Here is a 53,441-nt window from a genome sequence, read left to right as displayed (position 1 = left end):
ACACATCAGCTTTGACATGTAAGTGAATCATCAGAGTGTATCAAAAGGGGGCTAACTTTGTTAATCATGGGAGGTGGGTTTCTGAATTGGAGAGCACTTGATTAATTTATATTCACACCTATATTTTTGTTTTGTTTTGTTTTTTATGGAAGTGTGGCTTCCACACAAAAGTTGTCGATAATGAACAAAGGCTGAAGTTCGTTCCACCTTTACGACCGATTTTAAACTTTCCACTCACATTGTATCCTTTTACTTTGAAGCCTGGGGCTGCTTCACCCTACCATGGTTAATAATAAACCTTTCCTCTTTGTTTTTCTAATAATCAAATTTCAAGTGGGGAAACTTGCTTGATTGTTCATTTTTATATTTTTCTTGGACTACGCTGTTGTTCTCGTGGGAAGATTTTTTTGGAGTTCCTATAAATGCATGGCGATTTTTACTTTTCATACTTTATTTTATTTTTATTTTATTAAATAAAATTATTTAATTATCCTTCTCACAAGCTTTCAAATATCTATATCCATAAATTTTATAATTTTTTGGAAATCTATTTCAAAAAAGGAGAGGTTGAAATTTTAAGAAAATTACAAAAAAAAAAAAAGGGATTTCATTAAAATTTAATTAATTAGTGCAATAAAAAAGTTATTATTAGACAAAAAATTATAAATTTTAAAATTAATAAAAAAATTAATTTTACTATTTTAATTTTTGAGAAAATATAAAATCTTATAAGATTATAATTAAATATTTCATCTCTTGATATTATGAAGGACGATGAAGAAACTATCAAATTTAATTAACAAAAGAGTTGAAATTTTTCAAAACTTTATAAACAATACAACCGAATACTATATAATTTTGTTAAAATCGAATATGTTAACTAAAAAAATTTATCATGATCAGTAGATGAAGAGATTTTTTCAAAGAGTTTAGTTTAATTAGAGCTATTATAAAATTTTAATAATTAATACTAAGTAAAAATATTTCTTAAAAAATAATAAATATTTATATTTATAAAAAAATTACATTTACTATGTCATCCTTAATTTAATTAGAGTCACATAAGATTTTATTTTTCTCTAAAATCATAAAAGTAAAATTAACTTTTTATTAATTTTAAATTTTATAATTTTTTAATAATAACTTTTTTATTACACTAATTAACAAAAATTTTTAATAAATTTTTTTTTTGTAATTTTCTTAAAATTTCCCTTCCTTTCTTTACAAAAATCGAGAGAAATCTATTTCCAATAAATTATACAACTTTTTAAAAATAAATTTTCAAAAAATCATAAAATTGACTAAATATGAATATTTAGAAACTTATAAAAATAATAATTAAATAATTTCATTTATAAAAAAATTTTAAAAAAATAAAGGTGGTAAGGAGTAAAAATTATAGTGCATTTAGAAGCAATCGCCATTTTTTCATCGATTATAATTTTAAGCCTTTTTCACTTAATGTTTTAATTCAATTAAGCTTTTCACCTTGATTCCTATCCGATGCTGTTTCCTTTTGGTTTGTTTTAATTAATAAAAATTATTATTATTATTATTATTATTATTATTAGTAATATTGTTTTAATTGAGTTTACACTTACGGTGTGTTTAGTTCAAGAAAATCTAAGATTTTTTCTTGAAATTTATATTTGTGAGAATGTGATTTTCACATTTGATTCAAGAATATATGATTCGTAAGGTAATTTTAGATTTTCAAATAGTATCCAAAAATTCTAAAATTAAAAATTTATCTATCCCTATGATTTTTTAAAATAATCAAATATTATATTTTTTAAAGTTAAATGTAATATTTTTTATTATAATATTTTTAAAACATGTAAAAAGATCAATTATTATGTTTTTTTTTTAAGATAAACACAATAATTTATCATTGTAATTTATTTAAAATAATCAGCTACTGAATTTTTTTAAATAATTGTTCATTGTAATTTTTTTTAAATATTCAATTATTGCGTTTCTTTAAAACTAAATGCAATAATTGTTCATTACAATTTTTTTGAAACATGTGTATAATCAATTATTGTATGAAATTAACACAATAATTGATGACTAATTATTTTTTCTATAATTAAATACTCGAATACTATATTTTTATAATTTAAAACGCATTATTCGTCGATTATTTTTATTGAGAAATTGTTGTGCTTGTTATGTAATAAAAGATATTATAGTAAACATACATAATTAAGTAATCTGACTTACTTTCTAACTAAACATAAGAATTTAATAATCTAATGCCATTAAAAATCACCCCGAATCCACATTTTCTTTTGAAATTTAAAATTTCATAAACCAAATTCCCTTTTAGAGTTATCAAAATTTGATTGATATATTTGTAAAATATTAAAATTTTAATTTTAATAAAAGATTCAATTCATACAATTTCAATTAAGATTCAATCCATGATTATCTTGATTAAAAAACAACTTAGGAGTTGGGAATGGATTGCAATAATCCACCCACACTTGTTAGAATTGGACATAAGAAAAAAAGAACATGTAATCTATAATGATTGTATAGTAATTAATTAAATATAATTCAACATTATATAAAATCCATAAAATACTATGTAAAATCTATATTTTTAAGTAATAAATTCTTACATAATTTTATAATTATAATAATTGATTAACTATAAAATTATAACGAAAAAAATGAAAATAAAATACTCTCTACAAAAGGCAACTTGGAAGTGGGGAATTGATCGCAATGATTCACCTAAGAGTAGCAAATATGCCCAAATCCATCAAATCTCGACCAACTCTTAAGATTTTATTTTAAATCGAGTTTTAAAGTGGATCAATTTTTTTAAAAAGTTGAGATCGGGTAAAAGTTGAATTTTAAGTAAATTAATCTTGATATGATATATAATATATATATATTTTTTTTATTTAATTTTATATTTATATATTATATTAATTAAATTATTATTTAATATTTTAATTTAAGATATTAATTTAATAAAAATATTATATTTACATATATTTATATATAATTAAAATATAATTTATATTAAAATAATATTTTATGAATATTTATTAAGTTAAAATTATTAAATTAATTTTGAATCAAATCACTTGTAATTATATATATATATACATGCAAATCAAATCCGATATAAAAGATCATATTTTAATATCAAATAAATCGAGTATATATTTTATCAAATAAGGACAAACGAAAATCCATCCGAACCCTACTATTCACCTACGACAAGTTCAAGCTTCACCTTATGAAGCGCCTAAGGTCTTCTGATCTCTCGAAAAGTAATGCCGATCACTCTTATTCGACCTCGGTCTTTGTTCGGACCGTTCTAGTACTTTCAACCAGGGTTTGGACATGGCATCTCAATAAATAAATAAATAAATAAAAGAAGCCAAACTTTTGACTTCCAGGGATGTCGATGGAAAGCACCCTTCTCTTCAAAAATGGTTAAAGCAACTACAGCATATTCGGAGGAAAATGACTTTCTCAGGACATGTTTTAACCTTTAAGCATATTGGATAACTTCCAGAAAGTCAATCCTAGGTCATGGTCTCATCTTAGAAAGAGCGTTCATACAATTTTCCTATAATCATGAGCAACTACTTTAACATTTTGGCACACTAAAATGATATATAGAAAATCATGAAACTCTTCTAATTATGAAAATATTATACAAACTACAAGCAGTTAAGGCTAATTCTTAATATATTTCAATTTAGAAACTAAAACACCAAGAAATAATACTCCATCTACATGAAATCGATTGTTGTGACACATTCATTGTTACAGGTTAACCCCGAGCTGAATATCCAAAATTTGAGAACAAGAATTACTGGAGGCCAAACAGTGTAAATAAACTCAAAAACTGACAGATCAATTCACTAAGTATTTTGGGCACTACAAGGCTACTTGCAACCTTAGACAGCCAGTACAGTTATGTCCAACAGAGTCAATTAATGAAGAAAGCTCTAGCGTTGGCTTCTGAATAGACTTATGTTACCAGCAACTGGTTGATAAACAGGAGCCTAAGGCTTAGCAGAAAAGCTAAAAAAGGATTGCCAACATCACCAAGGAGCCTTAAAATAATCACACTGAGCAACTCTGAACCGATTATTGTGAGTCAAACTAGAAAAACAACAATTTGCTTACTTTCACTCTCTTCAGCCATTACTAATTTTTAAGTCTTTGCTACCATATTGTATTTAGAGGATAGTGAATCAAAGAGGCATTGGTGATATGCTATAAGTGAAGCCAAACAAAGCTTCAGATTGGCAATTCAATTAGTTCTCCTATTTTTCCTTTTTAAGAAGGTTAACACCTTTAGCAATGTTGTTTATATGTCCTAAGACTCATTATCATCTTTCAATGCAAACTTGTGTCATTATTCCTCTCAAAAATTCCAACAAATTCAAACTAATTGAGAATAGATTGTAAAATATCTGAATAAATCAATAAAAATATGTCCGAGACAAACAAACAAATGCAAAAGGATATGAAGCAATAACAATCTAATTACCCATTCAAAAAGATCAATTAGAAGCCTTTCTGACATGTACTGGTAGGCAAAGACAAGGCAAGCTACTCAAATGAACACATTTTATTGCATATCTATAGGTCATGTTCGGTGCATAGGACGATAGATAGAATAGGATAATAATCATCCTATATCGTGTTTGAGTTATCTAAAGAAAAGCTAAGATTATAAGAAAGATTAATCATCCTCTTGCAATAGGATTTTTCAATCCTCCCCAAGTGGAGAGGATCATTTTTAATCCATGGGATTAAACTTACATGTACAATTATATCATTAAAAGTTATATCAATAATTTAAGTTGTATAAACTTTAAGGAAGGATAATTTTGACAAATAAATAAATTATCTTATCATAATCCTTGCATACATCAAACACAAAATAAGATAACATTATTTAATCTAATCACATTCGTAATATCATCTTATCTTATCTTATCTTATTATAATCCTGTACACCAAACATAGCCATAGAGAATTTCAGTTATATAGATATTTAGGCAACTAGGCCTTCAATTTTGTGCCCAACAACTCATATGCATCTTGGAATGCAAGATGTGTATCACAGTCCATGTTAAGTGTAAAAAAAACTATAAAAAAAAAAAAAGTCAACAAATCATACTCTTAAAAGGAAATATTAACAAAATCAGGGACATTCCATTAATTCTAAGACAAAGTATACTATGTGGTTAAGTAAAAAAGGAAAATTTATTGGTTTTGACATACTAAAAGCAAATTCATCATATTCAAACCACATATAACGAATGCCAGCTTGTTTAGCTCAGGCAAGCATTTTACAGGAGTTGTGAAACAGATAAGATTTGGAAAAAGGAAAATATTGAAAATTAGTTTCTCATCAGAACAAATGCTGATTATCTCTATATCCAACGAAACAATATCTTAAGACAAATATAATGCCTTTGATGTTAAAACATTCTCTAATAGATTTCCAAGAAGCTTCATCTAATATAAAGTGAAAAGTTGTCTAACATTAAAATTTGACTAAAAAATGTTGAGTCGAGATGAACCAAAAAGGGCCATTACCTAGTCACGATCTTGCCTAACTAAGGTTCTTCAAGAGATGATACAGATAAAATCCTTCCATTTAGCAATTTTGCATGATGTAACCACTTTAAACATTGAACCTTGCTTTTGTGCTTGTTAGCCAAGATCAAATCCCTTGCAACAAAATGGCCTCTTACTGAGCACTGTTGAACAACAAAAATCGCAAATTTTTAAAAGCCATTAGAGAAAAGAGGCAAAGCTCACATTTAAGCTCTTTCCTGAAGTGTTTAGATAGTAAACCTACCTTACCTATTTTGCAGCTATTCCATTAGTCTTCACTCTTCAGGGGACAATAGTTGGTGACAGATTACCATCAAGTGCTTTTTTTGCAATGAGTTAATCATCTTGCAGTGGCTATAACCATGTAAGGTATTAGATTCAATTTACATTGTCAATTATCCAAGGATAATCATTAGCAGAACTACTATGAAAACAATGCAATGAACTCATTTCATAGATAATAACACAAAATATAAGGGAATATTTTTGCCATAAAAAGGAACACTTTGCTCAATGTGTTAAAAATTTCAAAATATGTCATGACAAACATCTACAACTGTATTCAAAAAAACATTTTCATCCAATCATCAAATATGTACTTGCAAAATATTTAGAAGTTGGCAAAAACTCTTATTTAGGATGTAGAGGACTCAGATGTTATAGCTCATGATACACATTATTTCTTGTTGCAAGATTCACACTTAGAATGAGGATCCCCGCTTTCATTTTCCAATAATTTAGAAGAAATTATGAGATTTTCTTGAAACTGCCACTCAATGGACACAACTAACAAGATTTAGGGGCAATTACAACTCCAAAATCACAGGAAGAAGACACAAAGATTAGGCACTTACCATCCAATATGTGGATAGTCCCATGACCACAAGACAATTTTTAAACTGCAACCAGAACCTCCAAAAGTCAAAAGTCCATCTTCAACAGCACTTTTCCTCCACTGGTGCAATTATGATAACCAACTACCATGAAGGGCACCAAGCAGAGCTGGGAATATTCAAAGCATCCCAGAAAGATAATCCACTATCTAACACAAGCAAAACAATGCTGTGATGAATAATGACAAAGTAAAATCAGAAAATAAGGCAGGCAACTGAGTACAAATTTCCCTAACAATTGAGACTAACTGCCAGTCAAAAAGAAAGAAAACAACAATAAATTAATAAAGTAAAACATGAAGGCAGAGCTTTCTACTACCTTTTTCAGTTTAGGAGTGATCTTCACACAAGTCACTTGCACCAGCTGAGGCTGGATGAGGGAAACCAGAAAACTGGGGTGTAGAAGTTGGAATCATTAAAGATTCTGGTAGCTGTGGAGATGTAGCCTCACTTTCAAGGTTATAGCCTTCGTAAAGGAACTTGGTTTTTCCATTTGGAGTTTCGTTGCAGTTTGATTTCTTCCTACTGTACATTAACACATATTGAACAAGTTTCCCATTGGACCACATATCCTTAAAGGCAGTAGATTCATCTAGGTAATTATAAGGTTTAGACTCAGGGTTCATGCTATTATCAACCACACTTGAGTTTGACAACAAACTACAACAGTTCTCTTCTTTCTCCTTCATTCCTATTCCAACACCCAAATTTTCCTGGGATTCACCATGCTTTTTCAGCCGTTTATAAACTAACTTAGGTGGTTTCTTTACCTGCTGTGCATAAACCATATCATTTGGCTTTGACAACAAACTACAACAGTTCTCTACTCTCTCCATTCTTATTTCAGCACCAGACTTTTCCTGGGATTCGCTGTGCTTTTTCCGCCGTTTATAAATTAACTTAGGTGGTTTCTTTCCACGCTGTATGTAAAGCATATCATTTGGCTTTAACAACAAACTACAACAGTTCTCCTCTCTCTCCTTCATTCCTATTTCAAAACCAGTCTTTTCCTGGGGTTCACTGAGATTTTTCCGCCGTTTATAAACTAACTTAGGTGGTTTCTTTCCAGGCTGTACATAAACCATATCATTTGGCTTTGACAACACACTACAACAGTTTTCTTCTTTCTCCTTCATTCCTATTTCGGCACCAGACTTTTCCTGGGATTCACTGTGCTTTTTCCGCCGTTTATAAACTAACTTAGGTGGTTTCTTCCCATGCTGTACATAAGCCATATCATTTGGCTTATTTCTACAGGCATAAATTGTCTCGCTTGGTACTATCTCAGTCAGTTTCAAATGACTGAAAGCCCTACTACTATCAATCAAAGGCTCTAGGCCATTTTTTTCACACAAAATTATATTCTTTGAAATCCTAGGGGAACTATTCATTGCCCAATGCAACCGAAATGCCAATTCAGCATCATTACACTCTTCCAATGCATTGCTTGCCAATTCCACTGCCCGCTGGGCCACAACGGCTTTCTTAACGGCCATTTCCCTAGCCTTAACCGCCGCCTCAACCTTCTTCTCCATTGCACAATTCGCATCTTTCACTACATTTTCCAACAACTTAGGCCCCCTAACATCCCTAACATCTAAAACGTTGGAATTCTTAGCTTTCCTGTTGCGCCTCAAACTCCCCCTTTTATGGGAAATCTGTTTGGGGACCCAACAATCGATGCAAACAGTAGATTCCGAACCACACACAGAGTATGACCACGGCGGAACAGATTTGTAATTTAAGAAACAAGTTTTATGAAGGGAACGCTTACATTGACCACAAGAAAAGCATTCGTCCGAGGCTTCTTTGAAACAATAAGAGCAGATTTGGGATGAGTCAACGCGATGATAACATCTTGGGCAGAGAAGAACAATGCGCCACTCGCTGTAAAGCACTTGAATTCGGTTCTTACCGCTGGCGTTGCCGGTTCGGGATCCACAAGCCTGGCATTCGGTTAAGTCGGGGAGGTCCCGGGTCTTTTTGAGCGGATAGGGATCCGAAGACGTTGGAGTTTTGAGCCTGGCGCAATCGGAGAGAAGGGGCTTGCGGGAAGAGGGAGTGCGGTCCGGCATCGTTTTCAGACCGCGTGCCATTGTGGTTCCATTCGGATTGCGGCGGGAGGAAGTTTTAGGGTTCGACACGTAGGTAGGGTTCGTATTCTTGTGAATTTGTGGAGATGATATTATGGGAAATTAGGGTTTCTTTTGGCCAATAGAAATTAGGGTTTTGATGTGGGAAATTTTCAATAAGTTGTTTTACGCTTTTTCTACTGTGCAATATTTAGGTATTATCTATAGTATAAAATAATGTACCAAATCAAATGTGTATTTTCTTTATTTCAAATTATACAATTACACATGCATCTCATGTCATATATGTTTTGTGTCAAAACATGTATAAAGTATTAAATTTATCATATTATAATTCACGTAAATACGTATGATATAAAACATATTTTTTATTTTTATCAAATACATATATGATTTAAATCTATTATTTTTATATCTTTTTATTATTTTTATATCGTATCCAAAAATATCATATTATAAAACATAAAAATTAATTTAAAAAATAATAATGCATTATTATATTTATTTTATTTCTACATGATTCTTGTTATAAATAAACTGTTTAAATTTCATTTTCCTTATAATTTACAATTCAAGTATTATCATGAATTCTTTCCTTAAAAAATGCTATAATGAATCACCAAAATTATCATATTATAATTCTAAGTCAAATATGAAAATATTTTTTATTTTTATCAATTAAATTATATCATTTTTTTTGTATCAATTTTCTTTCATATCCAAAATTATCATATTATGAAATAAAAAATAACCCAAAAACTAATACTACGATATTGAACTTATTTCATTTCTACATGATTCAGATCTAGTAATAAATAAAATACTTAAATTTCATTTTCCTTGCAATTTACAATTCAAGTATTATCAAGAATCCTTTTTCTAAAAAAAAGTACTATAATGAATCCTAGCTTCAGCAGGCCTTACCAGATACTTGCTGATTGTATCGAATATCAATCCTCGTCATTCTTGAACTAGATCATTCGTTGTCATTGTTGAACTAGATCATTCCATCGCAACATCATGATTCATGCTGACGAGAAGATCCAAATATACTTCAGCATTCAAGGACACCGAAGTGAATCCCTTCTTCAATATTCATGCAACTATGTAGCTGCTCAACCATGATGTTTATCTCTTGAGACCCAGGGTTGGAGCAATCCCCTGCAACAAATCTACAAGCCCTGTTTCCAACATGAACCAAGCTGTAACCAGCTGAGACCTTCAGCCCTCTCTCTTTCACCAACCGCCTCATTCTCATTGCGTTTTCCCATAATCCTTCAGCAGCATACATGCTTGATCCAAGCAAATATCCTGCTGAGTTCTTGGGCTCCAGCTCAAGAACATGAGAGAGAGCTCCTGCACCAAGCTCACTGTTTCCATAGCTTCTACAGGCACTCAAAAAGGCTCCCCAAGCACTTGCACCGACCTTAAGACCATCAGGGATTTGGTTAATCAATTCCATTGCAATGTCAAGCTTTCCTGCCCGACCCAACATGTCAATCACGCATGAATAATGTTCCAACACGGGGACAATCCCATACTCGTTGACCATTGATTTTAAAAAAGTAAACCCTTCGTCAATTAACCCTCCATGACTACATGCAGATAGTGCTGAGAGAGTAGTCACAGAGTTTGGCTTCAGACCCTGCAATTTCATTTCCGGAAGCAGTGCCAATGCCTCTCTAGGAAGACCATTCATACCATATGCTGCTACCATGGCACTCCATGACACTACATTTTTCTGTGGCATTTTATCAAAGACCTTTCTGGAGGTATCAATGGCGCCACATTTTGAATACATATCAACAATTGCAGTTGCAACAGCTACATCGGCTGCCATGTCTCTTCTGATTGCAACTCCATGGGCCCATTTTGACCTTCTCAGTTCAGCTGAAACAGAACATGCTTCAAGAAGGTTTATGATGGTAATGACAGTGGGCTTCTCCTGTGTTTTGCTCATCTCACTGAAGACCCTGACTGCCTCATCAGGCTTGCCACAGTAAGCTAACCCAGCTATCATCGTGCTCCATGACACCACATCCCTTCCCTTCAAGCCATTAAAAAGCTTCCATGCAAGATCAACAAGATTGCACTTCAAATAAGCGTCCATTAAAGAATTTATGACTAAGTCATTTGATTCATACTCCTGTCGGATTATTACACAATGAACAGACTTGCACTGGGACGGGTGCACAAAATATTTGCATATTTGAAGAAAATTCACGAGAGTCACCTCATCTACCTCAACTCCTTCCTCCGCCATCGAATTAAACAACCATAAAGCTTCTGAATACCTCTCATTGAGGACAAATCCAGATAAGATAGAATTCCATGAAACATTGTTCTTTCGAGACATCTCCCTGTAAACTTGATAGGCAGAACCAACATCTTTACACTTAGAGTACATATCAATTAAGGAGTTCCCTATAAACAAATCATCATTGTCTCCTCTTCTGATCACTACTCCATGTACCAACTTTCCCATATGAATATCTTTTAATCTTCCACAGGCCTTTAGAACACTTGCTGCAGTTACACCATCCGGTTGGATCCCATCCTCAGACACCATTACACGAAACAACTTCAAGCCAATTTCTGCTTCCTCACTTTTCAGATAACCCTCGATCATCACACTCCAAGAGATCACGTCTTTATTGGACATTTCATCAAAAAGCTTTCGTGCGCTCCCCAAGTCTATGTCCACGTACATACTCAACATGGAGTTTTGAATAGAATCAATGGCACATAATCCACTCTTAATCATGTATCCATGAACTTCTAAACCTTCAGAATAAGCTCCAATACTGCGGCATGCCTGAATTACAAGCACTAATGTGGAGGTATTTGGTTCAAACCTAGCTACCCTAGCCTTATTAAACCACCTTAGACCTTCTTCAACAACACGTTGATTAAGGTGCCCATAAATAATAATATTCCACGAAATAGAATCTCTGTTTTGCATGCAATGAAAAGCACCCAATGCAGATTCCAAGTGCCCACATTTCAAGTAAAAGTCCATAATGGAATTCCCAATGGAAGCAAATGAATCATAACCCTGCTTGATCAAATGTGCATGCATGGGTTTCCCATATCTGGAGGAGAGGTTCAAGCATGCTTTGAGAATGAGAGGGTACACTGAAGGATCTGATGGTTCAACTCCATATCTCTGCATCTCCCGATAGTGAGATAGCACGTCTAGCCATTTCCCAACACGTGATGATTCCTTGATTCTCAAGCTCAAGCTTGGGAGCTCTGAACCCCAGAGGTTTGTCGGAAAGCGCATGGCAAATCGGAATATATAATAGGAATTGAGAAGTTTAACATTGCCTATCTCCGTTAAACTGGCTTGTGAAACAGCTGAAGCTTGCAGAAAAGGATTTCCTCAACTCTTCTTTTTCCACCGCGTGCAAGCTTAAGGCATGAATTGCCGAATTGGTACTAAACAGAAAGAGAAAAGATCAGATGGGCACTTTCGACTGATGAATTTTGAAGTAAATCCATTGGGACGGGTAACCCAAATTTAATTTCGCACTATTTTTTTAATAAAATGACCTGATTTGTTGTTAACAAAACTTAAAATATTATTTGCAATTAGGTTAAACTTAATAAATTAATAAAAATTGAATATGTTGGTAAATTATTTAATTATAATTAATTATTAAACTTAATAAATTAATAAAAATTAAACAAATTATTTGACCAACATTTTTTCATTTGCTTTTTCATGTTATAAACATCATTTATATTTTCACTTTAATAACATCATTTATATTTTCGCTTTATAAACGAACCATATTCCTTTTTATTATATTTGTGATAAAAAATTTCTCTTTATTATATTTGTATTTTGTATCATAATTATCTATTAAACTTAATAAATGAATTATATTAATAAAAACCTGATAGTCAAACTTTCTATTAGTTTACGCTTTACTCCTAAATTCTTTGTAAGTGGAAGGAACTTGAGGCATCAGTTAAAAATGAAAAAAAAAAGGCATATCTAGCTAATTAAATAAATATTACAAAGGAAAATGATGATATTCCTATCAAAGCAACAGAAATACATAAAAGAAATTTCCCTTTTCTTTTCTTTACCGTAATAAAAGAATTACGAGTGTGAAAAAGTGAAAAAATTGTTATTCGCTTATGTTGCAGAGTTGAAGGTAATAGTTATCAAACTTCACATATTTAGACCAGTAAGACTTGTACTTGGCGACAGCCAGATCCAACCAGGGCTTATAGTTTCCATTGTAATGGATGACAGCTGCATTTTCTATCTCAGTTTGGTTGAGTGCTGGGTCATACCCAAGTCCTAAAACATGCCATTTTCGATCCAGTGGATAAGTTAAGTTATAGAAAGTGATCAATCCTGGCGGCAATGTGCCAAGCTTCCAAAGAGTTCTGTCCTCATTCTGCAAAATAGTTTCTTCATCAGTGGCAATTTTCAGGACACTACTGAGAACAAAGATGTTTAGAAACTCATAATCTATAATAACCCAAATGCTTTTTAAATTATGCTAATATGATATGACAGACATGAGAAATAAAATTCTGCATTGAGGTAAAAGTATTTTTGCATCAGAAGGAAAACAGATAATTGGAAGAGAATTGAAACGTGAGAAAAGAATGAGTGAAGCATTACCATATCTTGCCAACGATGATATATTGCTGTGATGTTTCGCTTTCTCCACTCCTTCAAATCAAAAATATTCATCCCAAATGCCCAACCACAAGCATTTGGGTCAAAATTCTCTACGATTTTTGGATTGGTGAAGTTGAGATACTTATCAAATCTATGAAAGCTCTCCTTACAGGTCTCCACTGCACCATTCACCATTCCTTGCAGATCAACGTCCCAAAGAGGTGTCAAATCCTTCTGAACTACAATATCATCATCCAAAAATAGGATCTTGTTGAGTTTTGGGTACACTTCAGGAAGATAGAATCTAAGATGATTCAGCATCGATAAGTATTTTGGATTCCTGTATTTGAGATGGTCAGACCCAACAGAGAGAGAGGATGGGTGATTTGCCTTGAAATAATATTCTTTAATCCTGGCAGATTCAAGTTGACGTAAAACAGAACAGTAAGAAGAATTCAACCACTTGAAGTCATCGATGTTCTCAACCTGGACTGTTGCTTTTTCAGGAGCATTCAAGATAAACCACATTTTCATTGCAGCAAAATTCAGCTTATCAGTCACTATATGGAAAACATGTTTCTCAGGCTCATTTGCATGCAGCACTGTAGAATTGACGACCACAGATGTTGCCAGTACATTATCAGAAAAGATAGCATAGTGGTACAGAGAAGGATCTTCAAGCTTTTCTTTATTAAGATACTTCATGTTCTGATATCCATGAATGAAGTAGTCTGCTGCTAGCTGCAGAGGTAGGCAATGCAGTGGTTTTGGGACAGTTTTTGCAGCTAGCTGAATCAAGAAGGCGCTTCTTTTCTTCATAGAACCTACATTATCTTCTGTTGACAGAAGCATGGCTCGAAGCTTTCTTGCAACCGTGCGGCAATCATAGAGTTCATCCTTTACTATAGACAGCGCATGGCCCATTGCTTTTGCATGATCAAGTGAACTGGAAATAGAACAACATACTTTTCCATGAAAACCAAGAATACATGTACCTGATAACAAAACAGTGGACATAAAGTAGTGATACCTAGGATGAAGCTCAGCATCAGAATTAGCCTCTCCAATAACACGTAGATTTTCTCTGATATGTTTCAAAAGAGAATTGTAAAGAATACTTTGGTTCTTAGACTTGGCAATGTTTGCATAAGCTTTCGCCATAATAATCTGGTCGCGCATAAGTTTCAAGGTAGAATCAGAATTAGGATTTTCAAAATCTCTTCTCCATATACTGTATTTTCCCTTTACAACAGTGTCCATTTTTTTCAAGTTCTCAATGGCTGCTGTTGCTTCCATCTGTTTGTCAGCCCCTTTATCTTGGCGAACAAGTTCTGCAGTACGGAGATCCCTCCTTTTTTCCCGCAATACCTGAAGAGTACACATACTATCACAAATCTGAACCATGCAAGATGCATAAAGAAAAGACACAGTAGTGTCAGACAGTTTACCTGGCGCTTGAACTTCACGGGGCTCCATGATGCCCGCCAATGATTTTGAATTTCACCTTCTTGCAACCGATGATCATCTATAAAATGTTCAAAATTTTCTTCAAATCTTGTGCTAGGTTGGTATGAATCTTTCAGTTTAAGTACCTAGGAAATAATTACTCAACTGGTGATGTAAAGGACTTGAATAAGGAAAAAGTAGACAGATAAGGACTGATGACATAATTTTGTTTTTCCTGGCCACATAGCTCGCATAACTGCTGAAAATGTATAAGCTGACAGTAGGAGTTCATACATTTAATTTAGTTATACTGACTGTTATGAATTGGACCACCATGAATAGGCATTGGAATATTAAGTTCGGGTATAAGCCATGAATTACTAGAAAACAGTTTTACATAATCAAATGGAAGTACCTGTGAGCCCTTTAGTTTGTCGAGATCTCCATTAATAGGGTTTTCCAGAACCCATGAAGCAGACAGGTCCTTCATTTTCACCCTACTTGTTCTAATAGTGCCAGAAGCATCACTGTAAGTTGCAATTATGTCAATATCCTGTATGAAACAAATTTATATGAGCATCATTCATATCAGTAGTTTAGACAAAAAAAAAAAAAAAACTGCACTCATTACCTTCTCATTGTCATTGAACATTAGAGCTGCAGAGGATGCATCCTGTGCCAGCTCAGTCGACATTCGGACCAATGGTTAGTTTGTGCAACATATTAAAGAAAAAAGTTTGTGCTATAAGAAACCGTGAATGCAGGCAGAGATATCACACACCGTGATTAGTCATGAAACACTTCAAAATTTCGATAAATCAAACTACAACATGATTCAAATCTATAAATATGAAGGAACCTTTCTGTTATACAGTGGTTGAGATGCCTTCAGTCCCCTTCCACTGAAAGACATAACATTAAACGGATAATTAAGATCAATTAAAATTAGGATAAAAATCTATAATTTTTTTTTTAATTCTTAGAAATGATCTTACATTGTTTTATTATCTGATACTTCAGCATCAACAATAATAATACTGAAAATAACCTGAAAATAAATGAAAGGCATTACCGGCGTCAATTTACATACTTAAAAATAATAATTAACTAATAAATGGCATAGAAAAAGAACAAAATAAACAAATAATTATCTAATAATTTATCATAATGTTGCGGTTAATATGGATATTAACTCAATGAAATAATTACATAAAGATCCAAAATATCTACAGTCGATCCACTAAAAACCCTAAAAAAAAATAATAATTGGCTAATTTAAATCCAAATTAATCAGATTGAAAAAAGAAATGAGATTTGAAAGAGCGAGAGATATCAGAATGCATACAAGCATGAAACAGGTGAGTAACAGGGAATCGAAGCTCCAAAAAGTCCTCGAAGCTGCTTCCATCGAGAGAGAGGTTAGATTTTGGATTTTGCTTAAAATCCAGTGCGAGTGTGACGAACGGGATTTAAATATGTTATGAATCGCGATCGCTTTTCTTCGTCGTTTTTTTTTTTTTTTTTTTTTTTTTATTGCCTTTGTCGACGACTCGTCGTCTTCTTGGACTACACGTTTCTTTAAAACCGGGAATTTTGCTAAAGTGCGCCAGGGGAGTGCAGGGTAGGAGGCTCACAAAACCAGTACTACAGTACACTGCTACTAAAATTATCAATTCTCCGACCGCTTTGACGCTTTTATATTTTATTAAAATTCTATTTTATAATGCAGGTGAAAGGGATTTTTAAAACCCGAATTAATATCATTTAAAAAAGTAGTTAGGTTCACAGCAATCCTATAAATCTCAGTCAAACATTTAAAATATGGTTTTGAAATTGACATTTGGTGCGCTCCGAATTTCTAGGTTTCGAAAAAAAAAAACAAAAATAATAATTCACTCAAAATGGGATAAAATTAATTTGATGCAAGTTGTTTATTCGGTTAATTTAATCAATTTTAAATTAAATTATTTAAAATTAAGTTAATTAAATTATTTTATTTTTATTAGTTGCATTTAATTTATTAATTTTAAAAATTAATTGATTGGATTTAATTATGTTAATTCAAATAATTTTTTAATTAATTGAATAATAAAATATTTTTATGTTAAATTATAATATAATGTCTTAATTTTTTATATTTAAAATAAATTAAACAAAATCATCTAACAAAATATTTAAATATTAAAGTATTAAATTAAAAATTTTAACGACTTATAAAATAAAATAATCTATTTTATATATTTTTAGTTTTATATTTAATTTTTTATATTTCAATTAAAATTTTACTTAACTCTATTTTCTAACTAATTTAATTAAAAATTAAAATAATTTTAAAATTATATTGATAAATTAAAATTAATTCAATAATCGATTGATTAATCAAATCAAATCAATTAAATCAATTAAATCTATTAAAACCCAAATACAAACACCACTAATTTCATACTTATTTGAGGGATATTATTAAAATAAAAAATAATACTTATCTTTATAGAGAAAAAAATAATACTTATTTTGTCTTATTTTATTTTTTATTAAATAAATATAGCTTTGACTTTCATTTTTAAAATAATATATTCAATTAAAATTTTAAAAAATATATTTTGAAAATTTTAAAACTCAAAATTTGTAAATATTATTTTAAAATATTTATAATTTTTTTAATTTTATTAAAAGTAATGATCAAAATTAAATTAATTTGATCCAAAAGCCAATAAAAGATAACTATTATGAAACAGAAGGAGTAAAAGATTCGAGAATAATATAATGCTAGGTGGATACCAGCTGGGCGTCGGAAGTCAAAAACTTTTTGTTGTCATACCTGTTCATCGGTTTTTTTTTTTTTTTTTTTTTTGTGTGTAAAATTTACATAAATTAAAAAGTGAAAAGGTCAAAAAAAAAACCAAATTAATTTGATATGTGAAAACTTAAATTGACCTCCTGTTTTCAGAAAATATATCTAATAAAAAATAAAAATCTAAAACAAAAAGTCGTAAAAAATAAAACAAAAAATAAAAATAAAAAAGCTCATAGAGGATTTTACGTAAACATTTTTATTAAATTTAAAATACTAAATTTTGAAATTTAGATATCAAATATTAATTTTATTAATATAATACATATATAAATATAAAATTAAATTAATAACAAAATATATACTTTATATATATTAAAATGAATCAAGACGATATATACTAGACACGCTTCAATTTCAATCTCGAATCTTATAAAAAAAAAATCTCAATTAGTTATAATTTGATATGATTTAAAAAAATTATCTCCTATAAAATCAAGATGAATTAAAATTCATTGGATACAGATTATTTTTATATCTATATAAGTAGACACCTTTCATTATAAAATTTATCTAATTAAAAATAACAAAAAAATCAAATGAAATATTCTTTTACAAAATTAATTTAATTAAAAAGACATAAAAAGAAAAAAAGAAAAATTAAAAAAACTAAAAAAAAAAAAAAATGGAGCTCATTTGAGAGCTAGTAGATATCAAAATTGAGTTTAAAATATTGATTTTTTTAAAATTAATGTATCAAATAATATTTTTATTAATAAAAATTTTTAAAATATTAAAAAAAATCATTGAGGTGTTATGCTGAAATTCAAATTGAACTTAAATTTTAATATACTAAATAAAGATATAAAATAATAATTTTATTAATATAATACATATATAAAATAAATTAAATAAATAATAAAACATATATTTTTATATATGTCACAGGTGGTTTAGAGCAAAGCACTATAATGAGCTTTTAATTTGTTTTTGCTTTCTATAAAAAAAACTGACTTCGATTGATTCGATACCCATTTTATATATATATATATATATATATATATATATATATATATATATATATATATTAAATTGAGATGATTTAAGGTATTGATTGTTTGTATTAAAAATTTATTGTATATTGATTATTTTGTCATTTTTATCTATTAATTGATTTGTTATATATAAAATTAATCTAATTAAAAAAATGAAAAGAAATAAATAAATAAGGGTTATGTAAATGCATTTATTGATATTATTTTCTTACAATTTTTTTTCTAATAACAAACAATAGAAAAAGGAAAAACTATAAAAAACCAAAAAAAAGAAAAAAAATTATATTAGATCGAGTGGAATTGAAACAATTAAATATGAATTGTTATGCGATCCCTATTTATTAGTTCAATTTGTTGCAAATTTTATATAATTTAAAAAAAAAAAAAGAAAACAACTAATATGTATAATACGTTGACATATCCATTTTTTTTAAAAGTTTTATTTAATTTAAAAATGACAAAAATAAAAACATAAATGAATGTAAAATAAAAATTAAAATAAGAAAATTTTATATAATAGATTGATGAAATAAATATAATATTTTATTAAATTAAATATTAAATAATAACTTTATTAATATAATATATATATATATATATATACTCAAAGTAAAATGAAATATCTTAAACTTACATCAATCTGGTTTCGATTTGATAAAAACTTTAATCTAATCTTATTTTTAAAAAATTTATACATATTAGATAAAATCAAATAAAAATTTTTGCGATATAAGATATTTTATTATCTCTATATCTATAATTTTTTTTTACAAAATTTATTTAATTAAATAAATTTATTTATTTTAATTAGGAAGTAGCAAAAAAAGAAAAGAAAATCATACCAGAATTACATGTAGATTTATAAAATTAAGGCATTAAGTAATAATTTTATTAATATATATCATATATATAATTAAATTAATAATAAAACATATATTTATATATAACCTGGAGGGATGAAACACTTTAAACCCTATATGAACTGATTCCGATCTTTAAGAAAGAAGCTTGATTCGGTTCCATATTTAAAATAAAACGCTATAATTGGATCCATAGAAATCAAAATTTATAGGATATGGTTTTTTCTTTTTCCAATACCTCCACTGATATTGTTTTTCAAAAATATGTTTCAAAAATATGTTTACGAATTTTTTGTTATAAAATTTATCTAATTAAAAAAAAAAAGAAATTTAATGCTACACATTTGTTATTTAAAAAAAAAGATTATTCAATTAAAAAAAAAAAAGAAACAAACACAAAAAGCCAAAAAAATAAAAATGAAAGAAAGTTAAATTGTCATGCTACATCAACTGTGGTGATTTTATTAGAAGTTTTTTATAATAAATTTTTTAAAAATCTAAAAAATTACGAAAAGAAAAAAATTCAATCAGGTCGTCAATATTTCGATGGATATTTATTTCTTAAAAATAATCAATGTAAAAAATAGAACAATAACAAAAAAATATATTTTTAATAATAATATCAAATAAGTCTCACACGTAAAAAAATAAAACATTTAAAATTATTGATTAAACAAAAAATAAAAAATATATATATAAATATATATATATATAAAAGATAAAAAAAATGAATCAAATAATTTCACCCGTAATATATTTTATATCAAGTGAGTCCAATAAAAAATAAAATTAAAAAATAGTTTATTAAATATAAAAAATAGATATAAAAAGAAAAAGTAAAACTAATAAAAAAATACATATATTTGATAACAAGCGAGTCCAAAAAAAATTAAAATATAAAAATACTTATTAAATATTTGTAAATAAAGATAAAAAAAGGAAAAAAATGATATCAAGTGGGCTCAAAAATAAAAAAATATTAAAAATTATTTATTAAATAAATAAAAAAACCAAGTGCTAATGTCAGATGTCATTATCCTTTCTTCTAAAAATCAATTTATCAAAGTATGTAGTGCCAAAGTTGTTTTTATACCCTATTAACTTTTCTTTCATATCCGATGTAAGATTAAAGTACTATGTCTATTTTTTTTTGGAACTCTTAATGTGTTCGGATACTCTCATAACGAAAATTGATTACTCTACCTACTTTCTTCAAAATACTTAACGTGGATTGAACGATCCAAAACTTACTATGATATAACTTGTCACGCGACTATTATCTTTTCTTTTCAAAATCGATTTATTAAGATATACAGCGTTAATATTTTTATAACTTTATAATCTTTTTTTCATATTCGATATGTAATTAAAATATCATGTTTACTCATCCCTTAAAATATTTGACGTGACATTTATTATACCTATTTTTTTTTGAAATGTTTGACGTGACATTAACACATGACATTCTTCAAAATATATAAAAATTAAAAAAATACTCAAAAAATTAAAAACAAAAAAACAAAAATACCCAAGCGACCACTTGTGTTCCCTTTTGTCTAAAGCATTTATATATAAAATGTTAAATAATTTGCAAAAGATATAAAAATATATTTATTTTAAAATTTAAATTAGTTATATATTTTATTTTTATTTCGAATTTTAGATAATTTAGCATAAGTCATTATAATCACACATTAAAAGAAAGATTGGTAATTTTTTTTCGTGAATTGATTGTAAAAGGAACATTGATATGCATTTATAAATGATTTACATTTAAATATTTTACGTTTTATGTCTTTTTTTTTAGGCTGTCTCAAAATTATTTTTTTTTTCTTTTTAAACATTTAAAATTCTTACTTTTTTGTATTTTAAATTTATTTTTTTATATATTTTTTACTTTTTAACATTAAAAATAATGAAAATTAATTTTATAAAAAAATTTAATTTTAATATTAAATACATTAAAATCAAAATTTTTTCTTAAACTTCATAAAAATTAATACAATCCAAACATTTTGGGACGAAAGGAGTATCAAAAAATATGTACATCTACTACTAGCTCGTAGGAGTCCCATTAGAATAATTTATGACGTATTAAGAGAAAAATAATTAGTACAAATTATTATTAGTATAATAATTAGATTTAGTCATTGGTGCATTTATATCAACTTATTTCATTTTTAATATGTGTAAAATATAAAAATTATCATGTTATAATTAATTTTAAATATAAAGTACAAAACACATTTTTGAATTTTTGTTAAATTGATGTATGATTTTTGTTAAAATTTTAAATCATGTTTCTTTCATATTATTATCGTATCATATCATTGTCTCTTGTTTAAAATTATTTAATAATAATCATTAATATTATTTTTCTAATTCATCTTATTGCAAGTTTATGCTTTAGATCAACCTCAAAAATAAAAGCTACTTTCACAAAGATGACACCTTCTATACAATCATAAAAATTAAAACATAGGCTTAACTCAAATAATTTTTCCATCTTTTTTAAGAGTTGGCTTCTAGCAAATCAGGATTTTAGCACTTGCAAATTTTCATTTCCTATTTCCTTAGACCTTGTTCCATGTACCAAAAAAAATTCATTATTAAAAAACCCATTTATTTAGATCATAAGCAAAATGGAGAGCTATAATTGCAATTTATTATTTGCATTTCAATAGGATTACATTATTCAGAAAACAAAGAGACAGCGAAGACGAAAATGAAAGAACATCAGGATTCAGAAATCTATATTCATGGTTGCTTCTTTTTCTTCTCCAACTAATAGTAGTTTCACTAGAAGTTCAAAATCGCCCAAACCAGATGCAAACAACTAATCTCAGGCCAAAGCCGAAAGAAAAAAATCAAACAGCTATTTGCACTTTGCCACAGCAGGAAATTACTCAGCCGATTTTCACCCGAAGTACGAATTATAATGTCAGAATCAGGTGCAATGGCCATAGACATGTGCTCCTTAATGTTTGCTAACTCTACAACGTGGTTGCCCTTCCCCTGATTATGCCTGCTCTTCCCTTCTGGATTCGGTTCTTGAAGTTGAATCTGAGCCAGCTTTTCCTGACAAGTTTCTTGAATTGCATTAACCATTGGAGTTGTTGGCCGTAGCCACCATTAGTCTCTTGGCCGCGTCCTTAACAGGCTCGCTCAAGAGTTCCAGGTTCCCTGAGAATGAACTCTGATTCCATAGCGGCTGAATATGCTATCTCTCTGACTTAATTCTAGATCGATATTCTCCACCATCAGATCCATAATGTATTGAACTTCTTCAGGCCCACGCTTGAAATTATCAACGCTGAACGCGCAGGCTGTTATACATTTTATCCGCAGTTCACAGCAGTAAATGACCATGCAAAAGAAAGCCAAAAACCCAGCATTGTGCCCATCCCTCTCCTTCAAGTTTCGCTTCTTTCCATATCTTCTATTTCCATCCATTATGAAGGCAATGTGAGAAGGGTTTGCACCAACAGAAAGAAAAGAAAAGAAGTATTTTCGCAGGAAATAGTTCAGTTTCTAGACGAACAGTCTAGCTGATCGACTTATTCCACCTTTCTCCATCTGCAGGGTCAATGCTTGATACATTCAGAACTGATATGACCCTGCTTGGATTTAACAAAAAGCCATCAATTTGTTCTAGTATTTGATAAAGAATGCGATTCTGCTGCAGTCAGACCCAGAATTGCAAAGTACTCGCCGTCAAGTTAGTTCATTTCCTCGTAGATACAAATTACTTGATTTTTTTTAGGCCCAATGCACTAATTTCTAAACAATTTCATGCCTATGAAGGCTAAGAAATTGCCCAAATTTGCATCTTACTCAAGCATGTCAGTAAAACTATATAATAAATGGTTGAACTTGTACTGTAAATTGCCAAGTTGTGCATTATAGCTTATAATTAATTGATTAGATTCCGTTAAAACCATTGGCCAAGGTAACTACCCTGTTAAGTGATCAAAATGTTGACCCCGCAAATATTTTGCTTAATTTACATTTAAACATGCCATTAGTATAAATCAAGGCTAAAATATTTTTAAAAAAATCTTTTAAAAATATTTAGCTTTTCTTAAATAGGTTTTTATACTTTTATTATATCCAAACAAGTTTTTATGTTTGATTTACATCTAACTAAATCATTATTTCAAACCAAATATGAATTTATATAAACAACTCATTTAAGCACAAACTAAATATTAAGAATTTATTTGGATATAAATTAAAAGTTAAAGATTTATTTGGGTTCAAATCAGAAATTATAAGTTTATCTAAATAAAATAAAAAAGTTTTCTTTTATTATTTTAACCTATAAAATAATTAATAATCCGGAATTTAGTTTCATTGATTCATGTATTCACTTGGTTAGCATTTAGTATACTTGAATTCAATTCCTAACGTAAACAACCATTCCCTATCCCTAGATAGTAGTTTCCTTCGTAACAAAAAATTAGTACTATATATAAATTCATATCTCTTATAGTACAGAGATATGTAAAATGCAATTCTCAGAGTGATTTACACGGTAATTTATACTTGAACTTCCATGGAACCTTGTTACTTAAAGTGATGTTTTAGAAAGTAAGATCAATGATGAATAATACCTTATGATTAAAGACAATTCACAATTGGCTGATCTGGAGAAATCCTAGAGAAACTTAAGACAAGCCCCATACCCGTGAGTATTACTGACACAATTTGTCCAGGATACCTGCTTCTGCTTTAAGTACGGAAAATCCACATTAAGGTCCTTTGGATCCAATCATAAAATGCAACCACACCACGCTGTCAAAAGGAACCTAAGCAAACTCACGTTGAAATAATCATTTTCCGGAGCAAAAGGGGCTTGTAATTATGTATTGCAGCCACAAACCAGGTGGCTCATCTTGCAATGGAAAAGAAAAAATGCCCTTTGTCTGGCTTGTATACTATTGACAGTGCATGATTTCTCTTTATTGCACTTGCATATAACAAGTTATTGCGGGACTGGGACAAACGTACTAATTCTAATACAAGCAAAGAACTAACTGACTAGAATAATAAAAACTATAATGTAATTTACTAGGAGAGGACAAAAGGTATGAACCAATTGCGAGGTCTAATGTGATTTAAAGGAATTCTCAGTTTCTTGCAGAAGATGTTATACTGAGAAGGTTAATATCTCAGCTACAAAGGTAACCAGCATCTCATGTTCCTTACATTTTTAAGCAATAAAACAGAAAAGATAAAATGTTTTCCAAGGTAGACAGGAGAGTCCATGGCTGCCTGCCTTTCCATCTATTGATACAAAAAGGAGTATAAAATTATCAGCTAGTTTATAGTCCCAATATTGTTTGAATTGGAAGTCGGATTTGTGAATAACAGCAAGAACTCCAAAAAGGGTACAAATAAAACAGCTTTCTACAGTCCTCTCGAATTCGATTCAGCAAAGCCTTTTATTCTACCTTATGTGTAATACCACTCTACTGAGACAAAGCCTAGAAAACTTTCTTTATCACTCAAATACTTGAAAAACAGCAAGCAATAATATAGTTCTCAATGACCAAAACACGAAAAATATAGGCAGGTCTGATCATTGGGATCCCATCACAATATTCAACTGTTATCTCTGCTGTTTGAGATTCATAAACCTACAGATTTGTGGCGTAAAACAGCACAATAGTGTAGATAAAACTATTCTATCAAGATATCAAACTGAAGTTGCTGTACTTACTGAAATAATCACAATTTAACTACAAACATAGTCATATGTCCAACATAAGTCACACTACAAAAATTAAACTCGTTGTAGATTCTTAAAAAATAAAAAAAAAACAAAATAAAGAAATGGGAATTGTCTGTGAAACAATTAACATGCTAATTTGAGATCTGCAACCAATTAGACCAATGTGCCGACTTACCTCAGTGGTGGTGGATTCTGATAGGCACGACCTGCTTCATGCTTTGGAGCAAGTGGAGATCGATGGTGCAATGGCTGCTGGCCATGTCTGCGAGTTGTGTGATGAGCAGAACGATTTCTAGGCTCTGTTGGCTTTTCATTGGTTGACTCAATCTTTTCCAAAGTCTCTACAACTTCTTTCATTGATGGACGATTCTTATGTTCAGGTTCAAGACATTTTAAAGCAAGCTGGGCTATTCGAAATGCAGCTTTGGAAGGATATTTTCCCTCCAATTGACGGTCCATTATCTTCTTCAATTTTCTTCTCTCAGATAAATGTGGCATTATCCAGTCTACCAACTTGTGTTGCCCACTTGGGCGGTTTGGATCAAGTGCTCGCAAGCCTGTTAATATTTCAACTAAAACAACACCAAAACCATACACGTCGCTCTTTACATATAAATGTCCTGTTTAATCAGTAAAGTATTCAAGTCATGAGAAGCGCAAAGTAAAATTTGTTCAATTGTCTCAAAAATGCAACAATATGGTGCAAAGCAAATAAAAGCACCCAAACTTTGGAAAGGTTTCAGAGGATTACCTGTAGCAACATATTCTGGAGCTGCATAACCATATGTACCCATGACCCTTGTTGTTACATGTGATTGGCTAGCTGAAGGACCCAATTTGGCCAACCCAAAATCTGATATCTTGGCAGTATAGGACTGCAATGGAACCAATAGCCAAACCATATTAAATTTATGTTTCCTCTGTATGCTTTCAAGGAGAATGTTCTATGTCATCAATTTTTTAAACCTTTATCCAAAAAGAAAAAGATGCTTTCCTGCTAGTATAAGTTTGTTGTCACTAAATATATTTAGTTATTTATAATACCATCCCTTGGGCTTTGCTTGGTAGGAAGGATGGAAAGAGATGAAGATGAAAAATTTGTTAATCTAATGGTTAAAATTCATAACCACTTTCCTACTTTGTAGCTTAACCATTAGATTATTAAGTTTTCCTTCCTCATCCCTTTCCATCCTTCCTACCAAGCAAAGCCTTAAAGAATTCCCTGTGGTATAATTCATGAGTTGTATGGAAAGTTACCCCATCAAGCAGTATATTCGAGGCTTTGAAATCTCTGTAAATTACTTTCTTGTCTGATGTGTGCAAGAAAGACAGGCCCTTCGCTGCTCCTATTGCAATTTTAAGCCGTATATTCCATTCAAGTGATTGAACGGTAGAACCCCCTGGATAACAAAAACCATGTAGAGTGTGATGCACAAAGTTAACTCACTAGAAATAGGATATTGAATGTGTGCACACATAAATATATATGCTCAAATTAGTAATCCAGATACAACTAATTTTTAAGCTCTTACTTCCAAATAGATGGTTTTCCAGGCTGCCCTTCTGCATAAACTCATAAACAAGAAGAAGCTCTTTATCCTCCCAACAGTATCCCAGCAGTCTTACAAGGTGAGGATGAGACAACCTTCCTAAGAAATTTACCTCTGACTGCACCAATAAATGAAGAAGCAAAAGCCTTAATAACCAGGAACTTTATACATTTTTATATTCAAAGAAAATCAGTAAAAGCAATCATGAAATGATTCCCAAAATGCAGGTGTGGATGTCTGCTGTGGATGTACATCACAGAGAGAGAGAGAGAGAGAGATTTCGAAGTTTTATAACAAGTAGAAGTCAAAAGCACTTATTCACAATGACATGGAACAGTATATTATGATGTTATGCGATATAATGTAGTTTGGAGCTACAAGTTTTCTTTCAGCGCTTTGATATGGCTACATTTCAAATCCAGAAAACATTCCTAATCGTGTATCTGATCATTCACACACAGATAAGAGGAATAAAATCTACAATGTAACTCTTACAGTCTAACCTTTTATAACACTAAAATAGATTTCTTTCAGTCTTCAAACACTGTTCCAAAAATAGCAATCTAAAGCATAATAATATGGCTTTGCCTTCAAGAATTATTCACATCTTAGCCCTCTTTTCTTTGGAAAAACGAGCTCTAAATTGTCAAGACTTCACTTGTTTCGCAATTAGCAGAATGCTTCAACTGCAATTTTTTTTCTGGTTCTCTTTAATCAGGTTACAATTGACTCTTTAGATAAGTAAAGGTTTACGTCAGGCATTTATGGTTGTGACAAGCTGATGTCTTACATGCATGAACATTTATGTTTAGAGAAAACCCATAGAAATAATTGAAGTAGAAACCTCAACTAACAATTTCTTAAAACAACATTTATGTTTCTCAATTGGTTAATTCTTGCTCAATATTAATGAAATCACCTGCCATTCCTCAAATCCTTGCAAGCTCTCAGAGTTAAGTTTTTTAACAGCAATGAGGGTTCCACTTCCACTCTTTCCTGGTGCCTTCTCATCAAGCCAACCTTTGAAGACTTTGCCAAAACCTCCCTCGCCAAGCACCATGTCAGGCCTAAAATTCTTAGTTGCAGACTTCAGTTCCGCAAAACTGAAGATCTTTAGATTGGGAGTGGGCAAGATCTGTCCATTTGGAAAAGCCTCATCCCCACTTGAAGCTGAGAACCCACTGTCTCGGGAGATGTTGCTGCCCCTAGAAGTTGCAGACGATGCTGTGTTGTTGGTTGTCTGAGATATCACTATTGCAATGACAGAATTGAAATTTGCTTAACAAATGTTGATTGTAAATGTGTCAACATAAGAAGTTCTGATACTAATAATACAGCAAATGAAATACAACAGTATTTAATGATAAAAAACACACAAACCATGCAAGAAATTCGACAGGATAACCATATTCCAAAAGTACACAAGTCAATGGTCAAAATACCACACAAAACCAGCATCAAGAACTGGGTTTTTGGTGCTGAATACAAAAAGAATATGGATTATTTCAAATAAAATTCAACTAATAATAAAAACAAAATTAAACCCACGTAACAAAAAACTAGAAAACAATCTTTGTTTATAAAAGAGGATTAATATGCTTTGAGGGGTACCTGAACTGAGATGACCAGTGGTGCTTGGTGTTGGATTACCAGCTGGAGAACCCCAGCAAGTTCCCATCTTGAAAAATCTCTTTTTCTTTTTTCCCTTCCCTTTGTCCACTTATTGGACCATAACCAGACACAGAAATCAGCAAAATATCTTTGCAAAAAACTGCTATATCCAAACAAAAAGTAAATGTCTTTCAATAAGTTTGGATCAAGCTATTCAACTCTCTTGCTTTGATCAACCAATTTTTTTCTCAATTCTTTGTCAATTAACTTGAACTCCCTGTCTCTGTTTCACTAACCGGGCAAAATCCCTGATTTTGGTTTTTGTAATTCAGCAACTAACCTTCACAATGAAAATAATAGTTAAAAAAATTGCTCGAAATGAAAATCAAAGTGCATGTGTTACGGATAACTGTACTACCAATTATTAAAAAAGATAAGACTCAGTCTTTGTATGTTTGGCAAAAGAATAATTAAGGGACCTTCGCGGGTAATAACGACTTGGGACATTAGCTTGAGTCAACTGCCGTGTCCCGGAAAATTGTCAGTCGAACAGAACAGAAAATAGAAAATCAATTCAAAACAAAAAAGGAAAAAAGGTTAAATACATTTAATTAATTATTTGTTTACAAAAGAAGCTGCTAATGATAAAAAATTATATATTCAGATTTGAAATTCAGATATTATTTTTTTTAAGATTGGTTGTTCAAATTAATTAAATTAAATTATGTATTTAATTGAATATTATTTTTAGAAAGATAATTATATAAATCGAATGCATTTAAATATGATTTTGTTACATTTTTAAAAATTAAAAAAGTTAAATAGTACAAAAATTACAAATGAGAATAATACGTAAATATATAAATTGATCTTTTATTTTCATAAAATATAATTTATAAAAAATAAATTTGAATTATATAAATGATTTTGAAATTATTTGTAAAATTTAATGTACATTTCTAAAGAATAAAATTTTATAAATATATAATGTTTAAGGTCAAAATTTTCACTATATAATATATTCAATAATGAAATTTACTATCAAGCTTCAATTTTATTGAAAAATGTTATTATATTTGAAATTTTGTTGATTTTTTAATTAAAAAAATGAAGAAATTAATTGCGGGGATGAATTTATGTTAATCTCGTTATCTTTTCAAAAACATAAAAAAAAAAATCAATAAAATTGAAATAGAATGACAAAGCTCAACATTAATCATGTCTTAGTTCCTTGGGAAAAAAAAAAATTCATGTCTGAATTCCAAATATATGCAGTAGTTTTTTTTTTTTTTTGCTTGATAATTCCTTAGCATAACATGACAAATCATGGTTTGGACCATATACAAGAAATCCAAGATTTGGAATCTAATTTAAGGGAGACAGCTTGTCAAAAGTCACTTTCACTTTGAATTTTAGTTATTTTCCTGTTTCCCTCGCCAGGTTCAACTGGGAATTGCTGGTCCAGCCCGGCCTGAACCACAAAGGAAATAGTCTGGCAGTTTCTTCTTCATTTCACATTTTTTCTTTTCATAAATTTAACTACAATTTCTTGGCCTCCTCTTGGCTTAATTTTGTTTTTTCTTTAAAAACTACAACTACCCATTTTTCTCTTACAAAAAAAAAAAAAAAATCTACCAATTATATTTTAATGACTACATCAATTATAATTTATTATATCATCAATATTCAGACATAATTTTAAAATAAACATTCCGTTATTCAATCGATCACATTATTATTCATAAAATATAAAAAAAATCAAATAAAACATACAATACTTTGACTTTGCACTTTTTTTTTTTAAAGAAATCGACTTTATACTTTATCTACTCTCTTTCTCTTTTTTTTTTTTTTTTTTCTCATACAATAATTGATATAAGTATTGAAATGCATTTTAAAATATTATCTTCAACAACTTACTATTAAAGCAGGAATTACATTAACATTATGATACCATCCATTTTTATTATTCTTTGTTGATGTCACATAGATTGGAATTTTCAAGCGATGAAATAAAAAAGAGTTGGCATTTGGATCTTGTAAAGTTGCATGACACTCTTTCTATTTGTTTTTTTTTTCTTTTATTTCTATGGTAAACTTTCTATTACTTTTTTTTTCTCTATAGTAGCAAGAAAGTCAAGTTTATACCAATTCTATTCTTTTTATAAATATTATTTATCACTTTTTTTTTGTGTACAAAAGAAAACTTTTTTATATCACTTTTTTTGAGCTAAAATTTACAAAAATTTTAAAGGCTAAATAGTACCTTTTTTTTTTTTTCTAATTTTAAACGGATTAAAACCCTATAACAAGGGAAAAAAGAAAGAGATTAAGATCGAATCTCAATTTTTATATATTTTTAAAGAATTTTTTGATTATTAAATCAGAAAGTTGAAGATGAATAGTACTTATTTTATTAACTTTGGTCACCCTTTCGTTTCTTGTAGTTTTTTTTTTTTTTTTCTTTTTAACTTTCGTGTGCAATTAGAAAGTTTTCAACCTACAAGTTAAGTTTTTTAAAGAGATAATTACCTTGTAAAAAAATTCAAAAAAGTACAAAAATCCTCTGTGTAAACTCCACAACAGTTTTTGCAAACAGCCAATTTTTTTGGTCAAATCTATAAAAATTCTTCTCAATCACGAATCACAAATTTCAAAAGAAAATATCCAAACCTATTTTCCACATTTTCACTGTTTTTGATTATTTGTTATTTTTTATTATTCTTTGATGTTAAAAATATATCACTTTATAAATCCTAACAGTGAAGTTTAAGAACTTTTTATATCATTTGTTTTGAACTAAAATTTCCAAAGAAAAAAAAAATACTTAAGGCTTCAAGTATTTGTTTTTAATTAAAATGTTTAAATAAAATAATAAAATGTCGAATACATTTATTATTTATTTGTTGGCTACTTATTTACTTTGATATATACTAGTATATATATATATATATATATATATATATATTAAATCTCTTGTTATTATTCTCTCCACCATATTGCCATTCCTCAGGTTGTACGGACGTTGGTTTCATAGCGAATGTCATTTGACAAATACAGCCTGTTTCCCACTTTAGGAGAATTAATGCCGATTCTTGAACAAGTCCCCCATTAACAAGTTAAAGGCAAAGCTCATTTTCGTTCTTGCAATTCCTGGGACCGGTCTGGCTCAAATTTCAAGCCATGTTCTTATAGCCATAGTCTAAAAAGACATACCATAATCTTGTATCAGGGAAAACAGTTTTTGAAATTTGTCACTTCTAATTAAAACTCCATCTTTGGCCTAAAAATAGAATATGAGGATTTAAAAACAATTGTCAATGGCTAAACTAAATTTCATGAAATCCCACAAACCGAAAATCGTAAAAACAAAATTTGATTTTCCTACATGAAAGTTCCGATTTAGAGAGATCCCATATTCAAATTGTCTCAACATCACGTACAGAAATGCACAACTGCAATGTATTGAATAGCAAATCTACTTTATGAAACTTCATAACAAATTTAGATATGGAGTAAACATCTTCATCTAGAAAATGAATTTATGCCACATCATGGCTTCCGATGTTACAAATGAAACCTTTTTCCTTATGGACCTAAGAATTAGGATACACTGATCTGTAATAACCTATTCGTTTACAAATACAAGTTAGCTTCCACCACTCCTAGTCAACGGAGCTTGTTTGGTCACTTCACCAGGAGCATTAATTCGGAAACTCACCATTCTATGGTTAATGTAATTGAAAGAGGAAAAAATAATGGTATCAGTTATGCTCAAAGCTGCAGTGCTAAATCTGGCCGAGCTTATCAACTTGACTAGAACTAGGAGACCCAGGAGAGTGAAATCTGATGCTGAGGTCAGGTGTAACTGAACCCGGTTTCTGTTGCGGTGACAACTTTGAGTTGGGTTTTTGTTGTGATGACAACCTAGAGTCTGGTTTCTGGTGTGGTGATAATCCTTGCGACGATGTCACTGCATGAAGCCCTGATCTTGAGGCTGCCACAGTCTCACACCCTGAATTTGGTAATGGACAGCTGGAATTCTTTGTACATGAATTTTCTGAAAATCTAGGGTCATCAGAATTTGAGTTTGCAGTTGCTGGATAGACAAAATTAGTGGAAGTCCTTGAGGCAGAATCGAGCATCTGAGATGACTGGAAACTGAACCCAGAAGACCTGGCAGCCCCAAGTATTTTTTCCATCCGAGCAGGGAGGTTAAAACCATTAGCACCATTATATCCATTCATGCCAGGATGAATTACAGGACTTTGATGAATCTGTAAGGGAGGCCTCGGCCTGACTGCTCCTGCACTGCTATTTGTCATGTGAAAACCAGTTCCAGAAGATCCCTCACTGGCTTCTGTCTTTTCATTCCAGGGTTCAGATCTTTTAGCAGCCAAAAGGGATGAGGAGGTAGTACCAGATGGCAGTATAGGCTTACTTAAATGGCCACCTGAGATAGAGTGAACTGAAGGAACATGCTTCTCCGACAAAATATCTGCTTCAGGCTTGTCAGATTGTTTAACTTCTCTGGTTTCCAGGGCATAAGATACGCTAGCAGAACATGAAATTTGACGAACAGAGCAGGGCTCCAATGATGTCTGCTGGCCTGGAGGAAGTGAAAGTGAAGGCAGTCGCAGCAGTCTCTGTGCTGGAGCATCATTTTCCGTAACCCACCCAGGACCAAAATTTACTCCAGCTGGTAAACACCTTTCTATCTTTTTAGAAGCAATTTTCCAGGCAACAGGACCAAGGTTTGCACCAAATCGAGCTAGGCTTCGTGTGTAACCATGCTCTAAGTATACCCCCACCTGCTTCACATGAAGACAAAGCCATCAATCAAAGCACAGGCCAAACCTAGATTCTCCACACAGGCTGGTCCACCAGAAAGGATAGAGCAGCACATACTATGGGCCGTTAAGAACAGTGTACATACAATTTTCCCAATCCCCAGTGGGAAAATTCCAAGCTAAACAATTGATATAATTGGAAAGTGCTTCTCTTCTTTCATTATTACTGTTTAAGATTCCCTCGGAACCCAACAAACACACAAAAATGCACACATTTCCACCACCTAGGGAAGGAAATAAGTAACATATCAATATTACCATGTAATATCTAAAATTATATGTCCCAGACAGTTTTATTTCATCATTAGTGTTTCAAATTGACTCCACCACCCGTGGTTGTAGTTATGACTTATTGCAATAAGAGCTTCAGTATTCTCCTCAATAGAATTTAAAAGATCATCATACTTCTACAGGATACATACAGCTACTAGCTGCTTCTTCTCTCCATTAAAAGTTGTCAACACAGATGCCTCTCGTGCGGCAGCCAACGGGTGAAATAGCTTATAAGCATTACGTCTATTCTCATCCAGTACAAAATGTCTTTTTCCATGCTTCATCGCATAACCTTTTAACATAGAACCTGCAAGAAAAGACATTCTGCATTGCCTTCTCATAAAACAGGGGACGTCTAAGAAGGGTGTGCGAACTATAGGAAAAGCAACCTAAAAAAGTTCTAGAGTGTTCAACCTGTACCTTCATTACTTCTGTCAGATTTGTTTTCGGTAATCCAGCCAGAATAAACATCATTGTGAAAACCATAAAATTTTCCAGATGAATCAGCAAAATTAGATTTGTCAGAAGCAAGAGGTCCTTTCCTCGTGTCATGATTGGACCATATGGCATTCTCAGCCCCAGTAGCAAGGGTGGCATCTGAGGAAAATTCTGATGCAGCGCGCTCCAAGGAATACCTGCCCAGCGGCTTCTTGAAATTTTTGCTTGGTGGTCTACCTCTCCTCATCACCTTTGGTTCTGCTTCATTATCATCATTATCTTGCCTTAGATTTTCAAAGTTCTTTCTGGCTAGTTCTTGTATGGATCGTGCCTGATAACAAATTAAAAAAATTTCAGACCAAATATAAAGTTGACCTCCAACATAAATTAGGAGTTAATACCTGACCATACCTGTCGAAAATATATGGTATCAGAAGCATTATACTGCATTGCATTTGAACATATGAGGAAAACATCTTTCTGCAAGATAACAAAAGGAAATATCACTTCACGTACGCCAAAGTTTTAGCTTCTTGTACAACCAAATCAAAGCACCAAGTGGGGTTGGCTTATTGACCGGATTACACCTTTAAAACTTTTGAATAATTTGAGATGAGAAGAGAATAACTCAAGTGCATCACCTCCTCATCCAGAATATAGAATAAGGTATCTTTTAATCTCAAATAGATGAAAATTGCAGTCTTAAATTTGCTTCAAGAGCAGTTTTATTTCTTTTCTTTTCTTTTTCTTTTTCTCAGCTGGGCGAGCTTCAAAGATAATCTCTAAACCTCAACAGAATCTTCACCACCAACAAATGGACACCAACAAGAAAACTAAATAAAAACATGTTCAGCCTTACATCTCTTTCCTTTTTCCCACTCAGCACATCACATCTATTCAGAGAGCAAAGAGGTAATATCAAATGTGGAGCACACAAGTTGAAGACCATGACTACTAACAACAACAGAACATATGCAAATTTCTTGCATTCATATAAGCACGTTTTGTTATCCACAAAAGGAGGTGGACATTGAAGCATATGCTGAAAATGCAAGGTTTGCTCTCCTGATAGTACCAAGTGATTCTTCAAAACGTTGCAATAACAGAGTTTAGTAGCCCTAATGTGAAGTTGGACCACTTTAAACCAGACTTTTAGACTCCTAAATGCAGATCCAATGCATACTGACATCATCAAAATACAGACATAGTAACTGAAATCACATATGGCAATGAAAATCTTATGGCAAGCTAAAATGCATATATCACCTGAAAAGGATTCACAATCAATGAAGGCAATCGAACAAAAAAACCCCACGAGGCACAGAGACAAAGATACATGTTGGCAGAATAGGAAAATGGAGCTAACACTATGCTTCTTCAAACCACACAAATATCCTAGATATAAGCAGGATTCATATTAGTCTGTAAAATGGCCTAATGTTATGCTAATTGTTTCATCAATTTTGGAACCAATGAATCCAGCAGGATACAAAGCCATGATTCAAGACCAACATAGCACTTTGGCTAGGGGCTTGAATCCTTGGTCCTAGAGATCACAGCCAATCCACATGCACATCCATGGAAGAATCCAAGTAGCATGCATGTTGGCTGTGTGCTTATTATATCAAATCATAAAGTAACAATAAAAGCCATTTAATGAGCTAAGGAACTCATTTTGCAGTGTTTCAATTATAGGTGAGATCAACATCCATCACCTTGCAACTAAAAAGATCTCAAGTTTTAGGAATAACTACTATTACGGAATCATGAAACAAAAAGAAAGTGGAACAGAGAGACAAATGTAACACCATCCTTTCTAACTGCCTTGTCTACCAAGTCCAAACTTAAAAAAGCCAGTGCAGAATTACCTCAAGGTGATATTGGCAGAACTAAACAAAAAATTGAGAATCCAGCTAAGCAAAAGAGAACATAATCAGTCAAATGCTAAAATAATCGAAAATGATAGAAGAAAGGGGGCAAAAGATAAAATGACAAACACATAAACCAACCTCAAACTGTTCTAAGTTGGCGTAAGTACTGCTAGCAAGTTTTTTCCTAATAGTTCCGAAATCCATTGGATCCTCAATAACTTCATGGTAGTCTGGTAGCTGCATAAAAACATAAATCACATAAGAAAAAAGGTTTAATAAGAAACAACAACGATACATTGAAGTAAATGTTCCATCATTTGCAGATCATACCTCTTTAGGGTCCACTGGCTCAGAAAACACGCCATAACCATCCTTCCTGAAATTATTTAATTTCAAAGGAAGTAGAACTGAGAGAACTGATGATCAAAAAGCTACATGTAAGGAATCAAACTAAAAATTATGGGAGCTTATTGAAATACTTCTGAAGCCTGTCTAAGATGAATAGTAACAGCTTTTTGTCTGGTAAAGCCGTTGAGGGTCCCGAGGCCAACTGAACACCTACACATATTTACAATAGTTAATAATCAATAAATAACTTAAATTCCCTAAAAAAAACTGCTTTTGAAGCAAATGGGTATTGGATCATAAGCAACCTTGGCTGATGCTTGTGGGGTTTGCACCAGAAACGGACTTCTCTTCCTGAAAATAAATTAAAAAAATGAAAAAATAGTAATAAATGAACAAGCAACAGGCTTTATCTCCTTAAGTGGGCGAGGAACCACCAATCAAAGTAGCTGTGACAAAACAAAGCAGCATAGCATTCAAAGTCCCAAAAAAAGGCCAAATACAGTTACAATAACTGTGAAAAGAAATACAATAACTAAAAAAGAAAGGACAAAATTAAACTTTTTATCAACTATCACAGTCAAAATCATTATTATTATTTTTTCTCTCTGAGCGAGTAACTAAAGATCCCAACCAACAAAATAAATAAATTCAAAAACTTTTTTTTTTGTAAAAAACAAAAATAAAGAAAATGGGAATCACCAACTTTTCAGAACAGAAATTCCCAAAAACTGGGAATAACTCAAGACCCCCATATTTACTAAAATTCTTAGCAAAATCCCACCAACTCTCCGGCTCGAAATTCTAGGAATCTTCAATTCCGTCAAAAGGAAAAAAAACGGCGCTTTTTTTTTTTTTTTCCAAAAAACCCATTAAAACACCAAAAACAAAGACGCAAAAAAAAAAAAAAAACCCTCTTAAAGGCTGAAACTTTATTTCTTATTTTTTCTAAAAACCTCAAATATTGCAAACCTTTTTGGAATCTGCAATTTCAGATCCATGCCCCATCGAATTGATTTTCCTCTTCTTGTAACTCGAACGCACGTTACTCTCCTCGAGATTAAAATCAGGGCCGCGGGATTCTGAATTAACCGGTGATTTTTGCTGCGAGGAAAGCAACTTGAGAACCCGCTTCAACTTCTTCTCGCGTCGCTCTTTCCCGGCCAGTTCCTCTTCTTCTTCCTCGTTGTCGTCTTCCTCATTGTTATTCTTCAGCGAATAATTGGGATTCCGGCGTGTGGATCGACGGAGAGGAGTAGCAGTGGTAGAGTCGTAATTAGGAGTAATTTGGGGGGCAGAAACATTTCTCTTGCTGTTTTGTTGATTTCGATTTTGCTGTTGCTGTTGCTCTTGTTCTTTAAGGTTGCGTTTATGGAGATCTAGAAGAGACGGTCTTCCTTTCTTCTTCCTCTTCTTCTCCACTATCTTACCCATATTTTTTTAGGACGTTTTTCCCCTCTGTCTCTCTCCGGTTCTTCCCCTTTTCCCTACACAAAAACAAACATGGTCTTTATTTTTTAATTTATTTTTTGACAAAATAATTGTGCATTAGTTTTAGGCCGTTGGCAAGTGATGTCACGCGAGGAAGAATAGATGACACGTGTCCATAAAAGACAGAGGGAGATGGCTTGCGTGGAACTCAACAACAACAACAAACGAAAGTGGATTTGATTTTTTTGATGGGGAAAAAAACTGTATAATGACGTGTCTGGACTGCGGGTTCAGAAGAAAGTAAAAAAAGAAAGGATAGGCCAACAAGTGCTGACATGGAGGATCAAAGTGGGTGGTTCTGTCAATTGCTAGTTCGCCGCCAATTGCATGAAATTTTGGGGGCCTAAAAAGAAAAACCCCAAAATCATCAAAATCTGGTGGGTTCACATTTTCTAGGGGAAATTTCAACTTTGAAAGATCATGTGCATAGCGGTGTTTATGTGGGAAACCAACCCACTTTATCCTTTCCTTTTATTTCTCAACAGAGACGAGTATCACAGCAGGTAAATTACCTTCTTTCGCTGCCTTCTTTTTCTTTAGGTTTTTTGGTCCTAAGAAATTTTGGGTCTTATTTTTTGGGTGTTTTAAGGCTGACAGAGCCATTAGGTTGGTGGGAGGGTGGGGACATTCTGGGAGGAAGAGATGGGCAAGCTGGTGGGACATGGTTGGCTTCTTCGAGAGATGGAAGGGTGGCTTTTATCACCAATGTTAGGGAGCTCCAATCAATTCCTGAAGCTAAGAGTAGAGGACACCTCCCTGTTCGTTTCTTGCAGGTAAAAGTATTTTTCTTATTGATTCAATTTCTACACGTTTCTTTTCATATTTCCATGATTGATTTTTGACAACCCTTTTTTGTTTTCTTGTGTGTATTTGATCAATTTTGTGCCCTTTTCAGCATTTGGTTGTGGCCGTGGTTTTGTTTTGCCTTTTTGTTTTTGCTTGTTCATGTTTTGAACAATCAGTTATTGGATTTTGTGGGGACAATTGTAGATTGATAGCCTCCCAAAATTGATCGTTTGAACGAGTACATTCTAGTATTTCTCCATTGGACCTATTCCTTTAGGTGGTGATGAATTCTATTAAGAAATCCTCAGTTCATTTTGGGTTTTCATAATTTCAGAGTAAGAAGAAGCCCATTGAATTTGCTGAAGAAGTGGTGAATGAGGCAGATCAGTATAATGGGTTCAACCTGATAGTGATTGATATTTGTTCAAAATCCATGATTTATGTAACAAACAGACCAAAAGAAAATGGAAACTTTATCACAGAGGTTTCCCCTGGGATTCATGTGCTATCAAACGCAAGCCTAGATTCACCTTGGCTCAAGGTAAGGAGGTATTTTAATACTTTTTTTATTACATAATTGAACCATCTCTGTTAACAAATATTTTAGTTTCTATTTCTTACCTGCCAATACTTGATCTCCTGTTGACATTACATAATAAATACGCATCCGAATTGCACATGTAGTGGATATGCTTGAAGTCTAATAAAATGCCTTATCTTTGCCTTTTCTTGTTTGCAAAGTGGCCACATGTTGAGCTCTCAATGTATCACTTCATCTTGTATTCTTTAATGCTGGTTGACAAGGTTAATTATTCTGAAGTTATTGATTCTTCCTGCGCATTCACTTGACTTTATACAACTGCTGCTTAGTTTGTTTGATGTCTTGGTACTGTTATGTTTTCGGTTCCATGTTACAAAGGCCTCTCTCTTGGATATCAGCAATCTTGGTATTACTTATTCTCCTTTATCTTTTGCAGGCTCAACGATTGGATCGTAAGTTCAAGGAGGTCATGGATATTTACAATAAAGATGAACTCCCCCTTAAAGAGATGGTCGCAGAACTAATGATGGACACGACAAAAGACGATTTAAGCATGCTACCTCGCATATATCCTCCTGAGATTGAATATCATTTAAGTGCCATATATATCGTTTTCATTCATCCCCAGGTAATCTTGCACGTTCTTTCCTCAGAAAAGTCTACAACCAAAGTCAGTCCTTGAGTGTTAATCTCTCTTGCAGGGGCGTTATGGCACCAGAAACCAGTCAGCTTTGTCCGTGAAATCAAATGGGAAAGTCTGCTTTTATGAAAGGTATTTGGACATGGATATTTGGAAGGAGCAGACAATAACTTACCAATTTGAGATTACGAAATAGATCATTGGATTCAACTCACCAGCTACACTGATTTGAGGAGTTAAAGATATATGGAACTTACCAAATAAAACAAAGTTTGTATGAACTTGTGATAATAATTGCCTTCTCATTCTGTAAACTAACAAAGTCGACTACTTTCTATCTATAGTCATGGAGTGGTTTTATTCAATTATTTGGACTTGCACGATGGTCGAAACTCGAAAGCAATGCTCATTAATGAGAAACATTGGCATTTTCTACCATTCAATTCTCGTCTTGCATCAGGCATCAGACAGTACTCCAACATGGAAACAAATTTTCAAGTCGTTTACTGACACTGGCAACTTACTTCTATTACAACAGGAAGTCCCCTTCATTACAGAATTAAACAAATAGCCATTACCAATGGGTGTTGGTTAAGTTGTTGAGCATCGAATATTTTAGACTAGGCTCAAATCTCACTATTAACAAACTTTTTCGATGAACAATTTGTAAATTCAATATAACTCCTTTTAAAGGTCTACGGTTTACTCTGATTTTAGATTGATCAAGTCTTTTCACGCCTTAAACTTTTTCTGACAAAAAAAAAAAAAAAAACAACCATTATTCTCAAATTTGATTAAGCAACATATATTGCATAATCTTGCTCAAGCTTATAACAACACAAACCACACTTGTTCAAGAGGCAAAAATGACCTAGGTGCAACTATTAATTTTCTTTTAAATTAAAAAAATTACTTGTTGGGGTTTAAAAGCCATTTTGGTCATCTTCTTTTATTAGAGACTGTTAGCAAATAGTCATGGGCATAATGGTTTTTTGGGCTAACATGACATGTCAGATCATCCTGTTATCACAGTGCCACGTCAGCTTGGCCTTGTCATCAATTTATCCAACAATCCCCCCTCCATGCTGACTTGTTATCCTTTGAGTGGATGGTCAATGTCTAGGTCAACTCGGTTTGTCAGGTCATCCTAACCTTGACCAAACCATGGGTAGTCTAAACTGTCCGAAATCCCTCACCTTCCATCTATAAATAGGATCATACAGATACTATCTAATCATCTTGCTTTCTTCAACTATTTTTCTATTTTTTGGTTTTTTTTTTTACCTTCATATTTGATTGAACTTTGACTAAAACATTAAAACGCAAATGTAAGGAACATTTCCTACCTTTGTTCTTAACCAACTTTTTTTTTTTTTTTGTAATTTCAAGGTTTTACCCCTCAGCTCGTAGCTTGGCACAAACATTTGATGCCTCAGGTAGGGACACTTCTTATTAGATTGAGCTAAATATCATGCCACCAAGATGAAAGTCACCAAAAAAAGAGAACCAACCACTACAGCTGGGATTGAAATCCAACCTAGCCAACCCACAGACTAACCGTACAAGTAGTTCCCATAATGGAGCAGTTTCTAGCTCTAAACCAATAACTTTAGTCCCTTAGAAAAATGATCCAAAGCCTAACACCCCCATAAACTTCTAGGGTACTTAACTTGATCACTTTTAGAAGATTACCTATTGAAAAACAACTGAGTTGGGACAACACTGAGGTTTCCTCAGCCTCAAAAGAAGAGGAACAACTTATCACCCTAATCAGCCACTATGATACTAATGCTTCTACACAAGCTACCACTCAAAAGCTCAAACCAATCGCCCTTAAGCCTTAACTAAATATAGACCTCGAAACACATATGCATGTTATGGAGAAAGAGATAAAGGAAAAGTTATAGCATTCGAGGATGAGCTTAAACTTTTGGAGACCTCACTTTTTATCGAGGAAATCGACAGAACCATACCTTCAAAAGAATTCAAAATACTAACCTTAGACCTATGATGGTACTACTGGTCTTTTTGATCATTTAGAGCTTTATTGATCTAACATGATGATGCAAATGACAGATGAGGCTCTTATGTGTAAAGGGTTAGCTATGACACTTAAAAGGGTAGCTTAGTCCTGGTATTGTAGTTTGAAACCAAGGTTTATCACCATATTTAAAGAGCTCAGCAATTCTTTTTTATCTCAATTTATCAATAGTAGAAGAATGAAGAAAACTACACTAAGCTTAATGTCAATCCACCATGGTAGAAATGAGTCTCTAAAAGACTATGTTACGTGTTTTAACACAGAAGCCCTCTAAGTAAAAAATTTAGAGTAAATTGCTGTAGTTGTCACCTTGACCAATGGATTTAATGATAAAAAGTACCATTTAAAGCTTACATTTTTCCTAGAATCACCAAAGACATTAGTGATGTGCTATTTATCACAAGAAAATACACACGCTGAAGCTATAATGAAAAACTAAAGTGAGAAAAGCTCATTCCCTTTCCTCGATGGTCGAGGTAAAAGAGGCTTATTCTTCATTTTCGATAAAAAAAAAGAAAAAGAATCCTCTATCAAGAGAGAGATGATAGAGGTACTTTAAGATTAGGAGTCTGAGTAGAGAGGGAAACTACACTGCATTGAATACCTCTAGAAAGAAGATTTTGATCTACATAGAAAATAACCTTGAACTCAGATGGCTAAAGCCACTAAGGTAAAAAAATTGATGAGATCTAATAAAAAGACATATTTTTCATAGAGAAATTGACCATACTGAGAATTGCATCAACCTAAAGAATGAAATAGAGAGTTGGATTAACAAAGGCCATTTGGACAGATTTATGGACCGAGCAAAGCAGGGTCAAACAGGCCAAATTTTAAAAAGGGTAATCAGAGATAAGAGGTAGGAAGGAATTAAGAAAATAGGTAAGAAGAAAAATAAAGGAAGTGATCAGAGAAATACGCAGGAGGATGAAGGTCGATCTATAAATTAGCCTATTACGGGCATTATTAATGTTATAATTGGAGGTAATCTACTTCATCCAAAAGAAAGTATGACCAGGGAATGGTAATAGCCATAAGGTCTTCAACCAAGAAAGAAAAAGAATGAAAAGACAAGTGGATCTTTTTTAGCTAGAAAGATCTAAAAGGGACTCAATTCTTACATGATGATACAATAGTGGTCACTATTATGGCATATAATTATATGGTGAAAAGGATCTTATTTGATAGTGAGAGCTTGACTGATATGATATATTATGCCATAATTATAAAGATGTGCATAAGGAAATAAATTTTGAAGGCATTCACTACCACTTTGATCAATTTTGAAAATGAACAAGTACTAATAAAGAAAACTATTAAGCTGTTAATCACATTGGACACTGAGCCAAGAAGCATCACCCCGGTCATAAAATTTTTAGTAGTGGATATTCCCTCTACATTCAACATGATTCTAGGCTTACCTAGCCAGTCTGTTATGAGATTGATTGACTTAGTTCCTTATATGAAAATCAAGTTTCTAATGTAAAACAGAGTTAGATAAGTCATAAGAGACCAATCCATGGTTTGATAATGTTATGTCACAACGATAGAAAGTAGGATTAAGAAGTAAATTGATAGTTTGGCTAAAATCAAAGAACCAAAAAAATAGATGTGATTAAAGTAAAGGTTAGGAAAGTTGAAAAAACAAAGTAAGATATCCTTGGTAAGAAGCAACATGAAATCAAAAAGAAAAAAAAAAGCAAACTCTTAAGTCGCTTTGAGCTCTTAAACTCTATAATTATACTTGCTACAAAATTTTTACAAAATTTTAAATGATTCTATAAAAGCCTAGCTCTTAAGCTGGCATACATACATGTCAACAAAACTGAGCTCTTAATTCAATTAAAAAAAATACAAATCTACATTTTATTCAACTTTTCTCTTTTACAACATACTATATAGCTAACAACAAATTAACTAACAGTCACATCAGGATTCACCTTTCGTATAGGGAATAGTCCCGACTAATTAAGCAAAAAAAAATCATTAATTAACAATCTGAGGTAAATGACAATCGAAAATAGCCTACAAAAAACCTCATCTCTATACTATTTTGAGAAAACAATCTAGAAAAATATGAAAAGACGTTTAACATTTTCAAGAGATATAGCATAAGGTTCAACTCGAACAAATATGCCTTTAAAGTCACAACAAAAAAATTCCTCTACTACATGATCAATAAAAAGGGAATAGAGGCAAATTCAAATAAAGTTTGAACTATCCTTGAGGTGAAAGCACTGACCTTAATAAAAATGTGCAAATGTTAACTAGGAGAGTTGCTACCTTGAACAGATTTATATCCAAATTGACAGATAGATACCTGTTATTCTTCAAAATCTTTAGAAATGTTTTAGATTTTATATGCACACCTCAGTGGCAGAAACTTTTGAAAAACTTACGGAGTTTCTTTTTTCTCCACCTATTTTATCTAAACCAAGATCTGACGAGGTGTATTATTTGTACATTGCTATAACCGACCAAGCTATAAACTCGATGTTAGTAAAAAAAAAAGAGAAGGTAGAGACCAATATATTTTATGAACAAGATTTTGATAGGATTTGAAGTGAATCACTTCAAAATAGAGAATGTGGCTTATGCCATTATCATATCAGCCAAGAAGCTCATGCAATACTTTCAGGCTCACACAATCAATGTCTCAACTAACCAGCCACTTAGATAAATTTTACAAAAGCTAAAACTGTCAAGTAGGTTAATCAAATAGATAATAGAGCTTAGTGAATATAATTTGCATATACTCCACTGATTGGCTCTAAAATCACAAGTGCTACCAAATTTTGTTATGGAATACACCTTAGCCTAGACTGATGAATAGCCCAAAAAGGTTGATGAAATTAAAGAAAAAAAGATGTGAAAGTTCTTTATCGATAGTTCGACTACTAATTAGAGAAGTGGGTCGGTCTAATCCTAATTAGCCCAAAAAATCTACAGTTTCAGTATCCTTTAAAGTTTAGGTTTAAAGTTTCAAAAATAAAGCTGAATATAAAGCATTAATTATTGGTCTGAGATTAGATGTAGAGTTAAATGTGAAAAATATTATTGTTATAGTGACTCCCAACTGGTGTTCGATCAAATAAATAAAAAGTTCAAAGTCTGATAAAAATGAATAAAGAAGTATTTAGACAAGGCATTCACACATCTATGTACATTATCCAAAGTTGAGGTTAGAAAAATACTGAGATCAGAAAATACACTGACCGATTCATTATCTAAGTTAGTATCAAGAATAACAATTGGGTGCTTAGTTTGTGTTTTAATGAAGAGCTGATAGAGAAAACCATTAAAGAAAAATTGGTCAACGAAATTAAAGAAAAGGAATCACTGATGACCTTAATCAAAGCTTACCTGACTACTAATGTCTGCTTAAAGATGAGGTTTGACTAAAGCCGAAATAAGAAAAGTTTTTTTGTACATTATGATTAATGAGAAATTATATAGAAGATCTTTCAATTTACCATACGTAAGATATGTAGATGAAAAGGAAGCAAAGTACATGTATAGAGAAATCCATGAAGGGATTTACGATAACCACTGACCTAAGAGGTGCTCAAACAGGGTTACTACTGGCCCACAATTAGAAAATATGCAACTAACTTAGTGAAAAAATATGATAAATACCAGAGATTCGTATATATATAACATATCTCATCAATGAGTCAACTCCTATCATCAGCCCTTAGCATTTTATCTAATGAAAAATGGATGTCCTCAATTTTTTTACCCCGATCATAGAACAGAGAAAATTTATGCAAGTAACAGTTGACTACTTCACCAAGTAGCTTGAAGCCGAGGCTCTAGCTAACATAATTGACTTCCAAGTTAAAAAATTTATCTAGAAGAACATAGTTTGTAAATTTGGTCTACTTCGATCCATAATAATGAATAATAAAAAAATAGTTTGATAATCCAAGATTTAAAGAATGGTATTTCAACTTTCACATCGATCTGAAGTTCAACTCGATCACACATCTTGAGTCTAATGGCCAAGCTGAGGTGGCCAATAAGACCATACTAAAAACCTTTAAAAAATGACTAAATAAAATTAAAGGCAAGTAAGCTGACAAACTAATTGGTGTACTATAGGCTTTTAAGATAACACTAAAGTCCCTAAAGGAGAAACTCTTTTTAATTTAACCTTTGAAATAGAAGCCATGAAGTCTATGGAGATTGGCCTAATAACCCTCCAAGTCAAGCTCAGAACTAAAGAAGGGAACAAGAAAGCCTTAAGAGCAACTTTTGATTTAACTTAAGAACAAAAAGATATAGTTTTGACCAAAATAACAGCCTACCAACAGGGAGTATCTAGCTTCTACAATAAGAAAATTTGATGAAAAAACATAAATAAGGGCAACCTAATGCTTAGAAAGGTAAAAGTTTTAGGAGTCTACAATCGAGGTGAAAAGTTAGCCTTAAACTGGAAAGTCCCTTACATAATCAAAGAGGTCATCTATGATGTGACCTATAAGCTACAAGATATGAATGAAAATATCATTTTAAGGACATGAAATGCAAATAACCTAAAAGTCTACTACTCGTAAAGGCCATGAGTACAAACTCAAACTTGTAATTTTAAAGAATTATTTATACCATATTTTAAGCTGAATAAAGTTCATTTATGTAGTCTGAAACTCAAAAACAACCAAACTCACACTCGAAAAATCACTTTTTAAACCTGATAATACAGCATAACTAATTTTTAGTAACTGGTGCATAACATGAAAGAAAACCTCGATCATAATAATACACCAAGCTAACACTTAAATATATTCTCAAGTTAATTTAACTTGTCCTCAAATTTATTTAACTTGCTAAAATTAGCTTTACCTTGCATTAAGCTAAGAATTATCCAAGCTATCAAACTTAAAGAAACAAGTTGCAAAATAGAAAAACAAAGGCAGAGCTAAGACTTGAGCAAAAATATATTCATTTTATTTTTATTTCAAAATGATAGAATATGAGTTAACATAATTTCAATCTAGTGTTTACAAGATCTAATTTGAGATGCTTACAAAAAATTGATCTCAAAGTAAAACAAAAAATTAACAAAAAAATAAAAAAGCTTCTTTTCTTACTCAAGCCTCTTCTTTTTCAACTCTATCCTTTTCTTACTTCTTAAATACTGATGTTAGAGGTTTTCGAACCCCAACCTCAACCTTAGGCTTAGCAGCTCTACCCTAGGATAACATCAATCTCAATGTCTATCTCAGCATCCTTTTCATCCTTAATAGCTTTAGCAGATGGATGAATTAGCCTAGATTTGATATTGTTAACATTGAAATAAAAAAAGTTGAGGTTTGGATCAATAAAATGGAATAATACCTCTTCTTTTGCCAAGTTAAATGCACTATAAACTTGCTTTTGAGCAAACTTGGTTTACAAGTCATAGTGTCATAATGTATAGATCTATAAACTTATCACACCTTCTATCGATAACCACCACTATTGGCCACTAAGGATTTTTTTTATCTTTCACTCCATAACATTTCTTCTTATTGATGATGGGTTGAATTGATTTCGGATTTTTCTTTTTGGGTTTAGATTTTATAGGTTTATTACTGCAAAAGTCAATTCATTGATTGCTTATTGTGTTTTTGTATTGCTTAAGGAATTGGTTGGCTTTTGCTTATTATGTCTGTTTTGGTTTAGGGTGTTGGTGTTTAATTGGTTCTTTTTTTTTGTTGTGGTTGTTTTTTTCTAAGTTATAAGTTGATGGATTTTGTTTTTGTGTGTTTTATATGTAAGATTCAGATTTGTAAGAGTACTTTTAGGTAGAATTTAGGTTCCTAAAAATTTGGTTTAAAAGAAAAGTATAGGTAAAGATGGTTAGTGAACATGGCTGATTGTTGTGGCTGAATCACTGTCAAATCAATATGTTGCCTTGCTCTATTGAATATTTTTGCTCTTCTAATTACTTTCCCCCTTAATCACAATTTTTTGTCATTTATAATAAAATTTATGCTAAATCAATTCGCTTTAAATTTATGATTTTATTGGATTTGATTTGATTATGAATTAATTTTTCTGTGAATGATTTAAAAATCAAAAATTAAATTCAAAGATTGAATCTAAGATTTCATTGTAAATTCTTGTTTCATTTTCATTAGGTTTTCTAATTTTTTTTTTTTTACTAATTAAAACACTAAAATCAAAATTAAAATTAAAATTAAAATTAAATTAAAACTAAAACTCAAACCAAAATTAAATTGTCAGACTTTTAATCTGATTGGACCTAAAGCTTTCCAATCGGTCCACTTTACGGTCGAAGCCCATTTTGATTTCGAAAAAAATTCTTGGACAAAATAAGGTATCTATAGTTGCCCATTTTTGGATGGTTTATATAAAATAGGAACCGTACAAAGATCAAAAGACAACCATTTTGTTTGAATTTAGAAAAACTAAAAGCTTTTAACTTGAAATCTAAAGATTCACAATTTGAAAGTTTAATGGTTCATCATAAAACTTAAAAAATTTGCAAGGTTCCATAACAAAAATTAAAAGATTCTAAGACTTCAAGATTCGAAAAAATTCTTACAAAAATTGTAAAGATTCAAGATTCACGAAGGTTTACAAGAATTTCAAGTTTCGTAAAAATTTTAAATTTTGCAAAAAGTCAATATTCGTAAAGGTTTGTAAGAATTCTAAGTTTCTTAAAGGTTTGTAAGAATTCCAAGTTTCGCAATGGTTTCAGATTCACAAAGGTTTCAAGTTTTATGGAGATTTCAGATTCACAAAGGTTTCAAGTTTTATGGAGATTTCAGATTCACAAGGTTCCAAGTTTTGCAGAAGTTTCAGATTCACAAATGTTTTAAATTCCTAAAAGTTTTCAAATTAGCAAGAATTCAAATTCATAAAAATTTTAATTTTACAAGAATTCAAAGATTTACAAGAGTTTATATTCACAAGAATTTTTAGATTCATAAGAATTTTAGGTTTTCAATAATTTCATATTCACAAGAACTTCAAATTCATAAGAATTTTAGACTCATAAAAACTTTAAATTCGTAAGAGTTTCAGTTTCACAAAAATGGAAGATTTGCAAAAACTTCAGATTCGCAAGAATTTCATATGTGAAAGAAATTCAGTTTCACAAGAATTTTAGATTTGTTAGGAAGAAAAATTCCCAAGCTTTTCAAATTCTCCAAAACTCAAAGTTTCATAAGAATTTGAACTTCATCATTTGCCAAAATTCCTAGATTCAAAGATTCACATTCAAAAGATTTTTTATTAGTGGTTCACATCTAAAAGTCAAAATTTCTTATTTGAAAAATTTATGGATTCACATCAAAGGTTTCAAGGCTTACATTTAGACTTCAAATATTATCATTTGAAAATTTTAAAGATTCACACCCAAAAGTTAAAGATTTTATTTAAAAAATTTAAGGATTCATATCCAAAATTTCAAATATTCACATTCAAAAAATTTTAGAGATTCACATCAAAAATTTTAAAAATTTACATTAAAAAAATTTTAGAAATTCACACCTAAAATTTCAAAGATTCTTATTCGAAAAAAAGGCTCATTTAAACAAAAGCTTTATGACTTTAAAAGTTTGGAAAGTTTTCGTTATCCAAAAAATCTCATCATGAAATATCTTCCTCATTCAAGGATTCAAAAGTTAAAAGTTTTCTCCAATCAAAGTTAAATTCTTATATACGACAATGTAATGCAAATGCCTTCTAAATGATGTAAATACAACTATTTAGATTCTCACTAAATGATGCAAATGCATGTCTTAAACAATAATAGAAATGTCATACTATGATTCATTATATGATGCAAATGTACACCCCAACCATGATGCAAATACAAATTTTAAGGATGTATGTAATGCAGATGTCACTACATCAATGCCATGAAATTTTAATTATAATAAAAAGGTTCTTAAAATTCCACCATTCTTTCTTAACTTCTCAATACTAACAATTTCAGAACAAATTCTGTCAACTGATCCGTGTTATTTTCCTAATATGGTCCTAACTCACAGGTTATATCGACCAATCCATCGTTATGTTCATCATTGGATCATTTTATTTACCTTTTTCAAATCATTTTCTCAGGCTTATTTTACTTTTTCATCTTGGATTTCTTTCAAAAGAATGAAAAATTCTTTTATAATCATTGTCATCCAATTAATACCATTTTAATTCATAACAAACATGATACATTTTTTAATTTATTCAGGGGATGTACATTTGGTAAAGAACAAGAAAAATGGGTCTTCATTATAAAAAGGGAGTATGGTCAAGAACAAATCAAAGATAAATGAAAACAAAATGTTGTTACTGTTGAAATAAAATATCAACATCTAGAATAATGATTGTTCAAACAACCTTGAACTCTAACTCATAATTTTTTTTCAAAAACATATTCCATCAATATCCTTAATCTTTGGGCCAATTGTCATCCATATTTTTGGGATCCTCATGTAAAGCTATTTTCCAAGTTTTTATTTTTTTACTTAAACTACCTTTTCGGGTTTTCAGTTTTAGTCTTTTTTTTTTACTTTTTTATTTTTTTATTTTTTTGTTTGCACAATGTTCTCATCTTTTCTTCTTAGTTCTCTTTCCTTTGTAATCTATCAATGATACTTTGATTAAAATCTTAAACAACTCAATGAAAAATCTATCTTAGTTAAATTTATAATTCTCTAAATCAAGTATTCACATTTGATCAAATAAAGTTTTAAGGAATGTAACGTAGGCTATGGCAATGAAAGAAATGGACAAAATAAGCCCAAACTATATTTAAAGGGTAATCAAACTAATAATTATTTTTTCATGTAAAGCACTTTGACATTTTACGCATCAATTTCATTTTTTTCCTTTTTTATTTTTTTATTTTTTTTCATTTTTCATCATTTTCAAGAAAGATTTGAGTACAAAAAGGTTTTGCCCCTAAAATTACCAAGGCTCCTAACTTTTTTCATAAACAAGCTTGTCAAACTTTGCCCCTATTGTAGAGGTTATCCTTAGTTAGGGTTATTTGAAAAAAAAATTTCAATAAGCTCAAATGGAGTAGCAAAGGATAATTTAACTCCTTTTGTGAAAGGTAGAAAAAATGGTTATTTATCATTTCTAACATAAATACTCTCAATGGAGAATATTGATTGACTAAGAACAGACTTATAAATGAACCATTATAAATATCATGTATTGCACCACTTTCACCTTTCAATAAACAAAAATTTTCACTAGATTTATCTTCTTTTATTTAGCAGTTTTAATGAATCAATAGTCTTAATTTATCAATCATATATCATGAATGATGTTTTCAAAATTGAATCCTGAATTATTGACATGACTATTTGAATATTCATTATTAGTAATAAAAAATGGATAAAGAAAAAGATATGAGAAGGTAAAAATATATAACGATGATTCACACAAAAGAGAAAATGTCATGAAAATGCATCATATCCATCACTTTTATTAAAATGATGAAAAATAAAATGAAATTCAAGTATATAAAAGAGATCATTATTATGAAAAAAATCATAAAATGACAAGCAATTCCAATTAGCTTTCCCAAAATTATGCCCTTGTGTAATTAGGCAAAAAATCTTTATTGACATTTAGTTTCCCATATTCATTGAAGTTTACAGAGCTTGTCTGGATCAAACTTTGTACCTTATGCTTGAAAGTAAGGCGAGTTTCTATAGAGTGACCCACATGTCCATTATAGTAAGCACATGTGACATTAATATTATACCATTTGAGATAAGCTGACTTTAATAGTTCTAAAAAAACTGTAGATACGAGGTCATTTTTGACTAATTCTAAAAATAATTCAATATAGGTTATAAGGATAGGATCAATGCGAGCTCTCTCTTAGTTACCCCTGAATTTTTTCAAACTACTCGTTTGATTTTTAGGTCTTAAAATTAGTGTAATGAAGGGATTAGGCCCATATGCAGGTGTTTGAAAGGCTGGTTACAAGGGCTTGGATAGATGTTATTCAGGTTAGGTAATGAGGCTAGTAAAGAAATTATGTAATATTATTGATTGTAGGGTAGTAAGCTGAATGTACAAGTGGTGGATATGAAGCATAACCTTTGAACTGTTGTCTTTTAAAACTCACGGCTTGGGCTTCAACTTCTTTCATCATAGGCATCCCATTTTTTTTGGTATTGTTGGCCTTTCTTTCTTTAAACTTATCACTTTTGATGACATTTTCAATAATTTTTCCTAAGATTACCATGTTAGCAAAGTTTTTTGTTATGTTCCTTATCATATTTTCATAACTAGGTGCTTTCAGGGTGCTAACGAACAATATTATCATTTTTTTCTTATTTATAAAAGGTTGAACTTGAGCAGTCATTTCCCTGTTATCGTTAGGTATATTCTTTAAAAGACTCAGTTACTTTTTTCTTGATACTTTGTCAAAAAAGACAATCAAAAGCTAAGTCAACAATGTGGTTGTACTGATTGATAAAAGAACAAGTCAAATCTTTCTATGACTAGGTGCGAGTTTTGTCTAAATAGACATACCACCATGTAGTAGAATCGATTAAACTATCTTAGAATACATGCATAAAAAGTTTCTCATTATTAACATAAGCTGTCATTTTACGATAGTATATTATAACATGCGTGGTGGATACCATCATATTTCTCAAACTCTAGTACCTTAAATTTTAAAAGTATAACCATATCTGAAACTAGACAAAACCCAACGCGTCTATGTTTTCAATTTATTTAAAGTCATCTAATTTGGGAACTTGAACTAGTTTGATAGCCTTTTTTATGAATATAGGATTAATGAAGCTTTGAAATTACCTTCGAATTGGTGCATATAGCATTCATGTATAAGTATACTCTATAAAAAATATGAATTATTGTGATGAAGTGACTTAAGTGGACTAGACCTGATATGGGCCATAACTAGGAGGATGTAGAAGATCAACAACATCCTACAACAGATGGTCTTTAAGTCTAGCATCTTCTTTTATAGTCTTTCTTTTATTCAACTTGCCTAATGCTTTAAGGATTTTGTTTAACTCTCTCTTAATTTTTTCTTAAGCCCTTTCTAACATTTTAATGTGACTTGCATTGTCTTGTTCCATTCTTTTAGCTTGGGCTCGGGTGTTATACTTGTGGTGAGTTGATTGAGCTATTCTTAAATCTTTATTACCACAATTAAGGTGCATGTTTAGAATGATGTTCATGTAACCATTCAATTATACATAAGAATAAATGCATGAATGCATGAATGTTATAAAGAGAATTTGCCACATACTAATTATTAACAAAGAAAATTTTTATTGAGTTAAAAGTTATTTCTAACCAAATCTAATATTACATTCATGAAAAGTCTAGAACTTATTGAAAAAAAAATCTCTAATTTGTCGATATTGGCTTTACACTTCATTAAAGAAATCTAGTAGTTCTTGGCCATGTGCTCTTACTGGTGGCACCTTTATTTTTCATTATTCAACCTTTTCTGCTATGTCTTTAGCTTTATAAGTAGCTATAGTGATTTGGTCAAGCAAGGAGTCCAACTGATTATACTTTCTCATATATGTTTCATTTAATTGCCCACACTTTTCATTCACAATTACCATTTGCATTCTAATTTCAACCATAACTCCATTCAACATTTAGACATGCCTTTATGCCTTAAAGAATGCCTTATCCTTTTCTTATAGCTCTATTTGCAGCTATTTATTTTTTTTTAAAAGTTGGGCCAATTTTCAATTAGTGGATTACCGTGTTATGTTAAGGTCAATGAACAAACTCCTCAATTCATCTTTTTCTTATTCAAGTGCTTGAACTTTTCCTTTTAATCTTTTGTTTGTAAGCTTTAACTATTTAGACTTTTTTTTCAGGCCATTAAAAGACTTTTCTAGGCTTTCTATAGATGTATTTTGA

The 53,441-nt window shown here is 31.2% G+C and overlaps 5 protein-coding genes and 2 pseudogenes across 13 annotated transcripts; 1 reads left to right on the top strand and 6 right to left on the bottom strand.

Annotated features, from left to right (window-relative positions):
• Positions 1-5,222: 5,222 nt before the first annotated feature.
• On the bottom strand, positions 5,223-8,730 carry LOC111295046 (uncharacterized). 7 transcript variants are annotated; one of them, XR_002690763.2, is made up of 4 exons: positions 6,814-8,730; positions 6,456-6,663; positions 5,846-5,955; positions 5,223-5,744 (listed from the first exon to the last, which is right to left on the bottom strand). XR_002690763.2 is itself a non-coding variant. In XM_089745354.1 (2 exons), exon 1 carries the CDS (start codon positions 8,588-8,590, stop codon positions 6,824-6,826), a length of 1,767 nt encoding a protein of 588 aa, XP_089601480.1. In that variant the 5' UTR covers positions 8,591-8,729; the 3' UTR covers positions 6,521-6,663; positions 6,814-6,823. The 7 variants fall into 7 exon arrangements, 1 of the variants encoding a protein (XP_089601480.1); XR_016328671.1 differs by having other exon boundaries at positions 6,456-6,643; positions 6,814-8,729; XR_016328673.1 differs by having other exon boundaries at positions 5,390-5,744; positions 5,851-5,955; positions 6,456-6,643; positions 6,814-8,729.
• Positions 8,731-9,350: 620 nt separating this feature from the next.
• On the bottom strand, positions 9,351-12,114 carry LOC111295039 (Tetratricopeptide repeat (TPR)-like superfamily protein). Its single transcript, XM_022888390.2, has one exon. It carries the CDS (start codon positions 11,868-11,870, stop codon positions 9,642-9,644), a length of 2,229 nt encoding a protein of 742 aa, XP_022744125.2. The 5' UTR covers positions 11,871-12,114; the 3' UTR covers positions 9,351-9,641.
• Positions 12,115-12,561: 447 nt separating this feature from the next.
• LOC111295019 (putative galacturonosyltransferase 3) lies at positions 12,562-16,227 on the bottom strand. Of its 2 annotated transcripts, XM_022888379.2 has the most exons (9): positions 16,021-16,227; positions 15,671-15,723; positions 15,535-15,577; positions 15,307-15,348; positions 15,091-15,228; positions 14,678-14,821; positions 14,260-14,597; positions 13,230-14,175; positions 12,562-12,999 (listed from the first exon to the last, which is right to left on the bottom strand). In XM_022888379.2, the coding sequence occupies exons 1-9, from the start codon at positions 16,081-16,083 to the stop codon at positions 12,724-12,726; spliced, it is 2,043 nt and encodes a 680-aa protein (XP_022744114.2). In that variant the 5' UTR covers positions 16,084-16,227; the 3' UTR covers positions 12,562-12,723. The 2 variants fall into 2 exon arrangements, with proteins under 2 accessions (XP_022744114.2, XP_089601479.1); XM_089745353.1 differs by lacking the exons at positions 15,535-15,577; positions 15,671-15,723.
• Positions 16,228-22,029: 5,802 nt separating this feature from the next.
• Positions 22,030-23,575, bottom strand: LOC111298639 (dehydrodolichyl diphosphate synthase CPT3 pseudogene; annotated as a pseudogene).
• A 1,505-nt stretch (positions 23,576-25,080) lies between these two features.
• On the bottom strand, positions 25,081-28,691 carry KIN3 (Protein kinase superfamily protein). Its single transcript, XM_022888354.2, has 6 exons — positions 28,280-28,691; positions 27,588-27,919; positions 26,651-26,786; positions 26,376-26,518; positions 25,870-25,993; positions 25,081-25,738 (listed from the first exon to the last, which is right to left on the bottom strand). Exons 1-6 carry the CDS (start codon positions 28,344-28,346, stop codon positions 25,290-25,292), a joined length of 1,251 nt encoding a protein of 416 aa, XP_022744089.1. The 5' UTR covers positions 28,347-28,691; the 3' UTR covers positions 25,081-25,289.
• A 3,155-nt stretch (positions 28,692-31,846) lies between these two features.
• Positions 31,847-37,549, bottom strand: LOC111295001 (uncharacterized; annotated as a pseudogene). Its single transcript, XR_016328670.1, has 9 exons — positions 37,029-37,549; positions 36,365-36,410; positions 36,191-36,269; positions 36,042-36,087; positions 35,850-35,948; positions 34,252-34,320; positions 33,823-34,171; positions 33,552-33,709; positions 31,847-33,090 (listed from the first exon to the last, which is right to left on the bottom strand). The product of XR_016328670.1 is annotated as an uncharacterized LOC111295001 (transcript).
• Positions 37,550-37,784: 235 nt separating this feature from the next.
• On the top strand, positions 37,785-39,879 carry LOC111295006 (transport/golgi organization-like protein (DUF833)). Its single transcript, XM_022888343.2, has 5 exons — positions 37,785-38,050; positions 38,137-38,320; positions 38,668-38,874; positions 39,311-39,502; positions 39,576-39,879. Exons 1-5 carry the CDS (start codon positions 37,968-37,970, stop codon positions 39,708-39,710), a joined length of 801 nt encoding a protein of 266 aa, XP_022744078.2. The 5' UTR covers positions 37,785-37,967; the 3' UTR covers positions 39,711-39,879.
• The last annotated feature ends 13,562 nt before the right edge of the window (positions 39,880-53,441 follow it).

Source organism: Durio zibethinus, chromosome 16 (assembly GCF_047325235.1).
Source record: "Durio zibethinus cultivar Kanyao isolate XHJ-2024 chromosome 16, ASM4732523v1, whole genome shotgun sequence".
NCBI lineage: Eukaryota > Viridiplantae > Streptophyta > Magnoliopsida > Malvales > Malvaceae > Durio > Durio zibethinus.
Note: the sequence above shows the minus strand (reverse complement) of the source record. Positions and strands in the feature narration are given on the sequence as shown.

What these genes read in the sequence shown, in the direction of transcription:
- LOC111295046 (XM_089745354.1), bottom strand. Translation starts at nt 8,590, where the DNA reads ATGGCACGCGGTCTGAAAACGATGCCGGACCGCACTCCCTCTTCCCGC.
- LOC111295039 (XM_022888390.2), bottom strand. Translation starts at nt 11,870, where the DNA reads ATGCGCTTTCCGACAAACCTCTGGGGTTCAGAGCTCCCAAGCTTGAGC.
- LOC111295019 (XM_022888379.2), bottom strand. Translation starts at nt 16,083, where the DNA reads ATGGAAGCAGCTTCGAGGACTTTTTGGAGCTTCGATTCCCTGTTACTC. An exon ending in ACAAACTAAAGGGCTCACAG is followed by an intron (nt 14,822 to 15,090) that starts GTACTTCCATTT and finishes ATTATTTCCTAG; the next exon opens with GTACTTAAACTGAAAGATTC. An exon ending in GATGCTGAGCTTCATCCTAG is followed by an intron (nt 14,176 to 14,259) that starts GTATCACTACTT and finishes TTCTATTTCCAG; the next exon opens with TTCACTTGATCATGCAAAAG.
- KIN3 (XM_022888354.2), bottom strand. Translation starts at nt 28,346, where the DNA reads ATGGGAACTTGCTGGGGTTCTCCAGCTGGTAATCCAACACCAAGCACC. An exon ending in GGAAAACCATCTATTTGGAA is followed by an intron (nt 26,519 to 26,650) that starts GTAAGAGCTTAA and finishes TTTGTTATCCAG; the next exon opens with GGGGTTCTACCGTTCAATCA. An exon ending in TCCAGAATATGTTGCTACAG is followed by an intron (nt 25,739 to 25,869) that starts GTAATCCTCTGA and finishes CTGATTAAACAG; the next exon opens with GACATTTATATGTAAAGAGC.
- LOC111295006 (XM_022888343.2), top strand. Translation starts at nt 37,968, where the DNA reads ATGTGCATAGCGGTGTTTATGTGGGAAACCAACCCACTTTATCCTTTC. An exon ending in TCCCTGTTCGTTTCTTGCAG is followed by an intron (nt 38,321 to 38,667) that starts GTAAAAGTATTT and finishes TCATAATTTCAG; the next exon opens with AGTAAGAAGAAGCCCATTGA. An exon ending in TCGTTTTCATTCATCCCCAG is followed by an intron (nt 39,503 to 39,575) that starts GTAATCTTGCAC and finishes TCTCTCTTGCAG; the next exon opens with GGGCGTTATGGCACCAGAAA.